Here is a 72,089-nt window from a genome sequence, read left to right as displayed (position 1 = left end):
CAATTGCAGTGTCCATGGGGGCCGCCACACCACTGTCCAGCAGCAGGCATTGTCCTCATGTGACCATGTGACCATATGACCACCTAGTATTGCTGGCTACTCTGATTTTTCAAGAGAAGTTGGAAAGCTGTGTTTTGGGGTGACATCTGATTTTTTAAATACTGACTCACCTTTTTAAAGGACAACACAGGACAGACAAACACATCTGTGTGCTGGATCTATGTGTGTACACGCTCTCTGTGAGGCCACACTTTCCCACTTTCCTCTGGTGGAATCTAAGCATTCTGGTGCCTGGAGTCGGGAGAGGCTGGAAAAAGAGCTCCGCCCATCTGAGAAGGGAAAAATGGATGGTCTTTCAATGGGGGAAGGAACAGCCAAAAATAAAGGAACACAGTCTTTGAAGCAGAGTTATATTTAAATCTCAGATCTTCTCCTTGGTCTTGATTTGGGGCACATAAAGCAACCTTCGTCATCAAGTTGGATTCCCCAGAAAATAGACTGTGAGACTCTGCAGTTTGTGTGCGGGAGGTGTAACAGGGTGTGCTCTTCGGAGCAGTGCTGGTGAGGGGCGGGGGAAGCAGGCTGGGCAGAGGAGAAGTGAAGCCTCGATACAGAAACACCAGAGGCCTGAGCTGGCCCAAAGGGAGCTCTGGACAAGGGATGGTCCTAGAGAAATGTCCCAAATTAAGTCAAGGGGTCCAGACTTTTATATTCTTGCACCAAGAAGTCATAGGATGGGGGCTGCCCCCCCGAGGAAGGAAAAGCAGCTCCCTTCCAATTGCTGGGAGAGGTAAAAGTGTAAGGTGAGCACTCAACACTCTCAGCAGCAAGGAGAATGAGTTACCTTGGTCTTGAAAAGGGAGGCAGCTCTTGATGAGGCATCTCAGCATCTGCTTAGATCTCCAAGCCTCAGTTTCCTGTTTGGTATAACAGGAATAAGTATCCTTACCTTCCTTGGACATTATACAAGTAAGCTACTATACCATATGCAAGGTGACCAGCACAGGACTGGGCACATAGCCAGCGCTCTGTAAAACACTGTCAGTAACTATGAGCATGAAGTCATTTGAAGTCAAGGGTCAGGAACAGTGTGGACAAAGGCATGGAGGAAGAGACAAGTATGACAAGTTTAGGATATTAAGAAAAGCAGAGAGTTAGAGGCAGTGGGTCTAACATAATTGACCAGTGGGGATACAGCATGGATTAGATAGTTTGAGGCAAGATGAAAGAGATTCTTCAAATTTAAGCAAAAGAATCAGGACTTGTGCAGTAGGCAGTGAGGGTTGGATATAACTATCACTTGCTGAAGGCAGTGTGTGCTCAGATTGAGAGTGTGTTCCTCATGTGGCAGAAGATGGCCAGTGAGCAACTGACTTTCCTGTCTCTATGCTTAATGAGGCAAGTGACTTGGGGTAGATAGACAGAAAGACTTACTTCAAATGGAAAACAGAAAGATGGTGGAGCTGCTTCTTAGGATGAGACATAGGTTACCCTAGACCTATGGATTGCCTTGGAATCTCTGCTCCTTTATTCAGTGAGATGGAAAAGTAACTTGGAACTTTGGAAATTTGGTTGGGATATACCTGGCTGCTTGGAGGAGGTCACTCTTCTCCACCATGTCTCCAAAAGGGCATGTATATCCAGGAGACAGAGTTGCTGTCAGCAGCAAAATACACGGAGTTCTGGGGAGAAGCTCAGAGAGCCCTGCTCTGTGGAAAGTTCTGGGAGCATCACACATCAGAAAGTGGTCAGCTTAGAGTGTGACTGGGCATCCAAATCCAAGTTGCAGCCAGCAAATAAAGGTCTCCATCCCAGGACAAAAATGCACTGTGGGCTGCTCAGAGCCAGCAAGATGGGCCATATCCTGTTTAACACTGGCCACAGAGATTTCCTGGCAGAGAGCTCAGGTCCGAGTTATACACGAGCAGGAGATTATACACAGAAATCATTTATATACAAGGTGACAAGACCTTGGAATCACTCAACTGCAACAATTTCTTCTTCTTTTTCTTTATGTACCTCTCTTAAAGTGTCACTTTTGATCTTGGATTGAAAAATGACTGGCTTGGAAGAGTTGGACTGCTTGATCCCCAAAGAGCATTTTTAAAATATCGAGGTTATATAACTGTTGAAAAATTTCCCTCTTTACAACCCGAGGAGCGCTCTTTCTGCCGATTTCCACTCCCTTGGAGCAGCCCCTTCTTCTCATAATGAAGAAATCATTTTTTACAATGTGCATTGTAAAATAGGGAATGGCTTGAATTATTTCTCTCTGCAGGGACTTCCATTTCTCTGGAATATTCCACCTAATTAGCTGCGTCTACTGGTCAAGACTCAAGAAGATCACCAGGGGCCATCTTGATACATTAAAAAAAAGTGCTTATAGCCCTTTTAACCAAATCCTTAGTGAATATTTGGATACTTCATATATTTACTTGAGCAAATAAAGGAAATATTGATGAATAGATTTACTTGAACAAATAAAGAAAATGTTGAAGAGGAAGTTTCCAAACATTATGTGGGGATTGCTAGGGATATTTCAAATTAGTATAGAGGCACCTGGAAAGTTAACTAAGGTATTTCAGTGTGGAATAATATTTCCTGTTACATGTCTGATGTGTGTGTGTGTGTGTGTGTGTGTGTGTGTGTGTGTGTGTGTGAAGTGAACATGCTGATGTTTGTGCTGTCTCATAGTCCCGTAAACACAATCCTGAGCATTATCTGGCTATCACAAGCGTGCAAATTCAAATGTTGATCAGGGATTGAGCCTCAGGGAACAGAGCCCGTTGCTTTGACAAGCATTAACCAGCTTGCCAAGGACACAGAAGCAAATGTTTCCACCCCCTTCCCCGGATAGCCTGGAAAGATAACCACGCATCAGGTAGTTACTTAAGTGGAACAGCCGGTGTAGGGTTACTGGAGTCTTTTCCTTTTAGTACCCAAGGGCAAAGAGCATTGTTAATGACGCCTACACCGGAAAACAGGTTAAGAGGGTTGACACCAAACTCTTGGCGGTATTACAGTTTAACACTTGGTGTCCTCTGACTCAATGCCTAGATGCCACTTCACGCTTTGTAGCTTCTCAGAAAACTGAAATTTAGATGTCTGTAGGCGGGAGGAGTGGAATTGATGAATCATCTGTAGAAAATAAAGGATGAAATACATCTTTTTTTCTTTGAACTCAATAATACCCAGTGCCTGAAATGCGAATGTGTTAATTACAGAGATTTCAAAGCAAAACCATAGCCTGCAGAGGGCAAGTGTGTTTTTACACAGCATAGTAACAATACCTTGAGAGTAGGTGCTACAATATCCTGAACACAAGGGATGTTTATGGAATTCAATGACAGCAATTCGTGAAAACCCGAATCTTAACAGGCCGTAAAACGTCTCACATGATGTGACTCCGATGATCAAATGTAACAGATCATTCTTTGCTTATCCGCCCTTTATGAAGAAGATGCCATTTTCCCATAGGAGCCAAAACACAGCCTCCAAAAAATACAAAACACAACATTTTACTGAAATGCATACTTAATTTTAGACAGAAATAAGTAGAACCTTGAGGTGTTCTTTTCTACAATTAAGCTCATATGTTGTTTTAAATACTGCTGAAACTTGCTAAATCCCTTATGGAAGTAGGGTGGTATGATGGGTAAGAGGATGGATTTTGGAATCGAAACTCTCTCCTTTTATTTATGTGATCCTGGCACAGGCATGGTGCTCCTTCAGACCTGTTTCCTTATTGGCAAAATGGGAATGATAATGCTTAGTTATCTTAAGGAATAAATGAAGTAACACACAAAAAGCTGTTCACAGTCTAGTGCCTGGCATATAGTAAGTTTTCAGAAAACATTGGCATTCCAAATATTATTTTTCAGGTCTACGGGGCATCTTCTAACAGAAAGAGGGCAAAATTTCTTTCTGTTTTCCTACATTCCTATGCAGGAGAATCTGAAAGCAGTCTGGAGCCTTTAAGGTCATGTGGTCCAATTCATCTTTTTACACTACAAAAAAACTAAGGCCCAGAGAGGGGAAGGGATTCACTCAAATCAGAATGAATTCATTGCAGAAAGAGGACTAGGGTCAAAGTCCTGATATCCAAGACAATATTCCTTCCCCACATTCCTGGCAGTGTTTGAGTATGGAATACACAAATAAATGTTGTCAGATAGTGGGGACATTGAGTCTAGGTCATTCTAGCTGGTAACTGGGATGACTGTTAATATTGCATATTTTACTAAACTCTAGATGGGTCATTGTTTTAAAAGTTGTTTGTTTACACACTGGAGTGCAGATTATGTATGAGTTTTTAGGTATATGAGTCTGTCTGTAACCCTACTGGTGTAATTCAAGCTGGACTTATATTTTGACAGAGCAGCAGTCCTTTGCCTGGATACCAGAGAGTTTTCTTATTTAAAAGACCTGGCCCCAAATTCTGCTATGAGATTGACTCTTACAGGTAAAGGTAAACTCTCGGTAAGAAGCTCATGACAAGATACCGATAGATATGTTTTAGATAAGAATACATTTTCCATGGGGTCATAGGTAACTCTGATAGCTATGGGTAGGTGTTTCTAAATATGGCACTTCTCCCAAAGAGTAGATCCAGAGAACAGAATTGGAACATTGGACACCAAGTAAGTTAATTGAAGATGATAAACACCAGGACAAGAGGACTAATGGAGGTCTCAAGCATCTTTGAGTCTGAAAGATTTAACTGAGGCAGGGTTGATCTGATTTAACTGCTGGCATGACCTTCTTCACTCCCCATGTTAGTCTGCAAGAACACAAAACGTGTTTATAGAACTCCCTTAGAGTTGTCACAAATTGCCACAAATCCCATATTTAGGAAGTTAGGAACAAGATTATGAGCAAACCAGGGTCATCTCTAAAGTCTCATTATATCTTATTAAGAAGCAATTAGCTGCAAGTAACAAACCCTAGCCATCGAACGCTTAATATCTCAAGAAATTTGTAGACAGACGCTCCAGAGCTGGGTCAGCAGCTTAACTATGTCAGAGCATTGGGTAGGCTTCTATGGAATTCTCTTAAACGTTCTCTTATGATCCTAAGATGGCTACCATGGCTCCAGGCATCATGGCAGCCTTCCAGGGGGAGAGTGAGGCAGAGACAAAAGACTGTGTCCTTATAAGCCTCTGTCCTTTTATCTTAGAAGAAAAGCTTCCCCTGAAAAGCTAGACTTCCCCTTATATGGATCCACTTTCAGCTTCACGCAAGGCTCTGGAAAAGAATATTTGCCAACAAGAAATGACATGGCCATAAGGAGTTAGAACAATCACGTTTCATTCCCTAGAGCTGGACCCCACACAAAATCAGGGTGTTATCAAGAAGAAAGTGAAGATGGGCTATTGGGTAGGACCTGCCATATTTGTCTTCTTAGTCTTCTCTTGCAACCTCGGGTCAGGGTGTTGGAGAGACTACAGACAGAGGCAGGAAAAGATATTCTTGCAAGTTAACTGCCCATGATGATGGGTGATTTCTACCTGACTAAAATGACAAATTTTCTCCTGTAAGACAAACAATATCCAGCTAGCTTTTCAGTTCTCCTTCACCTATAGTGTTTCAGAGGGTGTGTTGAGTTTCAAGACCTCTTTGCTGTAAATCACACTTGTGAGCAGTCCTGGTAATGATCGCCTTGGAAGTTAATCTATAACTTACAACCCAGTATGCTTTCCTCTGCACAGCACTGCACCAAAGCCTACATGATGGACTTGGTTTAGGGGAGAGAACTGGGCTACTAATGATTTTGTGAGTTTGACAAAAGCTGAATTTCTTTCAAAAGCCTGAGGACCATGGTTTCAGAGCAGGATACCTTTCTGTGACTGCACTTAATTTGCTATTTATATTACTGACATCAATTTTAATTATTGTATTAATAATTATTTAATATTTATTATTTAAAATTGGATAATGGTGAGAAGGAAAAGGAAAATAAACAAATCACTCAGAGATAAGTACTATTATTATTTTAACATTTTTATCCATTTTCATTGTAGGCACATATGTTTCTTTTAAATTAAGGTTATGGTTTATGTATAGCAAGGTGTACAACTCTTGTACAGATCAATTTTATATATATATATGTCAGATATAGAACATTGGCATAAACATTTTAGCATCTCAGTATTGATTACGTATTACAAATTGCTTTCCAGGAAGTTTGCTCTAATTCACACTTTTTCCAGCAGAATATGTCATCATCGTTCTCATTAAAGCCTTGCCAGCATTGACTCCTAAAGTAACAGCTTAAAATTATCTGTCAATTTGGTGAGCAAAAAGATTATTTTATGTTGCATGACATTGTCTTTCTTAGCTGTTTGTATTTCTAGTGTGAATTGTCTTTTCTTACCTTTTGCCATTAAAACTTGGCATGTTGGTGGCATCACAGTTTTGTAAGAGTTGTTTAAATTAAGATTGTAACCCTTTGTCTCGTGTTTATTTAAATATCCGTTTTCAGTTTGTCATTTGCCTTTTAATTTTGTTTGCATTGCCTACAGACAAAAAAATTAATATATTCTCAAATGTATTCAGTCTTTTCTTTCATGATTTCTTCTATTGCTTTTATGCTCAGGAAGTCCTTGCTCATCTTGAAATAATCTAAACAATCACCTACATTATTCTTTCAGAGAAGAAAAATGTAGGTGATTATTTAAATGATGTCAAGATTATTTTTTGAAATAAGTATTTTGCTTCCCATTCAACCCTTTAAATCCGTGTGTAATTTATTTTAGTAATGGTGTAAAGAGTGGTACAGATGCCCCATGAGGCTGCCTTTCATTATATATTAAGAGTTTATATAAACTAAAGTCTGTTTCAGGCTTTTCTTTTTTGTTCTTTTGAAACTTCCCATTGTAATTATTTTAGATTTGTAATATACTTCATTATTTGGTAGGGCAAGCCCTTCTCATTGGTGTTACTTTCCATATTTTCCTCCACTGGTCTTGCCTATTTATTATTCTATATGAAAACAATTACATTTTTTTCCCAAAACTCTGGTTTGCAATGAACCTATACAAATGTTGTCCCCCGCTCAGAAACGTCATTCATCTAGTTTCACATGCCAAAACACAGCATGGCCAAGACAGCACTCACAAAATGCTCTTGTGGTGTCCTTTGTGGCAGTCTCTTATGCAATCGGCTGAGGACTCGGTGCCTGCTTCTGGTCAATGGGCTGTAAGCAAAAGTGACCAGAGTTATTTCCAGGACAAGAAAGTTACAACCTGGAACCTCTCTCTCTTTCCCTTTTGCAGAACCTTGGAAGCCATGTGTTGACATGGCAGCGTCACGCCTTGGAGAAATCCCGGATCCTAGAGTCAGTCTTAACCCAGAGAGGGCTTTGCCTGAATAAGAAATAAATGTTTATTTCTCCAGCCACTGAGATTACAAAGTTTATTACTGTATTTCAGACACCCTTATACCCACCTCTCTTCTTATTACACTGAAGTACCATCTTGAATTCTCTCTGTCTAGACATACCCCATATCCATGCCATCAGCAAGTCCTGAGCCTCAACCTTTGATATCTACTCTAACTCCAGTCATTTTTAACACTTTCATTGCTAAAACCAAGACCAGTGGGCTTGAAACCATGGTTTTTCACTGAGAGGTTACATGAAAGTTTTCCCAGGTGTACAAGAAATGAAGAGTCTAAGGCAATCGATTTCCCTATTCTCTTTCTCCAAAAGGATCTGCCTGAGAAAGATGCTGAGGTCATTTACAGTCTCAGTGCCCCTCTTCGCACACCTTCCCTTACACAGAGAAAAGCTTACTCAGCATCCATTCCTGAGCTTACAATGGCGCCTACCTTTGGGGTGGAAAACGCTTTAGGTTCTTTGGTGAAAGGAATGAAAGGAATGCACCCAAGGACGGGGAAACATCCTTGGTGAAGTCAGATTGTCTCCAATTCCTGGTGCTCAACAAAACGAACAAAGAACTAACTGAGCTGATAGGTCATTCAAGCGTATTTTGAAGACAGGTGACCTTGTCATATTTTGGCATATAACTCAGAAGGAGTTCAAATCATTGACAGATTTTGCTACAATAAAACTTTCATTTCTATTTACGTATTTTTGTGCATAAGTTTTCTTAGCATTTATATCAATGAAAATAAAAATTGGGATAGAATTGATGTCGAGCTCTGTCTCATTCTAGCAGGAAATAAAAACCATTCGAGGGAAAAAAAAAACCCCATTAACCCCCTGAAGAGATGCATTTTTAATAAACTTTAGTTTTTTATGTCTAATCATTATTCAATAGCATTTGTAATGTGTTTATGTTATTGTAATCTATTGTGCGTTAGTAATTAATAGTTGATGCTATTATAATCAACTGTGTGTTAGTAATATGCTTATTTTTTTGTAGTCAATTGTGTATTATTGTAATTAACTGTGTGTTAGAACTTCTGATAATTCAATCAGAAAAAATCACTAGTTAGAAGTTTGATGACCGTAGGAATTAAAAAAAAATTCCAATTCTTACACATATTTTTGATGTAGACACTATGTGAGGATAATCAATAAAAGAACTTCAAACATTAAAATATACTACATTAGGATAAAAATCTGTAGGGAAATGTAATGAAAAGCAGAATAAAAATATGAATTAAAAGATAAAAAATAGAATACAACAATTGACTGTCATGGAAAAGCTTGTTAATATACTTTTAAAATGAATGCATGCAGTAAATGGTATTTAATAAATTATGGAATTTAGCTTCAACTGAATATCTTAGAAAGTGTGGTATATGTTTTATTTTAAATTGTCAACGTTTATAATGAGCAGAAATTACCTTTTTTGGTAACTACTTAATACTTGGGTTGAAAAACTTTAGATGTCAACTTAAAAGTGTGAGAATAGGGCTTCCCTGGTGGCACAGTGGTTCAGAGTCCGCCTGCCGATGCAGGGGACACGGGTTCGTGCCCCGGTCTGGGAAGATCCCACATGCCGCAGAGCGGCTGGGCCCGTGAGCCATGGCCGCTGAGCCTGTGCGTCCAGAGCCTGTGCTCCGCAACGGGAGAGGCCACAGCAGTGAGAGGCCCGCGTACCGCATAAAAAAAAAAAAAAAAAAAAAAGTGTGAAAATAAACTAATAATTTTTCAAAATCCTTTTAGGGTGAGCAAGAGAAATATGTTTGAAGACTACTGCCCTATAAGAAACAACCCTTGTCTGTTACATGTGCTTCTACAATCGCCCCTCATAGTTCCCTCTGCTTCTGTGCTCACTCTTCCAACTGCCAATTCTTCCCTTCCCAATTGTCAGTTCTCCACTCAGCAGCCAGAGTGTTTTGGGGGTTTTTTAAGCTAAATCAGATGATGTCACTCCTCCCCTTGCAAACTCTCCAATGTCTTGCCATCAAACACAAACTTCTCATGGTCTACAGTGCCCTTGGCATCTCTTATCTTCTAACTCCCTTCTCCTTATTCACTTGGCTCCAGTCATTTTAGACTGTCTGGTCCTGGGATAGGACAAGCTCTTTTTGGCCTCCGTGCCTATGAACTCTCTCTCCTATCAGCCTGTAAGGTTTGTTCCTTCCCATCATTCAGCTGTCACTTAGAGAGATTGTGTCTAATAATTTTATTACTTCTAATACAGCCATAGCTGTAGCAACCGTGTCTGCCCCAGCGCCCTGGGCCCAGGCCACATGTGTATCTCTCACTTTCTGCTTCAGGTCTGACAGCAGGAACCCACTTGAGTGCAAGAGACTTATTCCTTGGGGCAGTCTTTGACCTGTGGGGGGCGGGGACATGGATCCCCTGCTCAGTCCCTCACCAGATAAGGCTGAGGAAGATTCTAGAAGCTCTTCAGAGGCTCCTAAGGGAATCAAGCCCACATCCTCATATTGGCTTTCCTTCTTTTTGTGTGTTGCTCTTTTCAATTGTTACCGACCAGGGTTCTTGGCCTCCTTAATCAATAGAAATTGATAAGAAGCCAGACAAGAAATTCAGGCAAGGCTTTATTGGAGCCCCTGCAACAGCAGTGGGGAGCGAGAACAAGTAACAGGTTCTCTTGCTCACTCGCTCAGGGAGGCGAGCTGGTACCTTATATGGGGTGAGGGTAGGGATGTATCCAGGGGTTGGGCCAGAGGGGTGGCTTAGGTGTTCTGCCCACCCCTTTGGTGGTGTTGAGTGCAGGGGGCATGGGCAGTGCCCTGTTTTGCTCCCAGCTCTGCAGAAGTGGCTGCTGGACTTCTTGGTCTCTTTGTATCTTGTTGCCCAGAATTTGCCCCAACTGCATGCACGCAGTTATTTTTAGTCCCTTAGAGTTTCTTTGTATTTTGTTGCTCGGGAAGACGTTTGTCCAGGTGCAAGCACTGCAGCATTGCAGCACTGCAGCAAAGGGTCCCAGGTCCCTGAGTTCCCTGAACTCAGGTCCCATAATAAATTAGCTACACACAAGTCCTGTCTCAGGCGCCTCTTTCCTGGGTAATCCAGTTGAAGACAAAAGGCACTCAATAAATGTTGAATAATTGAAAGATCCATATATAGAAATGAGGGCTTACAATTTGCTGCAGTAGAGTCATTCGTAGGAGCCCCTAGTTCTAGTGGGGAGGGTGTGATTAAACACTTCAGGAAAATCTGTGGATTATAATTCCAAATTACATACAAGAAAACAGGCCTCTGGGATTGTTGCACCAGGATGGATTCTCAGCCTTTTCAGCAGAATGCCCTTCTCCTGCCTTTTAGCTCCATCAATCCAGGCATCAGTTTCTTACTTTCCTAACCACATAAATCCTCCCCTTCCTCCAACATGTCCCTTATTGGTGGAAACCCACTAGGCCAGCAAGAAAAACTAAGTATCACCTCCAGTGCCAGTTCCAATAGGTTACTCATGGCAGCCTGGAGACCCGGATGGAGGATCCTGGGGCTGTGGGTGATCTCAGGGAGGCGTGGTTTGATTGTTAGCCACGTCTAGTGGACAAGGACCTGGGAGAGGGGGTGGTGACAGGCCTGCCACATGATTGCCCTCCATACCCAAGGCTGTCTGCTGAGTTTCTTAACTGCTGTCCATGCTTGTTATAAACACTCTCCTTGAAAGCAGAGATTAAGATTATTTTTATCAAATCATATATTTTGAGTTCACTAAGTTTAGACCTGCTCTCTCCTAGCATTTTGCCCTTTACCACTATCATTTCAACATCTTCCCCCCAGCTCTCTATCGCCATCTGAACCAGGTTTTTTGGTAATCCCCCAAAACAGCCTGCTGAGCTTAAAGAATTACAGTATTTGGTCCAAATAACCCAGGAAGACGCCACATGCATTTATGTGTTATAAAAACAGAGGCTCCTAGAATAGCATGCTTAGAAATTAGAGATGGCAGACATCTAACAGATCATTGGAGGCCCTGTACAATTTGGTTAAACGCCTGGTATTTTTATAGAATGTCTTTTAACATTTCCTATTTTACTATTTGAGTCATACCTATTAGGAAACTCTATTCACATTTTCTATTCAGATGTATTTAGAAGGTCACTGCCTCATTTGAGCTTATGCCACCCTTTGCCTTGACTTTAGTTCTCAGAACATTTTCTAAAGCATCGCCAAGTTATTCCATTTGAACAACAACAGCAGTAACATTTTAATGTAAATATTTACCCGGAAGGTGGTTCACCGAAGCAGTTTACAACATACAGAAAAGCTGGAAGCCATTTGAGTGTCTAAAAACAAAGGACTGATTAAATAAGCTTTTGTACCATCCATGACATACGATACTAAGCTGCCATTAAAAATGATGTAGATGCAAATTTATCAATTACAAGTAATGGCCGCAATAAAGACTCAAAAGTGACAAAAGTAGATTACAAAATAGTATGTACTCTCAGCCCTGATGTTTGTTAGAAATGGTTTGTATGTTTGTTTTTCAAGTTTGAGATGTTATAGACCACAGTTAATGCTGAATGCTGAGATTATGGATGCTTTTGATTTTTCTTTTTCTATTACCTATACTTCCTAATTTGTCTATACTGAACATGTAGTGCCTCTTTATAAACAGAAAATGGTTATTTTAACAAGAAAAAAAAAAACCTTAGTCCTTTTTTTGCTTTAATTTTAACAGCTGGTTAAGAGGGGTCAATCCCCGAGTTCATTCAAAGACAGCCACTGAGATAGGAACTTTACAAATCAATATTTGCCTTCCTGCTCACCATAGCATGTGCTAATTGATAACCCCTCTAAAGAATTTTCTGGAGTTGAATTGCAAAACCCCCAGTAGGGGTCTTGCCTGCTTCAGCAAAGGTGTCTTCTAGTTTTGTTAATTCTGCCAGGTACATATTCTGACTCTTTCAAGCCCTGGCAGGTTTGTGCCCCATTTAAGCAACTGATACCCAGGTGCAGACCAGGTAAATACCTGTCCCCAGAGCTCCCCAAAGGCAGGGTTGCAGTCCTCAGGCTGCCTGCAAACCCAATCCCTCACTCCACGGACAAAGGAGACAGCTTCTCCTCTAAAGTTACCCCGTGGGATTGCAGGATCTCTCCTGTGTTCCCCTAAGCTTTGTTTATATCCCTTCAAACAAAGGCACAGAAAGCCACCCTGGCAGGAAGGTGTGTCCAGCCATGAGCATTTCTCCAGGACTGCTGTGCTGAGTGTAATGTAACTCTTTCCCCTGGCCCTCACCCCCTCTTTCTTAAAACCCAACTGATTACAAGTGTTGTTAAAGGTTACTGAACTAGAAAAACAAACCGGGCAGTGGTTGGTGCATCGCTAATTATAGACGGAACTGCATTGGGAACAATTGTTCTCGTACCTCCACGTTTCTCTGAGGCTCCATCAGGAAGTGGGCTGTTTCTCTTTGGCCACTCATAAGAAAGGATTACTGATCATCTAGAAACTGCTATCAGCTTTCCTTTCTATCCTGAACTAATACAAAACCATTTCTCAAGTATCAGCTTTTCCAGCAAAAGTCTTTAGCGGCTAACGTTGCATCAAGAAAACCAGCGCAACAGATTGGACCCTGAGGTACATGCCCTCTCGTGATCATATTCCAGCGAAGGATATGGTCTAGGGCTGGTTTCGAGGGGAGGATGGAAGATGGAGGCCAGGGCCGCTAGAATGCTCCCACTCGGAGCAGGAACCTATAAGTTAACACCATGGATTCTTCTCCTTGTCCTTTTCCCTTGTGTGTTTCATGGTTAAGCCGCTCAGTGGGCTCTGCCCTGCTAGGTCTACTGACATCTTCTGAAGTTTAAAATGAATCAGTTGAAGAAAACAAGCTGGATTGACATAATTCATGGTATGGTCCTCCATGAGATGAATAAGAAGGTATTTTTCTTTTGTAGCCACTCTATGGAACTTGCATCGCCAAGAGCTGCACAACTGCCCCTCCTGTGCTCCGTCCGTGTAGACCAGCCTTATTTAACTTGTACATCGACCTCCAGGCCTTTAAAACACCAGGCCACGCTTTCCGCAGCCTCAATCTCAGGCGATTGCTAAAAGAAGGCAGAAAAAGGGAGAAAAAGGGAAAGCTCCACAGCCCTCCCACTAACGCTGGAGGAGACGTGGAAAACGGGAAAACACCTGGCCTCATGCTTGCTGTGTTTGCTGTGGAAACAATCTGTTCATATTTAATGAGAAATGACATAATAAAGCATTTGTGGCCATCACTTCAGCTGCCTGATCTCAAGAGTTAGACTTTCTCAGATCTGAGTATAACTTCAGGTTTTAAGAAGGAAATTTACTATACAAAAGAAAATTGAGCTTATGGAGGTGAAAATTGCCCACAGAATAGGGCTTGTGACAATCACACCAGGACCACCTTGTCACTGTGCTAAGCCTCCATCTTTTCAGAACACTCCATCCCTGCCAAAGGGCCAACGTGCTATAAAATGCTTTAAAAATATTGTATTTTACCAATGCCGAGCAGCAAAACGGTTTGCTTCTAATGGCCATGTGTATAAAGTCTCTTTTTATCTAGGAAAATCTATTTTAAATTAAATATCATAAGCCCACGAGCCATAGCAAACAATATTTGGGACCATATACTCTGAATTAGTATGCCAAACATTGCAACCTCTATTTTCTTCATAGAAAGTGGCCCCGCCCTGATGTGGGGATGGGGAGCCTGGAGGGAGGGAGGGTAGGAATTTCCAATAAGGCCACCGAGGATAGGATGATGACAAGGAACCAGGATCAGCCTTCCCAGAATTATCCTTCTTCTGACTTATCTCAACACAGATCCACTTCCCTTTTAAGAGAGACATTCCCTTTGGTCCATTTTTCTCCCTTGTCTGGAAACTTCATACCAGGGAATCGTGGCAATGCTAGCCACACTTTAGATGACTTGGGAAAGTCGCTGTAGTTCCTTTCATCTGTTGCTTGCCTCATTCATGGGTGATATGGTTTGAAAATGAGTTATTTTCATCAGGTACTGGGCAGAAATGGAAACTTGGGGCTGAGGACCTAGTGTGGGCTACTCTGCCCACTGCCCCCAGGGGACATCCTTCTGTGCCCTCCTCCAGTTCCTTCTGCAGCTCCCCCATGAATGAAGGTCAGAGAGCAGCAAGGCTACCTTGAGAGGCTGAGCCCCATAGCGACCAAGAATTCAGTGAGCTGTTGGCCCTTGGCCGAGGTAGAGGAATTAAAAGGATTCAGGTAGAAGGGGGCTGGCTGCCTTTTGTCCTTGCAAAGAGCATCAGATTGTTTGAGGACTGGTTTCCTGGGAGTTACAGGTGCCCTAACCCCTAAGCACGAATATCTGATCGTTGACAAGATTGCAGGGCTGGGCTGCACGTGGCTGGCACCTCTCCTACAGGGGTGGTCGCACCAGGAGCTGCTTCAGGCTCTGGAATAGCTTTCTGCAAGGAGACTTAAAAAGCCTCCAGCGTGCGATTGGATATTCTTTGTTCCTGCTATCCACGCTCCCTCCCTCCAGTAATTCCTTCTTTCTTGTGTCCCTTTCTCCCTTTCTACTGATTCCTCTCTTCTTTTCTGCTTTGCTTTCCCCCCACTTTTTTAAGTCTCTGTCTAGGCAACCTTGGGTGTTACTATAATTATTCTCAATATCTAGGATTATTGGCGCCATTTTGACACCCACCAAGCGCCATCCAATTTACAAGTGTCATTGTCAAAACTTACAGCAGAGACTTGGGGATCCTCACCCCTATTTTAGAGATGAGAAAATGGATTCCAAGGGAGGTCAAGTGAAATGCCTGTGATTACACATCCCATAGTAGGAAGTTCTGAATTCAACCCACATCTGTGGGGCTCCAAAGTCCATATTCTTTCTCCTACCCTTTAATAACGGTCCCTTTGTTTGTAAAATGAGTTGTACGGCTCCATGGTGTTATTGGGTCTTTCCATCTGGGCTGTTTCTTCATCCATGCATATCCCCCTTATTACTCTCCCTGTACTCTGTTCTCTACGTTATAAATCTTCTACTGGGCCACACAGCAGATATATTAGGAGGACAAGCTTTGGAGGAAGATAAAGCTGGGTCGAGTTTCCGGGTCAGCAGTAAATAGTGGTTGCTGAGTTGCAATTTCATTTTCCCTTAAATGGGGTTTTCTGTATGTGGAGGTGGGGAGTTGCTCAAAAATAGGACTTCCCCCTTATTCTTGATATGCACATGGATGAGACATTATGTATTACATACTAGTCCTAGGCTTGGTACATAATTAGTACTGTTTTACTCCCTCTCAACTCACTTTGAGTCACATGCCCCCCACTCACCGCACTCCAGCCTCACTTACTCTTCTCATTCCTTTCAAGGTCCCAGGCTCTTCCCTGAACGAGAGCCTTTAGGTCCATTGTTGCCTTTCGGTTGATGTTTGTCCTTCTATCCTTTTCCAGGGTTATATGTCAAGGTTCTTTGGTTACAAGCAAAAGGAACACATTTTGGTTAATTTAGGTAAGAATAAATTAATAAAAAGGATACCAAAAAGCTTATAAAATTGAAAAGAGCTAAAGAGCCAGGTCACGAGCAAAGGAAAATCAGGACAGCTGTTCCAGTATTCATTGCCAGGTAATAAACTGTCCCAAAACTTGATGGCACAAAACAACAACAATCATTTATTTTGGTTATGAATCTTCAACTTGGGCAGGGATACCCCTCTGTTCTGTGGGGTATCAGCTGGCATGGCTCAAATCGGGGCTGGAGGACCTACTTTCAATATGGCCCACTCACATGGCTGGCAGCTGGGAGCTCACCTGGAGTGGGGACTGGGGGCCTTGATTCTTCTCCATGGGCTCTTGAACTTCTTTACAGTATGGGGAAGGTTTTGGTACTGGTCTCATTGCGATGAGCCTGGAACATAGAGGGTTATGGAAGACAAGTAGCTAGGTTCCAAGGGGCCTGGGTTCCAAGTATCCCAAGACAGCCAGCTGGATGTTGTCTTGCCTTTTGGGATGTAGTCTCAGAAGTCACAGGACATCATTTCTACCAGTCACAATGCCACTCAGATGCCAAAGGGAGGGAACACAGGCCCTAACAACTCAAAGGGTGCAGAATCAAAGTCACATCATAAGAAGAGCAGGTGGGATGGGAGATACTATTGCAGCAATCTTTAGAAAATAGAATGTGTCACAGATTCTCTGGGGAAGTTTCATAAACAGTTTTAAGACGTTGCCATCAGAGAGCACAGCATCTATTGCTATTGTTCTTATGTGTTTGATTTCAATTCAACTTCCAGAGGAGAAGAGTCTGATGGGCCTGGATTGTGTCATGTGACTTCCCATGGTCAACAGATTGGGACATGTGATGGGCATGTCCTCTGGGATCATAGGAAGGGAGAGAAGTCAATTCTACAAGGGAAGGAGTACTGAGTAGATCATGTTCACTACCCCTACTTAATACTCAGCTTAAATGTCACTTCTAAAAGAGGCCACCCCTGAATCCCCACTTTAAACTTTGAGCCCATGACTATTCTCATCACTCACTCTACTTTTCTTTCATAGTGCTTATTTAAGTTTAAATTTTAAATTGTATTTAATATCGCTCTCATCCACTAGACCAACATCTCCACGGGCAGAGAGCATGTTTATCTTGTTCTTCTCTCTGATTGGATATTAATTGTCACCACTCAAAATCCTCTCAGCCCTCCCTCTTGTTCCAGCTGGGGTGACTAGGTCCACGCAGGCCTTGACCAGCTTCCACCAATTGCAACTGGACATTGTCCAGCCTCAGGCCTTGTACTTCAGAACTAGGGGAAAGGGACAGCTGATTTTGCGGGATAAATTTCCCAGGCTTTTGCATCAGCTGTTTTCCAGCTATTTTGGCCAGTAGGAGGCACTGGTGGGAGGCTGAAGGGCAGGAGGAAGGGAGAGGCAGAGATATTTCTCCCTTTCTTTTTCTGCCTCTGGTGCAATGGCAGTGGCTAGGCAGAAGCTGTGGTTGCAAATCTCATGCTACAGCCCTCCCCTTTTTGGTCCACAGTTCTACTAGATAGTATCAGCCAACATTCTAGACCACCCTGGATGGCCTTGACTTATCATTGAGAACATATCTGTCATGGGTTGAATTGTGTGCCCCCCAAAGATGTGTCTAAGTCCTAACCTCCAGTATCTTTGATTGTGATCTTATTTGGAAGTAAGGTCTTTGTAGACGTGAATAGTTAAAATGAGGTCATACTGGAGTAGGGTGGGCCCTAATCCAATGTGACTTGTGTCCTTGTAAGAAGAGGAGTGGATGGAGACATAGAGGGAGAATACCATGTGAAGATGGAGGCAGAGATTGGAGTGATGCCTCTGCAAGACAAGGAATGCCACAGATTGCTGACCGTCACCAGAAGCTAGGAGAGAGGCATGCAACAGATTCTCCCTCAAAGCCCTTAGTAGGAACCAACCCTGCTGACACCTTGATTTTGGATTGCCAGCTTTCAGAACTGTAGAAGAATGAACTGTTGTTTTAAGCCACCTACTTTGTGGTAATTTGTTAAGGTAGCCCTAGGAAACTAATACAGCCTCTTTTTCATGTTGTCCCTCACACATTAGGTGTAATAACAACAGCTTCTTGTTGTTGCTAATCGCTGGGCTTCTTCATCCATCCCCTGAGCATTTTCCCAGACCTTACATTACCTGTAAAACCAGTCCCTTGTATTAGGTTCTCACTGTTTGAAATACCTGGAGTGGTTTCAGCTTGTCTGATGGAGCCCTGAGTAATACTGTAATATAATAATATTCATAATATACTTATTAAATGCCAGGCATTGATTAACTATTTTACCTTCATTATTTCATTTAATCCTCATGCCCATCCTATGACAGAAGTGGTGCTACATACACTGAATAGATGGAGAGATTGAGGCAAGGTATAGCCTGTCAAGGCCATTTAACTAGTTAGCCTGTCAAGGCCATTTAACTGGTTAGGGACAAATGGGATTCAAACCCAGAGCTGACTGATTCCAGAACCCATTCTCTTAAGCACTACCTTGTTCTGCCTTCCCTCACCTGGCTCTAAGGTCAACTGTTAAGGTGTATGACATCCATGATGTGTCCTATGGCTCCGTCCTTTCCCTCTGTTTCCTACACCCTCACTTCAGTCAGGCTCAGTATGGGCCCTGCCCCAGTGACCTCTGATCAACTTTGGTGTAGTCTCACATCCCCTTGAACACTTCTTTATAGCACCACCTAGGAAATTTTACTCCCAGGCTTCTGCCTGTTCTCTTTTCTGTTCAAGAACTCAAAAGGATTCCTTATTGAAAAGTACATCTCTGCTCACAATTATCTCATATTATAAAATCTCTATTAGTTTGCTAGAGCTGCTGTAACAAAGTACCATAAACTGGTGGCTTCAACCACAGAAATGTATTGTCCCACAGTTCTGGGACTAGAATTCTGAGATCAAGGTGTCATTCAGGTTTGTTCCTACTGAGGAAGGATCTGTTGCATGTCTCTCCTCTAGCTTCTGGTGGTTTCCTGGCAAACTTTGAAGTTTTAGGCTTGTAGATGCATTACCCTGATCTCTGCCTTCAAGTTCATGTGACATTATCCCTGCACTCATGTCTGTGTTCAAATTTCTTTTCTTTTTCTTTTTTTTTATTTTAATGAGGACACCAACCATATTGGATATGGGGCACATCCTACTTCAGTATGATCTCATCCTACCTAATTACAACTTTAATGACTTTATTTCTGTAAGGTCACCTTCTGAGGTAATTGGGGGTTAGGACTTCAACATGTGGATTTTGGAGGGACATAATTCAACCCATAACAAATATTATATACATAGAAACAGAGCCAATAACATTGCAAACACACATATTGTAAATGTATTTACCCATACGTATCCTGGTCAAGTTTAAGCCTTTTTCCATATTTGCTTCATATTTCTTTTGTAAGGAAACAAAATGTTACAGATAGAGTTGAAGTTCCTGTGTATCCCTCCCCAATCCCATTCCCTTCCCTCCTTCCCCAGAGGTCATGATTATGATGAATTTGTATGCATCATTTCCATTTTGACATCTGAAAATGATCCAATATGCAATATGAGAGGATCAAATATGCAATATTTTTGCATTTTTTAAAACTTTATTATAAATGGTTTCATACTCTATGTGTCCTATTAGGATTTATCATTGTTAATACGTATAGCCTTAATTCATTTTAAACTTCTGTATAATATTCTATTATATGAATGTACAACAATATATTCATCCATTGTTTTGTTAATGGCCATTTAGGTTGTTTTCACAAATGATGCTGAAACAAACTCTTTTGGACTTGTCTCCATGTACATACAAGTGGGAGTTTCTCTAGGGTGTATGCACATCTTCAACTTTTCTAAATTTTGCCAAATCACCCTCCAAAATGGTTATCCCAGTTTATACCACTATTAGCGATATACTAGAGCCGCCATACTCTACCTCTCCACTGGCACTTGGTGTTGTCAAGGATTAGAATATTGTCAAACTTATAATGGTTTTAATTTGATTTGTATTTCCCTGATTATTCTGGAGGTTGAGCATCTTTTTATGTATTTACTGATCATTTAGATTTTCTCCTGTGTTTATCCTTTAATATTATCCAGTTAATATCCTTTGCTCTTTATACTTTCTGGATAGGACTCCTTGTTGATTAGGTGCATCACAAATATCTTCTCATTCTTTTTATGTTCACTCTCTCCTCCAGTGTCTAGAATTCTTCCTTCCTTCTCAGATCTCACCTCAAAGTCTTACCTAGTATTTCCCAACATGTATTTCTCAGGATTTAAATCCATAAAATAGCTCACAACAAAAGGGATCTACGGTCAATTAAGTTTGGGGGAAAACTACATGCTATACACTGCATATTTGGCATTGTAAAGGCTGTGGAAGGTGCTGCTGAGAGAAACCTGTTTAACTTTCTCACACCCAGTGCTTCTCATTTAACTACAGAATCTTCTTTTGGGTAAAACTTATGATCATCTTGTAAAACTAATGTTTTCTTAAATAAATACCTGTTGGATTGTTACAAGCTTTTGATTAATTTCCAGAGTTCTGAAAAAGTTGATTTTGATCATTTTGTCTCTTGCTTTTTTGCCTCATTGCTTTTATAGAAGACCAGATTGCTGGATTTCTAGCATTCTGGAAGTCTTGCCTTCTAGAAGAAATATTTTCAGACACACTTGGACTAGTGCTGACCTCTCCTTTTCTGTGAAACCATCCATCAAAGCTACATTTCTCACTCTTTTCTTCTCCAAATCTCTTTCCATTCAGGATCTCTCTTCAATCATGTTGGGACTCCAAGCAGCTTCCTGGTGTCCACACAAAAGACAGTAATTATGCAAAGGACTAGTACAAGTTTTTCTCTTTTCTAGTTATATTCTAAAGTTCAACACTTTTTTACACACTGGTCATATGTTCCCAGTGTTTGTTAATAAGTAAGTTATTGGACTTCAGGGCACATTTTCCTGTAGAAACAACTTTTTACAACAGAGTTGATCAAAATTTAATGTGCATGCAAATCACCTGGGGGCTGGTTAAATAGCAGATTCTGATTCAGTAGGCCTGGGATGGGGCCTGTGGTTCTGCATTTCTAAGTGGAATACCCATGGATCACAATTTGGGTAACCAAGTTCTGTAGGACTATCCACCATGTAAAATGTTGCCCGTATGGGAAAATGCACTAGGTTCTAATTTGGGGGAAATGTGTTCTTGGAATACCAGATGTAGGGAAAATATATGGGAAAAAGGCTTCAGATTTTCATCAAAATCAAAGGTCATCCATGACAAAGGTTAAGAAATCTTCTGTGGGCTGCTGTGTGAACCAAGAACCAGGTGGTCTTAATGCAAGAACTGCCGTGGTTGTAGCTGATGTTCACATTCATGTAAGTGTGCCTCCTGGGAATCATTCCATCTAGAAAGACCTGTTTCCATGGTGAAATAGGCAGCATCCTGTGCACACCATACTCACTGACTGCTTAGGCTCTCAGAGCCTCTGGTATGGTGTTAAGAGGGGCTGAATGTGGGCTGATGGTTTAATTTCTAGATTGGGATATCTGATGCTGGTTGGCTTAATAGGGTAGTAGGCTCTCCACTGACCTTAGAATAAAATCGAAAGCCCTGCTCATGGCCTGCCACACCCTATCTGACCCCTGCCTGTCCCTTTGACCTTCTCCTCCACCACCCCCTCCTTTGCTCATGGCACTCACACCACCTGGGCTTTCTTTCTGCTCCTCAAATATCTTAAACTGTCATCCTTAATAGAAAACCATCCACTTCATTTGTCCTTGCTGTTTCATGCCCCTAGAAAGATAGTGTCCCAGACCTTCATCGTGCTAGCTTCTGCTTGGCATTCAGGCCTCAGCTCAGGTGTCCTCTCTCCAGAGAAGCATTTCATGACCTGTCCATCACCTGTCCATTGACTGACTCTCCTCTTTTTATTCATTGCACTACTACTAACTTAAAAGATCGTACTTATGCACGGAGTAGAAGCTATGTGCCCCGAAGAGATCCCTATGCCTGGCTGGGATGCCTACTCCTTAGCCACTGTGAGTTTTGACTGCTAATGGCCCACGCTGCACCCTTCTCCCAAGGATCACTCTTGGTCAACAGGAGCTGCCTAGCCCAGGGAGGCCTAGGATGCTATAACAATGGACATGAGGCAGCTTGCAACCAATGACTGACTCATTACTGAGGCCAAAAGCACAGGCCTGGTGCAGGGCCTCAAAGGTGGGGCACTCTTGGGGCCATTCAAGCTCTAAGCTACCCTGGGATCAGGTTGAGGCTGGACTCAGTTTTGCTTACCTTCATCCCCTTCCCTCTTCTGCCCTCCCCCCCTCCTTATGAAGTCCCTGTAAGACTCCTTTCTGGAGTCTTCAATAAGTCACCTTCATAAGAATCCTCATCTCAGACCGTGTTTCTAGAGAGCTCAGCTTAGACCATCTGTTTGCTTGTTTAAGATCTCTCTTCCCCACTAGAGTCTAAACTCTAACCCTACTCCCTCCATGGGAGCAGAGACTCGGCTTATTTTATTCACCACTGTTCTCAGCGCAATGCCCATTACATAGTAGATGCTCAATAAAGATGCATTGAATAAACGTTGAATGAATAAATCTGGGTTTACATAATGAGCTTCAGAGTAAGGGCACCTCGGTATTAACATCAGGGTTACCATCCACCCATCGACCCTACCCACAAAAGGATACACTGGGCAGTATTAGAAACACGTGTATATGCCTCTCCACAAAGTGCACTGCAAGTTTGCTTTTCTTATTTTTATCCTAAAGCAATGCAAACCCATAAAAAGCTGGGGGTGGGGTGGAGATGTCAAATCCCACCCCACAATACGCCTCCTTCAAGTATCTGATTACATAAAGTCCTCAAAGAATATGATTAATGTAACTAAGCCATATTCACACTCTGACATTCTTCCCAGCCAAACACATATTTTAACCTCACCCAGTCCCTTTCAACAAATAAGCTGTTTTGAAAATGATTTCCAGGGCGATGTCTGTTGCCATAGGAATGACATTAAATGAAAAGGACAGAAAATATAGAGGGTGATAAACTGCATGCTTGGATGACACACTTGACTTGGAAGCCTGTGTTCAAATGAGGCATACATGCCAAGATTTTTATGAAAGACAAAATTAAAATGTATCGCTATCAAGCTGTAACTGACAAGGTATTGTGTGGCAGGCTGTTAACATACTGCTCCATATATTTATTGTTTGTCATTTTACTGGCCCTGACAAAGGTCTCTCAGCGCTGTAAATCACACCATTAAATCTGCCACGAGCAACAGAGGCTGTTGGAAAGAAGAGAAAGGAAGCGTGGTGTTGAATCTCGGTTTCTGATACATGCTGAGCGAGCTATCGTGTCCTCCAAGGAGACTTCCCCCTTCGGGCTGACACTTTTATAAGTGTCAGATTGTTGGCTTTTGACCCTTTGAAAAGGAAAACAAAAAACAAAAAACAAAAACACATGAGCTTGGACCCTCCCCCCCACCCTGTTTGCAATTGCTTCTAATTTTGCTGTTTAAGAAAGATGCCCAGAAATTACGCCCCATCCCAGCCCTATGTATGTTCTTTTTGGGTGTAAGACCTCAGAGGCTCTGGGGTGCCCTGTGGATGGTGCCCTGCTTGAGCTGGCTTTTGTTGTTTTCTTGGAGGTGTGCTTGGGTTGCCACAGACTTTTCTCTACACCCGTTAAGATTTGTTTGTTCTTGAAACTGGTAAATTTATAATGTCTCTTCACACCTGCAGCTGCAGACCAAATGGGACGTGTGACATTGTCGACTGCAGGACAGGATATCAAGCAGCTCGGTACTGTCTCTCCACTTCGCTGTGTCTCAGAAGACTTGACTTCTTGACCTGCCGCATCCCTTCTTTCCGGATGTTGATGATACAGAGACACTGCCTAGAAGCTGGCCGGTTTGAGTGTTATGGTGGGGGAAAGGTGAAAGGCAAGTCAAGATCTGAGTTGGAATCATGGCTTCACTGCAATGAGATGTGTGATTTGCGCAAGTTATTAAACCTCTGTGGACCATAGTTTTCCTCACCTGTTTAGAAAAAGGGGGTATTGGATTTCAATTACTTCTAAGTTGACTTCCAGGTCCAGTTTAACATAAAATTAAGGGACCAAGAGAGGCTGTCTGCGGCATTTTACCGCCTCTGGAAAGGCTGGCCTATATTATCCAGAATACATCTCAATCAGAGGAGAGTCTAAATGAAGAACAATCAGGCAATGTGGTGTTCTCTTAGGGGGGAAAAAAAAAAGGAAAAGAAAAAACACCACCCCCAGCGTCTAAACTCAGGAGTGGGAAGATGAGAATTCAATCACTGATTTGGAGTGGGGACAGTGTTTTCAAGATTCATTAAATATGGGAGAGTTCCCTGCCAATGCTTCTCTGTAATGTCTGCATTTATTTTTATAACACAAATGGATGTTTCAGGCAACAGAGTTTAAATAATCAGACAGCTTTCATCTACACACTTTGGTACAGAGTATCTTTTTCCTGAAACCTTCTAGGCTAAGAACCACCTTTATACTGTTTGAAGATCTCCTTGTACAAAAATTAAGTAGATTCTTAAACATTTTTGAGACATACAGTTTTTGTTTTGTTCAGTTATGTCAGAATTCTGTACGTGCAGGCTTCAGAATCAGCAACCTATATATTGAGTTTGCAATAATCCTATAATTACAGAGTTGAGGGAAAGTTAAAATTGCTTATAATTGGGAAAAGTCTGACCAGTGAACCGTGCCATTCTTTCATCGACTCCCTGTTACAAGCAAGCTCCACCCTAGCCTTAGAACTGCTTGGAGAAGCTCTTTTAAGATGCTCTTGTGATAAGAATAGACAAATAGCAAAGCTCTAAGTTTATGCTTGGAGTCGATCCCCAGGCCTTGGTTCTGGTTCTGTAGCTAATACTGATTTGCCAGTCTTCCAGTGGAGTTAATCAGTGCTACTTACGAGACCAGGTTCTAGAATCTGCCGAGGCTGAAGTCACGGCTCTATCATCTACTTGCTGTGTGACTTTGGGGGAGTCATTTCACCTCTCTGAGCTTTCTTTTTCTCACCTCTAAAGTATGGTTGTTATGATTTAATGAGATAAAGCATGCCAACCTGATTTATTGCATAACAGGGGCATGATGAATCTTAAATACCATTAGTTATTATTGTTATTCACTGTGATTCTAGAAAAGTCATGCAATATTTCAAAACTTTGATCTGTTCCACCTATAAGAAAGTAATGATATATATGCTGTTATTATTATAAGACTGATATTAAATCAACTGTATAAAACAGGACTCAAAGCAATTTGAGATTTATAAAGTATAGATAAAAATAAAGAAGCAATGATTATTTTGATTTTATCCTGTCTTGTGTTCCAGACCAAGAAATCTTCAAGTGAGATAGAATGACAGCTTTAGTTATCACCAGATTCCTTAAAATTTTTTTGAACCTCATTTAAAAGTACTGAGAGCAAAAAAATAAGTTACATCTAATATCCACAGCATTGATCAAATAACGAAAGCTTGAGCCTATGGTTTTTTTCCTTGTCATCTGTGAACAATTTTACATCGAAAGTTAAATGAGATCTCATATGTTAAGCATGAAAGGTGTTGTTTGAGCCTAGCTCTCTGCAGTGGGAGAAGACCCAGATGCATGACATTTCTAATCCTTATGCAAATTAAAACAATTAATATTTTCTTAAGCTCGAAAAAGCTCTATCAAGGAAGATTAAACCTATTTCAAGGTATTGAAATATTCAAATATATTTAGAAAAAATATATATAGAGAGAGTATTCAAATTTATTTTCTATTTAGAAAAGTCAACTTCATATTCTATTTAGCACTTTAAAAAAAACAGTAAGAGGGCTTCCCTGGTGGCGCAGTGGTTGAGGGTCCGCCTGCCGATGCAGGGGACACGGGTTCGTGCCCCGGTCCGGGAAGATCCCACATGCCGCGGAGCGGCTGGCCCGTGAGCTATGGCCGCTGAGCCTGCGCATCCGGAGCCTGTGCTCCGCAACGGGAGAGGCCACAACAGTGAGAGGCCAGCGTACCAAAAAAAAAAAAAAAAAAAAAAAAAAAAAACAGTAAGAGATGAATATGTCAAAAGAAAAAAAGTGTGCAAAAGAAATATATATTATAAGGCAATACTCGCAGATAGTCAAAGAAATACAAATGAACATGAGCATGGATATTTTTCTCTTACCACTTTGGAAGAGTATAGTGAGTGATGAGGCCGTTCAGTGTCAGTGAGGGTTGATGGGAATAAATACCTCATATTGTCTGTTACTAGTGGAGTTGCCTCTGGGTGGTGAGATTAGAGATAACCTTGACTTTCATTTTTTTAACTTTGTGTATTCTCTAAATATTTTGAAAAGATGTATTCCTTTTATGATGAGAGAAAAATCATAAAATTATTTTCATTTTCAAAAAGCATCCTAAAATGCATTTGATAATATTGTCTAAGTAGGACACTGATTTATACTTTTGTTTTCTAGTTTTTTTGGGTCTACCCCCATGTGGAGTTTTAGTTGGGACAGAGATATTTGGATGAATGTAGATTCCGCATATTGTCTCATTTCTCACTGTGGGTGGTCCTTTAATGTCCTAAAATTTATGGACTCCCATACAGTTGCTTTGATGTTAATTTACTTAGAATTTCCTTGAAGATGAAGTTACCTCCATAAACAGAATTAATGAAATGCCAAGAACAATTTGCCTTGTTTACATTTTAAGGGAAAGTAGAGTTAAAATGTAAAATATTCTTATTGGGTAAAGGCTGGATCATATACTTAATTTCAGGGACAAAAAAGACTAGAGAAAAAGTTGGGGTGCACCTTAGAGGCCTATCCAGTTATGAGAATCTCTCCATTTTGGTGGTTTAACAAAATGTACATTAATTTTCCACTCACGTAAAATCAGTTGACATAGATGTGGGAGTAGTAATAGAAGGAGGTTGCTCCACATAGCCACTCAGGGGCCCAGGCTGATGGAGGCTACACCATCTTTACCACAGGCATCCAAGGGCGTCCATAACCAGGCGTGAAGAGACGGCAGTGGACCACTCAGTTTCATGGGCCAAGCCTGGAAATGGGGCTCATCACTTCTGGCCATACTCCACCAGCTAGTGGAGTACTGATCTCCTGGCCAGACCCCTCTACAAGAGAAGCTGGTTACAGTGATCTGGTCATGTGCCGAGACAAAAGAGAATTAAGTGTGGTGAACAGCAAGCCACTCTGCCCCATCTCTAACATACAGTATGTTTCATTAATCTATTCTATTCAAGGCATTTGTGACAGAGGATTCAAATTAATTTTCCTTCCCATCCGGGTTCCAGAGGATTTCTCCCAAAGTTTTCAATAATTCCCTCCTCTCCATCTCCCTGATTGGCTCTGGTCTGGTGTCACCGTTCACAGACATGCATTTCATGAACGCATTCCCTAAACCTTTTTTCCCAGCTTGCCCCATCATTTTGAATACCCTCTACCTGAGTAGCAGACCTCACAATAGTAGCTCCTCTTTGTGGAATACCTTCAGGTGATACCTTTAGATACATGATATGCTATTCCATGAGGACAACAGTACAAACCTATAAAATAAGTTGTAATAACACTTTTATGACCAAGGAACTAGGCACAGAGGTGATACAGCAAATGACCAAGCCCATAAAATTCATAATGGGCAGAAACGGTAAATGAACCTCAAACATTCTAAGTCCAAAGAATTTCTACTCTGCTACGCTGCCTCCCAACCCCTACTCTCATTCTAGTTTCTGCAGATTTCCTCTTCTCTCCACAGTTCCCCTCACTCTGCTCAGCTCTCTTTACACCTGTCTTGAGTCAAATATCTACCTGTAACTTTTCAGCTGAAAAATCTCTGAAGGCCAAACGTCGTAGTGCTTCACAAGATGCCCTGTCAATCATTTTTGCAACCTCTGGCTTCTCTCCTGTCAGCCTGTGTGACACAATTCTACAAAGACTTGTAGCATTCCTGCTGTAATAGTTAATAGCGTTTATTGAGTTCATACCACATGCCAAGACTCTGCTTCATGTTTTTCATGTATTGTCTGAAACGATCCTTCAAACCACCCTGTGGGGGTAGTCACTATTCTCATCTCCATTTTACAGGTGGAAAAACCGAGGCTCATGGGAGTTTCTTGCCCAAGGAGACCCAGCTTGTCCTTCACTAGCTAATTTTGGAATCCAGCCCTTTCATCTTCAAAGCCGCTATTTCTCGTGTTTTCCATATTCTGTGGGGTGTGGCCAACTTTTGGGTAGAAGAATTATCCACCTGGATCAGAAAGTGCACACTGGTGTTGGCAGTTCATATAACACATTTATACTTGTACAAACGTACTTGTTTTCCCCCAAAGGACATCAAACACATTCTGATTAGGATTCAGATATAGCATCACATGGCCTCTAGTTTTCTATGCAATTAGATGCTCAAATCTGTTCAGAATTCTTTTTATGGACAACTGTTTTCTATATAGTATAATTTTCCATAGTTCTCAATGCAGTGGTGAAATTGGATCAGCACATCACCTGCATTTATTTTCTTTTCCCAGGCAATTTTGAAAGAGGCGTAAAAGATCTTTTTATTTAATGTTAATCTTCAAAATTCTTCTGGGGCATATAATCCTGAAGTCAGCTTAACTGCAACCAATACTGAGTTTTCATTTTTTCACAAGCAAACAAAAACAACCAGCAAAAAGATAATCGACCTGTGTAAATCCCTTTCTCCTGATCTCTTTTATATATAAACATATCTTTTGGATCTTTTGCTTTTAGTTGTATGAAGTTTTGAGAGCTAAATTTTGAAGGGTGGTAGGTTTTCTATAACAGCATAAGAAAATTACATAGAATGGGGCTTGGGAGTACCATTCCCTTTTTACTCATCTGTAATGTCTTTGCATTACAAAGTTTGTTGCATTTTTAGGCATGTGCTAAAAGAAGGCACAGCACAAGGCCATTCTAGAAAGTATATCTAAATATAAGAGCAAACCTAATTACTTAATTTCTTTAAAAAAAGGAAGCTGTCATATGAGCACATTAATAAGGCAACTTCCAAATTATCACATTTTAAAGGTGTCTTGAAAGCTTGGGTAACTTCTAGCATAAATATTACATAGATATTTCTTATCAATTTAAATCAGCCAATTTGATATGATGCAAGATTCTGTGAGCTTTCATTTTTGTCTTCCTCCTGACTGAAATAGTGCAATCTAATTAGAAACTCTGAAATCATGCACCTCTCTTACCTGTATTCTTTATAAAATTTCATTTAAAAGCAAACAGAAGCTTTGAAAACATCTACTTAAAATCATCAGTGGCCATTTGTTTCAAGACTTCAGCAGAATCCTGACCAAAATGTCACGATTTTTATTCCTTTATTTTTTAGTGTTCTTATTTAAGAGAGATAAGTGGACGGTTGTTAGGAAACACGCCAAAGGAAATAAAAGCTAAGCAGGCATTTTTGCCAGAAAATTTCTCCTATCAGAAAAGCCCCTCCTGCCAGAGACACTGCACGTGAAATTCTTCCCTTTACTGGCTGTTTCTAACAGTAGAAACTTTCTTTCCCAAAGGCAATTTCTCTCCCAGCTCCAAATGAGGGTCCTTTCTGTGCCTGCCAAGGGCATTCCCTACCATCCGGGAATGTTGCTGCCCAGGTCTACAAGAAAATCAGAGAGTCTTGATCTAATCAACTAATGCTTCATGTTTCTTACCAGGTAAATATTCCTTAGGACTTAAATAGTTCATAGGTAAGGTTTTAAGGAACAGACCGAAACATAGCAGTGAATCCAAAAAGGCCAGAATGGTCAAGATGTTATTGAAAATAAAAATGTAAGAAAGTAGATCTTATGAGTGTGTAGCTGTTAATCCTACATATTTGCCAGTGATCATTTGTGATAAGGTCACCTGAACTACCCATGTTTCTCTCCCACCCTAGACATCCCCAAAGAGTTTATTTTAACGGTGGGGACTTGCCAAGGGAAATCTCGATGGGATGACACTTGCTCTGTAGAAGTAACCAGAGAGAAATTAGAATCAGGGAAAAAAGGCAAGTGGCTGATGGTCTGGCAACCCGTTTCTTGATGACAATGTATCCTGAAACTAGTAATTTTAGAATGTGAAAGGAACTCAGCCAAGCTCCAACCTGGAAGACAGCTGTGAATGTTCTCAGCAGGAATCTCAGCAGGGCTACAGCTCCTTGTGTTTTAGGCCCAGGAATGGCTGATCCCACTGAAAGGGCTTCTGAAATCTTGCTTCCTTTGACGTCTAATTGGCTACATCGGGAAACTGCTGGTGGAGAGCTTTAAAGGTTATAGAATAGGAATAGGCTGCAGCTTTACGGGAAGGCAGGTGTGAGGCGACTAAACATGCACAGTATCCCAGTGCTTTTAATCCCACTGACCAATTATTGAACTTTAACTTGGAGCAAGTAACAGAAAACTGGGTTCCTACTGCATCCGTGTGTACGTTTTAAATACATATGTGTAACATACACTATAATAGATCGTGAAGAGTCATTTATGTCGTTTCTTTCTTTCTCTCTCTCTCTCTTTTTTCCCTTTGACTTGCTTAAAAATTTTGAGGTGACTCAACTTAACATATTGGAAAATGCTTCTTTCAATAACTTCTTTGGAAAGGTTAGTAAGAATTCAAGATCAGATGGAAATTGGTACCAGATGAGACATTTTCAATCCTAACGATTCGATGTCTTTAAGTCAAGGATTCATGTGATCATTTTACTTGAATTAATTGCTCTAGAAGTATCTGCTTTTTCTTCCTACCTCCCTTTACCTTTAATGCTTCTATGAAAATATGTAGAATTTATAAAAACATTCATGGCAGAAATCCAATAATCGGTATTCATTGGGTATCTACTACACATTTAACATTGTTTAGAGGGTAAGGGTTACCCTATGAATAACAGAAGGAATTTAAGACTTGCTCTCAGTTTGGGGGACATCTATATACTGAAAATTAATTTGAAATAAGTGTAATGCCGTATGTTATTGATTACCAAAATAATAAAATATGCGTCCAATGCTCTGAGATGTGCAGACTGGATAATTCTGGTAAGGGATTCAAAGGAAACCTAGAAGGATGGTTTCTGAACAGAAAACATGAGATGAGCAGGAATGAGGGTTCCTGCAAGGGTAAATAACTTGAAAAATGGAATCCCCTGAAATTTCCTTTTTGTCAGCCAAAGGAGCAGGTCTCTTTTCAAAGCCAAGCTTGAGAACAAATGAGGCACTGTGGCTTTTTCATCACGGAAAGAAAAAAAATAAAGGTAGCTGGTTCATTTCTCTCATCAGCATGGCTGCCTTGTGTTGTAAATCTTGGTAAAATTTTAGGGCAGGGAAATGTATGATTTGGAGACCTGTGGGTTTGCTGTAAAATGCCTCTTGAAAGGACAGAAAAGGAAGTCCATAGAAACCTGAAGTTGGCTGGAATTCCCTAGAGGATGTCTTGTTTGCCCTTTGGGTCCAAACTGGAGGCCAAAACAAGACTGGATAGTGTGCCCAGTAGAAATCAGTGGGGCCCAGCAAAAGTCATACTGGTAGATAAAGATGTGTATTCTATAGAAAGGACTGGGGTCTCTGTAATTAATGCGCCTTTTCTTCCCCAGCAATTCAGTTGAAAGAAAGGTGAACAAGAGAGAAAATGCAAGTAGAATATTATAAGATTTCCTGACCTTTAAAAGGAGACCACAAAATTAGCTGGATTGTAACAGCAAGGCTGGAAGTTGCGGGAAAGCGTACAACAAATTTTATGAGGACATTTTCTCTAAAAAAATAAATGTCCATCTACAAATACAGGGTTTGGGGATGAGAGCTTCTGTTCTGCCATGGAGTAACATCCAAGGTTTGGGCTTCCATGCAGCCCCTCCTTTTTAGAGTTCCTGTGTGGCTGGATCATTAAAGGGCAGCAATGGGAATGTATCATCAATCACTGGGTCAGAAGGCATGGATTTTGGATTTTTTAAACATGGCTCTGAATTGAAGGGATTTATTGAATTTTTTGGTTCAGCTTGTTTGCTTGGTGTGCATATTGAATCTGATATCAAAAGGACAAAAGTAGGAGGGATCAAATCTTTCTGAAGAAAATGACAAACAGGAATTGGAGTTACCCAGACATTGCTCACTAAACTTTGGACCAAAATTACCCATAACAAATTCAATTAAGATTTGAAGTCTCCTTCCCAGGAGAAGGAAGAACGGTCTGTTTAGGAGTCAGTTGTTAAACAACAGTGTGATAACTCCAACAGATTTTTTTCAGCCAAAAATAAAGACCACAATTTAAACATCACTCTAACTTCATGTACCCTACAAAATCTTGTTAAGTTATGAAAAGCTCCCCAGAGATGATCTAAAATTTAAGATGAGTTTAGAAGCTAGCATTTTAACCAGAGATTTGGAGCCTGGGTTTTATTTCTAACTCAAAGTACAAGAATAAAAAGATTTTAAAAAATATATAATCCCAATACAACTATGAAAGATATATTTTGTACTTAGTTCAATAATTATCATTTTCATCTCTTGAGTGTTTACTATGTACCAGATACCATTATAAGAACTGGATGCAACATTATATCATTTTCTCTTACCTTGGGGGAGGATCTATTACCCTCACTTTTACAGAGGGATGCTGAGGAAGAGAAGGTGAACCAGGTGGCCAGATCTCAGCAAGTAACCCCAGAGAAGGAGGACAATCCAGGTCTCCTTGATTCCTGACTGGGTGTTGTTAATCGTGACCATATCCTGCCCAGCTTCTTGATTCTGATTTAGAATTGAAGAAAATAATCATTCTGAGGTCAAGGAATAAGGAAGGTGAATAAAAATTCCAGAGAATATGTAGACAGATAAGATATACAGTTTGCGGTAAAATAAAAGAAAACAGAAACAAACACACAAAGAAACTTTCAAGAAATGTTTGGTTTTTCCAAATGATAGTGAAATGCTGATAACACCTGCACATATCCAAATGGACCTTTGGAAGGGTATATTTGTCATCAACTTTATTGCAGGATTTGTTTGAATGGAAATGTGTTTATAATCAAAGATAATGATTCCCCATGGTTTGGGAATGAGCTGGTCTAGAAAAATGCATTTTCTACATGGTTGACATTGATCCATCTAAATACAAATCCTAATCACTTATTTCTAAAATGCACTCTATATTATCCATGACTCCTGAATCATATTATACTAAGTATTATTTAAGTTTTCGGATGATTTGTGGTCTTAATTATGAACATCAGCTCTTGTCTTGGCTGCAACTTAACTGGGATGCACTCTGAGGCAATTGAGGTGCATCAGATCACTGCCCCTGCACTACCAGGCTCTTTATCACTATGGTTTCTGTTTCTCATGTTTGTTTCTTGGTAATTTTCTTCTGTTTTCCTTTCTACCTTTCCCTTTTGTTCACCTTCCTATTCTACTCTTGCCCTTTCTACTTTCTTTCCTTTCTTTCTTTCTTTCTTCCCCCTCCCTTCCCCCTCCCTCTTTCTTTCTTTCTTTCTTTCTTTTCTTTCTTTCTTTTCTTTCCTTCTTTCTTTTTATCTCTCTCCCATTCTTTTTTTTTTTTTTTTTTTTTTTTTTTTTTTTACTCAGAAAACATGTATTGGTAATATAAATTGGTAGAGCCACTATGGAACACAAAATGGAGATTCCTCAAAAAATTAAAACTAGAACTACCATCTGACCCAGTAATCCCACTTCTGGGTTTGTATCCAAAGGAAATGAAAACAGGATATCAAAGAGATATCCACACTCTCATGTTCATTGCAGCATTAGTCACAATAGCCAAGATATGGAAACAACCCAAGTATCTATCAACAGAAGAATGGATAAAGAAGATGTGGTATATACCTGTACAATTCAATATTATTCAGCCATGAGAAAGAAGGAAATCCTGCCACTTATGACAACATGGATGGATCTTGAGGGCATTATGATAAGTGAAGTAAGTCAGACAGAGAAAGACAAACATTCTACACATATGTAGAATCTAAAAAAAATCTTAAAAAAATCTAAAAAAAAAAAAAAATCAAACTCATAGAAACAGAGAATAGAAAATTGATTGCCAGGGCCTAGCGGGTAGGGGAAATAGGGAGAGTTTGGTAAATGGGTACAGGCTTTCAGCCATAAGATGAATAAAATCTGAGGAACTAATATAAAACATTGTGACTATAGTTAACACTAAAAATTAAAAAAAATTTTTTAATTAAAGAAAAACAAACATGTATTGAGAGCCTACCATGAGCCAGCAATGAAGTAAGCAGTAGGGCTGTAACAGAGGATGACATGCAGTTCTTGTCAATAAGTGGCTCTCAGTCTTAAGCTGTCAATTGTCACTTGCTCTAGTTGCCCCTGGGCCTCCAGAGTTAGTGCCTTCATGTTCTGTTTTACTGTTTTCACCATGCTTCATGTAATTCTGACTAGAAAGAGAATAAGAAGCCTCTAGTGAAAGCCTGAGAAACCTAGGGATCTATGAGTTTTACGAGATTTTATGAGAATCAGTAATTGAAGATAACTTTTAGCATTGGTCACAATTTAATACTGGAACCAGCACTGTAGGGTGAAAAGGATGTAGAATTTTTCTCTATTGTTTACCACTCTTAGGACCTTGGCTAAGTCACTTCACCTTTCCAGGCTTTGATATTTTCATCTGCAAACTGGGCATGCGGTGAGGATTCAGTGATAAACATCAATTCCCTAGTCTGATGCCTGGCATATAAGTATTAACTATTTTTACTACTTTGAAGGGGAAGAACTTTTTGTTTTCTTTTTGTAAAATTTGATTTTCAGAACTTGTTTTGTTCTATTTTAATTTTTGGAGTTATGAGAAGCAAGACATGGCTCATTGTGGAAAATTTGAAAACTACAGGCTGGTATAAAGAAAAAAAACATAGTGAAAAATTTCCTTGTGATACTTTTCTACACATGTATATATTTTTTCACATATATGAAATATACTGTTCATTCAACTTCATTATCTAGATTTTTCAAAAGCCAATTTTAAATATATTTGAGGTCCAATGTATAAATATTTCCCATTGTCAATGGAGCTGGTAAACCAGGTTTCAAAAAAATTAAAAATAAACAAATAAATAGATAAATAAATAAAAGCCCTGGTTTGTAGCATTTGCCAATTAATATGGTATAACTACTCCTATTATGGATATTCAGATACCACCAGTTTCATGACCAGCTATTAAAATTCTGAATATTTATGAAATTCAGTATGAGCATAATACCACTGATTGTACTTTTTCTCTATATATTCAATATAAAGTGAGGTCTCAGAGTTTTTTCCTAGTAGTTATTTATTATTTTAGTACCATGCATGGAAAATCTTTTAATTATGTTTTTATATGCCTTTGATGTGGGTTGCCACTTTTAGGGTATATTGCATGCTTATATTTGTTAGAATCTGTTTCTAGACTTTCTATTCTAGTTTTTGCATTCATCTGTTTCTCTTGCAATCCCCGACTGTCTAAATTATTTTGGCCTTATAATCTACTAAGCTCTTTGAGGATAGTGATTATGTGTTTCTATCAGTGAAACCCTTGGCTCAAGACAGATTCTTTATATGTGTTAGGTTCTCAGAAGATATGTGTTCTTGTAGGTATATTTTACTTCCTGGCAAGATAAGTCCTTCAAGGAAGCCCTGATGTTCTAAGGCATGTGCCAAGTGCTTACTGGACCCAGATACTTAGTAACACTTCTCTAGAGTTTTGTCCTTAAAAGAAGTCTTTGGACACATGTATCAGCTATGTATTGCTGTGTAATAAGCTACTCTAAAACATAGAGGCTTGAAATGTGGATTAATCCCCATGATTCTGTGGGCTACTTGGATTGTTCCTCTGCTTGTTTGCCTAGACTCATTCATGAGGTTGTATGAAGCTGGAGGATCAGTGTGGGGTTGGGCTCAACTAGGAAAGCTATGATAGTTGGACCACTCTCTGTATGGTCTTTTATCTTCAGTAAAGCTGGACCTGGCTGTCTCACATCGTGGGAGGGCAAGCCCCAATACCTGTGATTGCTTATCAAGTCTCTGATTGCAGCATATTTGCTGATGTCCCCTTGGGCAGAGCAAGTCACATGGCCAAACTCAACGTTCACATGAGAGGAAGCTACGTAAGTATGTGGATATTGGGAGATGTGATTCATTGATTCATTCATTCATGGGGGCATTAGCCTATCAACCTATGACAATGTTTCTCTTTTTCTGATCTAGTCAGGTCACAAGGTTGGCCTCCATGTAAATGGAATAAGTATCCAATGAGCTAATTATAAGTGTTATTTTTTTAGGTAAATAAATACTTATTATATTCTTGCCATACATTGTTTTATGTCCATGTGCTATTTATACTCCAGTTCCCAAAGGACTAGAGGATGCTTGCAATAAAAAGCAGATACAAGATTAAGCTTTAGAAATATTCAAAAGCCTTGAAGGCTAACTTTGTTGTGTTAATTGAATATTCAACTTAACATCGAGCTTCCTAGGAATCAAGGCAAAAGTGGAGAAACACTGTAGGTCATTTGCTCTTTATTATGTACTAAGAGAAAGCACATTGTTTTTAGGAGTGACCATCTTTTTCTTATCCCTAAATACATAGGGTGTCATAGGGAACAGGGTATTCCACAGAGCATTACTGAGATTAGAGAAGCATTATTTTGGTGATAAAAACCAAAGGCTTTTTAAAAAATTTTTATTTTATATTGGAGTATAGTTGATTAACCATGTTGTGTTAGATTCGGGTGTACAACAGAGTGATTCACCTATACTAAAAAGATAAAAATTTTCCAATTATAAAACACAAACAAAAAGACCCCCACAAAGGCCTATTGTTAAAGTGAGCTTCAGTGAAGATGTTTCTGACATGGGATACACTATAGGATGAAAGAATGCAGGTTTCTGATATGTTAACGTAGTACAGATATAGAACTTTGAATATTCCAAATTGTCAATTCAACCTTTGACCACAGGGACACCATCAGAGATACCTGGGCTGTATGCTTCCACTGTGGTGCCCCAATCCTTCCTGTCCCCTCATTCTAGAATGTTCTGCCAAAATATTTCATAGCTTTTCTCTCCCTCCCTCATTCAAGTCTCTACTTAAATGCCCCTTCATCAGAATTCTTCCCTGACCACACAATTGAGATCAGTGTCCCCACCTCCAGCCCCCTCCCTGCAGATACCACTCTCCATTCACCCACCCTACTTTGTTTTTCCTCACCGTTGGATGTCGTCACCACTCAGCAGCCACCATTGCAACTGAATACTGCACTACTGCACGTCGTCCCATGATGACTTTTCTCTGGATGGAGGCTTAATGTCAACTGTGTTGGACTATGGTTGATGACTTTTAAGAAGGCACTAAATACATGAAATTCAGAACAAGGTGAAAGTGAGTCCACACCTCTTTTGCACAGAGTAGCTACTGCCTGTGTAGACTGGGTCTGCTTGCGGCTAGGCACAAGTAGTGAGGCAGGTAAGAGAAGGTCTCTGCTTCAAGGAGCCAGTGATCCATTCCAAACTCTGTCACTCACGAACTGTGTGATTTTTGGTAACTTCAGCCCGAAGTTTTCTCAGAGGTGAAACAGGGATGATGACCTTGCCCGTTCACAACATGGTTGCGATGATTCAGTAACATAACTTCAAAAGTGTTTAGCACAAGGACTGGCCCACACTGACTTTTCTCCTTCTTACCACATACATAAGAAAGAGGCAGGAGTTGACAAAGGAGCGGATCTAGCTGTTTTTTTCTAAAGGCAATTCACTGGACTATCACAGGGATGTTTATGTTCTTAACTAGAGGTCACGAGACTCTCGGAGACCACTAATGAAGGAGATGAGGCTGGGGGAGCCAAGGGGTTTCCCCTCTTCTTCCAAGTTTCTTCTTAGACTGAAAGAGAAAAAGTTTGCCTGTAAATTTTATGACTGCAGTGTCAAAAGTCTTCCATCCAAATCGCAGTAAATATTCTAATGAAGTCTGGAAAGAAAGCCATTTGTAATGGCTTGGGGCAGAGTATTAAGATAGCCTGTTTCTCGTTAGTCAGTCATTAGAGAGATCTAACAGGCATGGGAAATGGTTTCCTGTTGTAAGTGCTTTAAAACCGAGTTTTAGGAAACCCCGTTTCCTGCCGGCTCCTCTGGAGACAGCAGTGTGCCAACTGGTCAGACTTTTCAGATGGCCAAATGGTTGCTTCCTCGGCTACAACGGAGTTCAGTTGCAGCGGCCTCTCAGAGTGGGCTTCGCACCTCGGGGGTCCTGGCGAGAAGTAGGCAGGTCCACGGTGGAGGGACATCTGGACCAGGCGCCACTGGGGGCATTTTGCCTCCAGTTTTAAGTGCTTTAGGACGGAGTGATTCATGGCCTGAATCAAAAGCAGGAAGAGACTCTTCCAGCCCGGAGCCTGGATGCATGGGTCTAGATCCAACGGTTGGAGCTGATGGGAAAATGGTGAATAAACTCCCTGGTTGGGAGGGGTAGGAGGGCCGATGAGAGAAGGAATTCTTTTGACTACCTGATGTGTTGTGCATTAAAATGGGATTTTCTGAAACAAGGAAGTCCCAGAGACTTCAATTAGGATGTAGATGAAAGTATTTGCTAATCAAATCCATTTGCTTCTTTTTGTGTGTGAGATGAGAGTCAATACTGTACGTGGAAGCAGGAAATGGATGGCTCGAGGAAGACCACACATTTCCTCACCTCCAGGAGACACCCTCTGTAGAAACTAACCAAATCAAAAGGAGAAATCCTTAGGTCCTAATCCATCATTGCTGCTTTACCCAGGAGAGGCCCCCAAGCATACTCACCTCGAGGTATACCCTGCCATTCTCTGAGAGGGCACAGCCACCAGCACAATAAACACACTTTCTTATCTAGCTGTCAGACAATGCAGTGAGAAAGTACTTTTACTCTCCTGTACGATAAATTTGGTGGAGGGGATTCTTCACTCCTCACTTCCTCCATACTCTTGCCATAGTCTCCTTTGGGGCAGAATTTATCCCTTGACTTTGGGCTTGGCCACATCCTTGTTTTGGCCAAGGATAGACAGTTGGAAGTGCCTCAGTCTTTAGAGGCCACACGTGTTTCCTCCTGCCCTCTTGAATTTCTGCCATCACCTTACGAAGAACCAGCTAGTCTGCTGGTCCCAGAAGGACAGTGAGAGGCACATACAAAGAGCAGAGCCACTCATACTAATCCACAGACTTCAGTGAGAAGCAAAGCCATCACAGCTGACCCTCAGACACATGAGAACAAATAACTGCTCTTTTAAACCCCTGCATTTTGGGGCCTTTTGTTACAGCACAATAGCTAACGAATACATCTCCATTTTATAAAGAAAGTACGACTCAGAGGACTTAGTAGTGATTTTTCCAAGGCACCGAACTTATAACTAGTTGAATAAAGAATCAAGCCCAGAGATATTCAATTCTTGTCCATTATACTAAACTGCCCTTCCCAGAGACCCTAGCTAGCCACTTCCAGGAAGTGTCTCATGGTTTGATTTTTCTTTTCTTTTAAGTCTGACTCTATTATCTTCTTTTTGACTGGAACAACTAACGGGTACAACTGATTTGCCAGCCAGGTTCTTAAAGGCAGGGAGAGGCAGAGAGACCTAGAGAATCCATCTCATCCACTGTCTTGAGACCTAATTGAAGACTTTGTCTCTGTTCCCCTTATGAGTCTATGTCTGCCAGGCCTTGGCCTTCTTTATTCCTTTCCATCTAAGCTCATTTCAAGTGATGAATACTTTCATTTTAACAAGGGGAACATGATTTTTAAAAGTCTTCATAATCCAAAGTAACCAAACTTTAATGGTAGAATTTCAGGTCAGTTGTTTAGGCAGTTGGGATGAAAGTTTTGGTCTGCCTAGAACACCTTACACCAAAATCCCTAAGTAGCCACTTGGGAGGCAGGCTCTGGTAGGAAGATGACTTGAAGAGAGCAACGCAGGTTGGGAGAGCCTTGGCCAAGGGTCAGGAGATGTTAGCTGAGCTCTGTTTATGCTGCTAACTCACTCCGTGAACTTGAAAGCCTCACTCTCTCTCTGAACTTGAACTTCCCCAAGTGTCAGAGGAGAGGTTGTCAGGAAGGCACCATCTTTTCGGCCCCTTTCAGCTTTCTCACGCTCCAATTCTCCGTCACCAACCACGACACCCCAGAAGATCCAGGCAGTGCCATACACACGGAGCTTGAGTCAAGTTCCCCCATTTCCAGAACATCAGATCTGAAACTGTTATTTTCCTGATGGGCTCTGAACAACCCAAGATTTCATGTCACTGGTTAGAGCATAAGATAAAATTTGGAAAAGAGGAGATTTATAGGAAGTACAATAATAGTCCCCTTTATTTATTTTTAAAAATCTTATTTAAATAAAAGTGATACTTTTAAAGTTGCATTTGATTGAACAACTGTCCTTTTTTAAAAAATTTTCCCTGACAAAAGCTATGAATTATTAATTTCCGTCTTTGTATTCACCGAACAAATGTAATTGCAAGTAGATGTCTGAAGTTAATGAAAAAATTAAGAAAAAAAGATTTCTTTGTAAGAATTAATGAAACATTTCCACAAACCTCTTTGAAATCATGATTATGAAGCCTTGTGACATCTCTTTGGAGCTGCAAAGGGGGTTGAACTCTACTCTTTCTTTGGCAGGAGGGATGAAAACATTTTATTAGGCTCGTACCAGCTGTGGAAATTAACACACACAAGGATTCTAACCTTAACCCCCTCAAATATTTCTGTGCTCATTTAACTGTTTTTCCTTCATTCTGAGCCATTGCTGGGAGGTCATCTGCTTGTCCTGGCTGATGTCCTCACCATTCATATTCTTATATTAATATGACACAATGAAAAGTTATGCTTTAATTTCTTAAAGAGAAGAAAAAAGACTGGGGCAAACAGGGATTGGATTTCTGAATTAGGCTGGCATTTAGCCTCAAAGCAGAGAACTGAAATCATTTTACGCTCTACCTCTCAAATATCCCATAACCAAGTAAGTCTTTACCAGCACTTAGATGGAACAAGGAATGGTCCCCCAATTCCACCTAGTTTCCAGCTTTCTTGAGATAACCCCCGCCTCCCACCCCCAAGTACCATTTACCCCCTACAATTTCAATACAGTAGTAAAAACTGCAAATTCAACACTGGGATACCTGGGTCCTGATTAAGATTCTGTCTCTTAGACCTGGGGCACAGGCAAGCCCCCCCCCCACTCAGAGCCCCATTTAAAAGCAGGGATAACAATGCCTCATAGGACTAGTGGGAGAGCCAAGTGAAATTAAGCCCACTGTTCACAGTGACATTTTTTTACAAATGTAAAAAAAGAAAGCTACATTTGTTTTTGTTATTTATTGCAAGTCCTTCTGTCTCTGAGGAAATTCCAGCAGCCATTCAACAGTGCTGTACTGTGGCTTGCGCATCAGAATAGAGGTTGGAGGGACTTCTCTGGTGGTCCAGCGGTTAAGACTCCGAGCTTCCAATGCAGGGGGCACAGGTTTGATCTCTGGTAGGGGGAATAAGATCCTACATGCCTTGCAGCACGGCCAAACAAATAAACAAACTGACACAAACAAAACAACAAAACAGAATAGAGGTTGGAAACAAGTCGTCTGCCTTTCTCAGCATCCTTTGCAGTTAAGGGAGCATGTGACCCAGTCTGCCCAGTGATCCTTTAAACCTCCTATGTAGTTCTCCTGACTTTTCTCTCTTGCTTTCTTTCTCATTTCCCAGGGGAATGCAGAGTATCTAGTAGACTCCAAGTTTTTGCAGATGGCAAAGTCACAAACTGGAAAGACATTTACTACTTGAGTCACCATATATAAAGTCCACTCTCTAAACACTCAATAGGACTACAGTATAAGCAAAAAATAAACCTGGACTGTGTTAAGCCACTGAGACGTGGGGGACTTTGCTGTATCAGTTCGTGTGACTTATTCTTACTCATTCGCCAGAGTGAGGAGAGCTAAAGGGAAGCTTGGATAAAATCTCCAGATAAATGTCAAAACTGAAGTGAGTCATTTTTACTGGGGCTACTTTAAAATCATTTTTCTGGGCTAATTGACCACCAACTTATATGATATGAGGAGAGGTTTATGTTTGGAAAGCTCAGTCCCTGTGGGGTAACTGCTGGAATTGTGCAGATCCAATAGGCACTTGGTAGGAAACCGTGAGGGTGCTACATTTTTGGTTACCCACTGCAACCTACACAACCATTCTGCCACCAAGAGATGCATGGGAGTGGAGAGGGCCTGTGAGTGGTTTATGATCCTGAGGTCTGCAATGCAAGATCTTTTCTTTTCTCTCTAGTATTGCCAGAGCAACATCAATGACCAAATAGGGGCAAAGGAGAACCATATTTTTAGTTTCTCTCCCTCTCTCTCTCTTCTCTCATGCACTCATCTCCCATATCCAAAGACTTTTTAAACATAAAAAAGAGATTAAGTGAAAAGGCATATTCCTATAATTTGCCCAAAAGTGCACATTTCGATCTATGGATAACAGAAGTTGCAAATTACCCCCAGACCAACACACTATCCTTATTTAAGAAATCCTCTTAACCCTTACCTTGAAGTCTCCATAAATCTGCCTGATATATAGATGTCAGGCATTTTCTGGCTGTTGAAACATGAAACATGACATCAGCTGGGGATTAAGTTACAACTCATAAAGACCATGTTTATTTGCTGGTTCTGTTTAAAAATTTTTTCCAACTATCATTTTACTCAAGTGACCTCCTATTTTATGGGAAATAAAGTTAGAACTAATGAAGGAAACCCTTTCTGAGCTCAGATAGATGTACAGGCTGTGGCCATCTTCATTGTAACCGAATATTTAAATTATTTAGAGCTCACTGTGAACTATTATTGTTCATTGTTTTGACAAGATGGTACCATGAGCTGATATAGAGACTTCTAATGAAGACATGGGAGGAGAAATCTAAGAATCAAAGAGAGAGAGAGATGTTAAGAATTAGAGGAAGAATCCAAAATGCAGGAAAGCAGCCCAGGGTGACAGCTTGCCCTGCTCTTCCTCTTAGCAGCCCTCACCTTTCACAGGATGTTCTGAGCCATTGGAGGGTAACCTATAGACTTGTACACAGAGAAGGCTGCCTGCACTCCTCTGTCTATTGCCCAGCTTGTGATGTCCCAGCAGCTGACCGGAGACCCCATTTCTAAACAGCTGTAGCTGGCATGAGAAGAAATTCCTCTTGTTTAAGTAAAGTTCCAGGGGACAGCAACCAGCATGGTAAGAACTAAATTCTTACCATTAGGGACTCTGGTATTTATACACTGCAATCCCTTTCCCACCCCCACCTCCAAACAAACAAACAAAAACAAAAAACCAACAAGAAAGCAAACTAACACCTCAGAATATGAGTTTCTCAAGAAGTGGTATCCCCAAAGCTTAGCTCAAAGTAGGTGCTTAGTAAAATTTGTTGAATACATTCTGCTCATCCAAAAAATCTGGGCAGATATGCAATGAGGCTGTTGCCTGAATCATATTATTTTGGTAGCGCTGGGAAGCTCCCTTGGCCCTTTCCCCTAAAATTCCCTTTCAGAAAGTCTGCCATTGCTGATTAAAAATATATATATATATTTATATATAATGTTGTTCATTGTTTTGACAAAATGGCACCATGAGCTGATATAGAGACTTCTAATGCAGACATGGGAGGAGAAATCTACAAATCAAAGGTATGTATTTATATATGTATATACGTACATGTATATATGCACATATATATACATATATATACGTGTGTGTAGATGTGTGTGTGTGTGTGTGTATATATATATATCACTTTAGTTCAGCAGCACCGAGAAGTCCCCTTGTCCCCTTCTCTTTTAAAAATGTCTTTCATAAATTCCACAATTACTTGAAGGTCTCTATTTCAGTGGAAGTAATCCTGCAAGAGTGCAAGAGATGTTTAGAAGCATTCTTTACATCCTGTAGTGAATCAAATGGATTTTCTCCCTGCCTGGATCAACAGGGCACTGGGCTGGCCTTTGGGACATGATTGGGCAGTGGGACAAAATTTCAAGAAGAAGAAATGAGAGCCAGCTCCAGGTTTGGCTCAGTCATAGAATGCCTCGTTCTGGCTGAGTCACGAACTGACAAATTTTCCAAGGGTGGCATTTCCTATCCACCTTAGAACACCATCCCTAACGTTCGGAGAGATTCTGAATATTATTGGTACGGGACTGTCTCATCGTTGATGTGAGGTTCTAGCTCCGCAAACTTCAGCTTAGGGGCAAAACCTGGCCTTCTGTCTAGTACGACCCCAAACCTAAGAATGGTTTTTACATTTTTAAATGTTTGAGAAAAAAAGTCAAAAGAAGAACCATATTTTATGGTATGTGAGAATCATATGACACTTAAGATCAGTACCATCCATAAAGGTTTGCTGGAAATCAGCCATGCTCATCAGTTTACATGTTGTCTGTAGCTACTTTCACAGTTCAAGGGCAGAGCTGAATAGTTGCAACAGAGATCGTTAAGTCTGTAAAGACTAAAATATTTACTATTTGGCCCTTTACAGAGAAAGTTTGCCAACCCCTGTTCTGACTGAGCATTTCATGGCATAGCACAGGGAGATCAGCTCGGTGCTTTGTGACCACCTAGAGGGGTGGGAGCGAGGGAGACGCAAGAGGGAGGAGATATGGGAACATATGTATATATATAACTGATTCACTTTGTTATAAAGCAGAAACTAACACACCATTGTAAAGCAATTATACTCCAATAAAGATGTTAAAAAAATTAGCAGTATAGGCTCAATATATGTGAACTGAATAAATGAGTGAATGCAAAAAAAAAAAAGAGAGAGAGAGAGAGATGGTGTCTGTGGGGTTTTTGCACTTCTAACTTTTATTTATTGGTGTCATCTTTTTAAGTGAACCACATTTTCTAGGCTGTGTGTGTGTGTGTGTGTTAAAATAGACATAACAGAAAATTTACAATTTTAACCATTTTTAAGTGTACAATTCAGTGGCAATAAGCATATTTACAAAGTTGCATAACCGTTACCACTATCCATTTCCAGAACATTTTTATCATCCCAAACAGAAACTCTGTACCCATTAAACAATAACTCCCCATTCCCCCCTCCTTTTCTCTCCTGGTAAACACGATTCTACTTTTGGTCTCTATGAATTTACCTATTCTAGATCCTTCATATATATGGAATCATACCATGTGTGACCTTTTCTGCCTGGCCTCTTTCACTTAGCATAATATTCTCAAGGTTCACTTGTGTCGAATCAGAATTGCATTCCTTTTTAAGACTGAATGGTATTCCATTGTGTAGCTATACCACTGGGCATTGTTGTTTAGCCATTGCTGCACTGTGTGGTGTGTTGTTCTCCAGATTCTCAGATGTATGGCATCAGTGATACTCACAGGCAAAGGCTACCATGCTCAGAGGGAGTTTAAGGGCAGGGAAGAAAGCCTCTATTTCTGGACATAAGCATCTCCATCTACTTTGGGATAAGACCAGGTGGTTCCAGGAATTCTTTAGTCCAAGCACTCACTTCTCTATGTGTATCTCTAATGCCTTATGGAATGAGCTGTTGATGGGGCTTTAAGGATTTTCCTAGTTGTGGAGAAAATCTAAGACACCCAGAGATATGTCTTTTCTTCACAGAGGAGTATCTGTGAAAGGTCTCAACTAGAGATGACTTCCTCGGCATGTGCCAGAAAATATATCAAGTGTTGGCAGTGTACGTGTATGTAATCAAATTGTCGTACTTTGAATTAAAATGATCTAAACAAGAAAAGTGCTAACAAAAAAGCACCATTCTTTAAACAGTGTCTATTGAGTACATGAGTTACTATAAAGATGGACAACACATGTCCCATAATATCAAGAAACTTAAGGCTAGTGTCCTGGTTCCCAAACTGTGTGCCAGGGTACCCAGGGTGCCCCAGTGAGTTCACAGGGGCCCTGACGGATATTTTAAATTTTCGAGGAAAACACAGTAACATTTCTCAGACACCTTGCAAACTACTAGCTTGAGGTCGTTCACAGTTTCAACATTCGATCATGCTGTATTACTTTCAGTGACACCCTATCTCTGTGAAGCTGGATTTTCCATTGGTTGCTGTGATAAAAAGCAAGACCCAAATAAACATCAATGTGAAACAGGAAATCAGGGTGGCAGGGTCCAACCTGATTCCAAAACTTGAGAAGCTGTGCAGAGCCCAACAGGTACAGACATCCCATTAGAAGTATTTGTGGGTATTTGAAAACAAAATAAACATAATATGTTTTTCTTTCAATTTATGTTTTTTAAATATGCCTAGTAAGTTGTTAGGACATAAATACTTATTAAGTTGTTTGGACCTGACTAATACATGGAACTATTCATTATTTCTTTTGAACTAGGAGCACCCTGAAAAAATTACTGAGATGTGAAGGGCCTATGATTTAAGAAAGTTGGTGAACTCCTGATCTTGTGAATCAGGTATGTTACCTGTTATGAAACTGGACAGTTTTTAAATTACACAAAGGCTCTGTGGTATATAAACAACTTCAGCAACAAGCGACATCACTGCTATTATAATTTAAGGGTAATCAATGTGACGCCATCGGCATCCATAACACAGAGTCGATGTGCACCAACTTCTAATGTAAGCTTAATTATGAGTGTCTCTTTGCATGAAACTAAAAATATTGAAAATGCTGACACTGGGGAGGTGCCCTTGGATCAAAACTCCTGAAGAAGTCAATAATCTATCATGATTTTCATTTTGCAGAAGTAATGCTATTATTTCAAAAGGTCTCAGAAATCAATTTGGCCTTCATTATATCTGTGTAATAATGACATCCTAATTAAAAATCCCAATCTGAGTAGTACAAAGGATGATGCTTAATCTCTAATCAATGAACGCCAAGTCCAGAAGTTATAGATGCAATAACCCATTTTAATGAACTTTACTACTTTTCTTACATTGGGTCTGCTTTTCTCTCTGCAGTTTTGGGAGACTTTTCTGTCGGGAAACATAGCTGAGGAAGCTGAGACAATTTGGTGCACCAAGCACATAAATTAAAGCAAGAAACTTCAAAGAAAAAATATCGTCAGAATGGTGCAGGTTTCTTTTTAATTGGAATTTATAATTGCTCCTAATTATAGGACATAGTTTAAATGTCACTTTGAGAGGCTGAAGGAGGTGGTGGAGCCCTGTCCACTCCTGCCACATGAGCTATAACCTTGACATTTTAATTAGATATTATTTTGAAATATGTAAAAGTCATTTACATACTCAGCGAAACATATCATTGATTGTGTACTTTGCCCAAGAAGACAAAATGATACACCATTTAAAAAGCAATCAACTTCTCCAAGGAACTGTAGAAATTCCTAAGAGGGGTGGAAGCAACAACACATGTCACCATTGTGGTTTTCTAATATTTTCTCTAGGCAGAGTCCAGTCATCCAGAGTCAATTGGCAGCATCAGACTAGACAGAAAGAGGTGGGTTTCGTTGATTTATGGGCGCCACACACCCATCCTGCAGATAAAAAGAGAGGTCAGAGGAGGGTCAAGAATCTTCTCTTTGGAAGGAATTTCTGGTGCCATATTACCTGGCTGCAGGAGGATGATTAAAACAATCCCTTAAGTTGCCTTCTCATGAGATGCCTTGTGCTTTGATGCTTCAATAAATTAACAATTTAAGACAGAAATTATAGGACAGATGGGACCAGCCATATTCTAAGCTTTGCCATCATAGATTAGCTGGGGGCTGGATGAGATGTAATTTACTGCTGATATCCAGGAGTTGGGAAAGTTTAGTCATGGAGCTCTTCTGGGATGGAAGGGATGGGGTGGAGAACTCCATCTTTCTCTCCAGGTTTAAACGTTATTGTATCTTGCAGAATCATCGGTCCTACTTGAGCCTGATAATCGAGAGGAGCAATGAGCTTTGTAAAATAAAATCTCTGTGAGGTTTGAAAAAGAAGGCTGGGTGATGAAAGGGGAACTTTGCCATCTGTGAGACCCTGGATGCCAGACTCTGTCTCAGCCATGGTGGGCATGGTGCCCTGGGGACCCTGTGAAAGTGTGGATGCTCTGACCAAATTTGGAGGGAACTCCCTGGTTGTCAGGCTCCACAGTCCATTGAAGGACTTACTGCTGAGATGTGGATCTGAACTAGAGTATGTGGTTTGTGCCCCTGGAGTTAAGAGGCTCTGCCTAGGCCCCCTTGTTTGAATCCCACAGGCACAATATGCACACGGCTGCACCAGGGTGAGGAAGATTTCTTCCTCCCATGTTAGGTTTAGGGTCCCAGCTTTGCCCTGGGTGGCTGTCTGCTAGGCAATCCACTTCTGGGGGCACTTGTGTCAGTGGCATCCTCCAGCCCCAAGGGGGTGCCCCTGAATTATGTCACTGCACAGGAGTAGTGAAGTACCCCTGTACTACACGGACAGGGAATTCTTGGTGTGTTCGTGGGCAGGGTGATGGCAAGGAAGAGAAGAGTAAGAGGGAAATGTGATACAGATGCTTCAGCGGACTCTGAAAGGAGATGTGACCACATTCTCTCGACTCCACATTGGTAAAGCAGATACATCACGTGGGTCTAAAATCCCAAACTTGAAACTCTGAGTAGCTGGGGCATTGGCTGAGTGGAGGAAGGGGGAAGACTCCTTCTGCATGCCATCTTATTGTCTACACTTCGCCTGCCACTCACAGCCCTTGGAAAGGCAGGTGTTCCCTAAGTTAAAGGAAGGAGAGACATGGTGGGGACCTACTCTCTAGGACTGCTGAAGGCTGACACTTTCACTGACAGCAACCAGAACTTCCTGCTTTCAACTGTTCACCACATGCCACCCCATCCCACCCCAGGACATTCTCTAATAGCCACCAGGAGCTAGTTGCCTCCTAGGACGACTCTGTGCCCTCCAGCACTGGGTACCAGTTCTTCAGCGCACACTGCATCCTGAGCTTGTCCTACAAAGCATGGTGTTGTGCCCTGTGGGAGGAGAAAAAGCACAAAGCTACTGTTGTCCCTTCTTGTTGTCTTTGGCCCCCTCCCCATCTCACACACGGGAAGTTCTCTCCATTGAGGACAGAGGTATTGGAAAAACACTCCCTGTGAGTCTTCAGGGTAGGGGCACATCCGTCTTATGGAGGGCTCATAAAAGCTCACCCTGTGTCTACGATGAGACTGTATCTCCTCAGAGCACCTAAACCTAATTTCCTGTGGATTTCAGATCATCTTTTATTTCCAATTATGCTGCTGTTCACATTATCGATTTGGAGAATACAAATGTTGAATGACAAGAGAGGGAGAAGAAGGAGGGGGAGGGAGAAGAATTCCATTTTGCCTGAAGGATAAGATACTCGAAATGCCACCCTGCACAGCATCTCCGAAGCGTTCATCAACGTGGCAGAGGCTGGCTCAATTATCTTTGTGTCAGATGATTATCTGAGAGCTTAATTTAATCTCCATTATCCTCCCCCGTCATATTTCAATTAAATCTGCTATCAGAGTGTTAACACATCTTTGAACCTGCTATTTCTTCAGTTAATTTTCCACTAAGAGGTGCTGGAGAGTAACAGATGTCATAATTATGCAATTATTAAGTGTATTTGACACTCGTTCTCTCAGGATTTTGTGGTTGGGGGTAGGAGCGTTGGAAAATTAATCTGATGACAGTATGCTTCCGTTGTGATCCGTAACACCACTGCAGGCTGGAGTACTGTCCTCCCGCTGTTTCAGAGGCCGCCGCCAAGAAAGACGCAGGATTAACGGGCTGTGTATCAGATTTGTTTCACTTTCGTACATCTGGTAAATCGGATGAGTTCATTAGGCGAGCAGAAGTTCAGAGACAGGTTTTTTTTTGTTTTTGTTTTTTTCCCTCTTCAAGACCTCAGAAAGTACAGCAAGTACATGTTAGGGTATAGTGTGAAGTTAACAACTGCAGTGTAAGAGCTGTTAATTTTGACTTTAAAATCTTGGGGTTTAGTTGGGGGTTGGATGTCAACTAACTGAATAACTTTGGTTATGTCATACCCTCTCTTTGAGCGTCAGTTTCATGAGGAATGAACAGGCTTGACTTTACAGTTTACCACCTCTCCCAGCGCTACCATCCTACGAAAATGGATGAAAACTGTCTATTCTCTTGAGAGATAGATAGACAGGCGATAGATAGATAGATAGATAGATGATATAGATACATAGATATAGATAATCCCTCTCTCTCTCAAGCTCTTTCTCTATAGATGCTATGGAGATAGATAGGTATAGATACGTAGAGATACAGATATACACAGAGATTAAATACAATGTTGCATCTGTCACAGACTATTTCTATCCATATATCTGGTTCATGTCTAGGAAAAGAGCAGAAAATACATAAGAAAAGTTGAAATTAGGCATGGATATGCAGACAATGAGTGTGGGTATTTTGGGAAAAATTTTTTTGACATTACACAAGGTTCTCCATAGTACTAAAGAACATTGGTGTGTCCATGAGAACATAAGAGATCATCCAGGTGGAGCCCTTGACCTTTAAGGACAAGGAAACCACAGCCCAGCACATTGCCTGCTGGTGACACCATGGGGCTGAGAACCCAGATCTCCCTGCTCCGAGTCAGGGTCTTTCCTCTCTGTACTTGGCCTCTTCATCCACATGGGTCAGTTTTACATGAGCTCTGAGCCATGAGCCGGCCACAATCATTCTCAGATCTCCTGCTCCTCATCAAACCTGGACTCTTCTGACCTATGATTCCCCCAGTGCTACCCATGTGCATAAAAGCTAAACAATGGGTATCTTCAACCCAACTGACATACTTAGTGGGTGCTGCCTGGAACGCTTCATTCAATGGAAATCCTATCTGGAAGCCAAAAGGATAAAAACAGGTCAAAATAAAACACACTGGTTAAATCAGAATCGTGATATCCGTAGCTCAGTGTATTCACTAACACCCTTCTATCTGTGAGGGGTTCTGAGAAAACCCTTGGGGTCCTGCGGAGGACATTTCAAAAACTATCTTCTCGTGTCATAATTTTTGCCTAAATAGAATTTCATTGAATGGATGTAGAAAATTCATTTGCCTAATCCCCTTACGTTGGGCATCTAGGCTGTTTCTGATTTTTCATAAAAAGGATCTGCAAGGAACTATATGTTTGGTTTTATAAGAAGCGTTTGTTTGTTTGTTTGTTTCATATGGACTGGTTCCTGTCAAATGTCCTGTCTGGAAGGTGTTGCTTTCTTTCCCTCAGGAAAGATATCAAGATTAGCCAGAAGGACTCATGAAAGTAAGTAAACTATATTACAATTCTCTGGCATTTAGGTCTTTGGAGATCAAGTCAAAAGGGAGAGAGGCTTCACGTATTGCTGGATCAAGAGCTGAAATCAAGCCATCAGGTTTATCATCTGCTATCTCACTCTCAGTGTCCTATCCCCACTGCATGCTGGCCTTATGCTCATATACTGTGGCCAGGGAAGGGAGCCAGGTTTGGAAACTCTTACAAACAGAGAATTTTTTGTTTTTTCTTTTAACCTAATAGATTTCTATCAATCTATTCCTTTTTTTTTTTTTTTTTTCCTGGCAGCACCATGCAGCATGTGGGATCTTAGTTCCCCAACCCGGGATCGAACCCGTGCCCTCTGCATTGGGAGTGTGGAGTCCTAACCACAGTACCGCCAGGGAAGTTCCTCCATCAGTCTACTCCAATAGCTCCTGTCTGTTGGACACTGATTGTTTGCTCCTCCAGATTCCTTCTCTATTTTTTCCAGCCTCGTATTAACTGGTTCTCTTGTTCTCTGCCTTCCATTTGGGGACTGTATCCTTTTCTTAGGGCTGCAGTGACACAGCCCCACAAACCGAGTGGCTGAAAACAAGACACATTTATTATCACACAGTTCTAGAGTCTGGAAGAGCAAAATCAAGGTGGCAGCAGGGGCTTGTTACCTCCAAAACCTGCAGGGAAGAATCCTTCCTTGCCTCTTCCAGTGCCTGGTGCTTGCCAGCAACCTTTGGCTTGAAGATCATTATTTCAGTCTCTGCCTCCATCCTCACATGGCCATCTTCTCCGTGTCTGACTGTCTCTGTGCATCTTCTGTTTTTATAAGGATACCAGTTATATTGTATTTAGGGTCCACCCTACTCCAGTATGCCTGTGTCTTAACTAATTACATCTGCAATGATCTTATTTCCAAATAAGGTCACATTCTGAGGTATTGGGGGTTAGGACTTCAACATATCTTTTGGGGGACACAATTCAACATTTAATAGAGACATTGCCAGCAGAGAGAGGGGGAAAGAAGAGAGAGGTTGGTGTATTTATTTCCCCAGGATTGGAAGGGTGTATGTTTCCCTGTTCCTCTACTGAAGGCCACACCCTTCATAAGACACCCCAGCCTCTGTCGGGGGCTCGCTCCTACAGCTTCTGGGATGCTGAGACTTCCTCTCTTTGCCCCTTCAGGTCTCGGGATGATAGTAGCTTTCTGTTATTCTAGCCCTTTGTTTTACCTTCTTGGTTTCCTGTCCTTCAACTCCCTTAGGTTGTCCTGCTTATACCATCTCCCACATGTCAGAGGGTAGAACTGAATGCGCATGTCACTGTCATCGCTTCCAAGAGAAGCATGTGGATGGAAACCACTTGAGGATGCTGTTAAAATGTGGGATCTGAGGTAGGTTGGGGGCATGGCACGGCCTGAGATTCTGCATTTTTAACAAGCTCACAGGCGATGAAGTGCACACTTCCAGACTGTCGAGGAAATGGCATCAGCCTAACGCCTGGAATTAACAGCAGGGAAGAGAGAGAAGTCACGTATAGAACAGGCTGGACGTGAGCAGGAAGGAGGGTGGTGAAGTTAGGAAAATTGCATCTTTCATAATGTCTAGAGGCAGAGGCCCTGCCAGACCCTGACTTCAGAACAGTAAATATTTTGTGAGGTGGGGCCGGCACCGCTTTGGGGAGGGGAAGTTAGGGACTTAAAAAATCACCTTTCTTTGTTTCCTCTGACATCTTTTCACTATTGTCTTAACCACATATTAATACCATTTAAAAAGGCACACACATTACCTTAAAAATTCGTGCTTAGGCTTCTGCAGCTACCCTGGCCGTATCTGAAGACTAGTTTCCCCCAAGACCTCGGAGACTGTGGTGAGGGCTGGTGGTAGTCAGCACTCTTTTCAAGCTAGGTGGGCCCTCTGTAAACTTGTGAGGCTGGGAAGGTTCATCTTCTGGGTCCCCAGCTGCTCATTTTATATCTCTGCTCTGACAAAGATGTGACAGCCTACACCCAACATCAATGGACACATCTCTCAGAAGGGGCCATTTTAACTGCATCTCATCTCCCTGTGGTTTAGAAGAGAGCTACTCAAGGGATGGGCTGTGGACTGGTCCTCACTCACTCTTGATGACTGGTCCACAAGGAGACAGGACTAGAAAGTAACAGGAATCCAAGTGCTGTGATGGAACAAAAAAAAAAAAAAAAAAAAAAGCCTTTCTTCAGTGGGCTAGAAACAAAAGAAAAAACCTTGGACTTTCACAGAGCCTTTGAGAAGAATCTTCTAGAAGCCCTTATTCCAAGGAGGGGAATCCCGGACAGTTCCTGGATCAGATGAACTTGTAAGGGACCAGGACCTCCCTTTCCTTGGCCTTTCCAGTTGGGTTGTGTGGGTGACAGTCACTCTGGCCTTCCTGTGAGGACAGGCTGTTTCAAGGGGGGCAGAGCTATGCAGGTGGGACCCTCATGTCAGCCCTCCAATTCCACAGCAAACGGTAGAGGCGCATGATTTAGACACGTCTCACTGTCACCATGATTTCGTTGACAGTGAAGATACAGACGAAAGAAGAGGTGCTTCCATGGAAAGTCCACCAAAGAAAAGTCCATTCGTGGTCCTCAGACACATGGAACCCAGATGGTCTACCTCTAGCTCCATGACATAACCCCTTTCCCTTTCCCCTTTTAATCCTTTCCTGCCCTCTCCTTTCTTCCCCTTTCCATTCCTTCAGGTTTTTTGGAAAGCAATCTCATGAAAGACCGCCTCTTGGAAGGTTTCATATACGAGAAATTACTATTTATATGCACTCCCCCTCAGGGTACACTTCAGCACAATCCATACCTTTGTGGCCATTTTTTTTTCCATATAATAAGTTTGTAGCCAGCATACAGAACGAGCTTTGAGAAAATTAAACAGAACAAGAGAAGCTATGTGCTCCACAATTCAAGGAAACACTCCAAGTAGCAATGGGAACCCAACAGGACAGTGCACCATGCCAAGAGCAAAATGTGCAGCTGGAAAATGGGCCAAGTGTCCCTGATTTGTAAAGACTTTTTTCCATATTTAGGTAAATTCATAGAATTATTTAATGCCTCCTTCAATGGTAATAGGATTGTGCTTGGGCCTTTTCAACATATGGTGCTGGCACCAAAATCCTCGCCCAAAGAGGTGGGGAGGGGGGGATCAAGGCTCGGATCTCATTCGCCAGTTTTAATGTTGGAGGTCTGCCTGGCTCTCGGCCAGCTTTGGAGGGGGTGGGACGTGGTGAGAAAACTGGGGCAATTGATACAGGGTCTTTCACAAGTGGGTCAGGACAGGGGGCATATATGTCCCCTCTCCAATTACCAGTGTTCCCTCCCCAACAAGCCTGCATGTTCATCTGGGAAGCCTGGCCTTTGGATCTGGGTCTCACCTGCATGCCGTCTCTTCTCTAAGATTTCCAAAAGTTACTGAGAGAGGAGGAAGCTGAGTTCCTTGACTTTCTCTTGGGTCACCTCATTTTCAAAGATGTCACCATTGCTAATCCCCTGATGTATATGCAGGACCTCCTTGGGAGGTTGTCCCCATGCCCCAAAGTCTTCCCCGCATGGCAGTCTCATCTACTTAAAACTGTTCATAGCAGATGGCAAATCCACTTTGACCCCAAATTTGGATTAGCTCTTTAGAATACAGCATCTATTATGTGAGACCAAAGGCCTCACCCAATGCTTGAAAAACAATAACAGCAAGAACAACATTTAATTTTTTTTAAATGGAGTGTTAAGTTTATACACGAAAGGGTGCGCGATAGATTGCCTGTACCGCACAAGGCGTATAATCTCAGAGGAAATGTGGGATCGACACAGGTAAAGAGAAACAGAGGGAGCCATGATGAATGCTGTGGTGTGGGCCCCTCTCTCCAGACCATAGAAAGTTGGGGGGAAAGAAGTCATTCCATTGTCAAACTTGAATCTGACTTAGAAGAGTGAGCAGGATTGCTTAAACAGGTAGAAAGCAAAGATGCATTTCAGATTGTTGATGAGATGTTGGGGAAGCAGGAATAAAACTGGTGTATTTGAGAGTTGGGGAAGAGTGGAGTGGAGAATACCTTATGGGAAGGAGGGGAAAGTGAAGTAAAAGAGCAGTCTCGGAGGACTGTAAAAGTGAGTTTTCCAAGGACTTAAAAAAAAATACTCTTATGTGCTCTGAGATCACTAATACTTTTTTCCCTATGACAATTAATTTTCTCCTATGAAATCACTATCCTCCTTCCAGGAGAATTCCTACTTCCCTCTAAGGATAAGTTAAGGAATTGACAGCCATGCAGGTCTAGCAGGGGTCGAAGGAACTGGTCATCACTAGTCATCCTTGGCCCCCACTGAAGTTCTTGGGAAGAGCCTTCTTGCTTTGATGGGAGCACCCTGGGCTGGAAGCTGGCATCTGCATCTGAGTGTCCCAGTGTCTGTGGAAGTGACCAGGCAGGCTGGTTCCATGTCTATCTCAGATGCTCTGATGGCTGATGGCCAGCCAAGCTGAATTGTGGTCTTTATGGATCCAGGCTCTGAGCTGAAAGCTACATTTCTCAAATTGTAACTCTGAAGCCCAGGCTAAGGCACTGAGAGAATGCTTTCAGGCCATTGGGAACTGAAATCAAAGACGTCAGACCATCTCTCTGTTACTTCCAGTCAAATTCTAGACTCTGCATGTTTCCAAGAGCAGGGTCCAACGCTGTCTTGCCATGTGACACTCCTCTCACTACTTTGACCTTAACAGTCTGATAGTGTGGAAGGGAAAGGACTATACTCTATAAAATACCAAGTGTGAGGAAGAAATATGAGTCTGTGTTGTGGAAGAATGATAAGAAGATGTGGTAAGCAAGACCCAGGGGCTCATGGTGCATGACAAATAAGTACTTGGTGAATATTAGCTGAATGAAGCAGTGAATGAATGGATGGATGAAATTTTGAGTCCTGGGTTCTGGATCTGAGCTTATCTTTAATATTTTATGATGTTGTCAAGTTATATTCCCTCTAGGATTCTCTCTTCTTCCGTGAAATGGGTAAATTCCCCTCTTCTTTCTTTACTTAAACAATAGTCAAATGAAATTATGGATGCAGGAGTCCTGCTACTGGAGTTGGTGATGCAATGAAAGGGATGGCCATCCTCACTGCTGTTCACATAGATTCTTGGCAGACTCTGCAGGTAAACATCTGACTGGCTGTGATATTCAAGATACCATGTAAACAATAGTGTGAATTTTCCCCCTCACCTCGCCTGACACTGGAGCTCCAAGCAGATCTGAACAACTTGATTGCTTTTTCTATGCAGGCAAGGTAAAATACAGAGGTGAGAGATTATCTGTGAATACAGACCTTCCATCCTGGGATGGCTGCTCCAAGGCTACCAGGACTCTTAATACCCGAGTTGAATTACCCTAATAATTGTCTCTATGGCTCTCCCTTTTTTGGTCGCTCTTTGGCCTAAAGAAAATTGTAAATATATAAGAATACTGTAGATCTTCTTTGCAGAATATCTACCCTTGCTTCATCCATTTAGCAAACATTTTTGAGCTGCTGCTATGTGCTGGCCATGTGATAAGTGATGGATATTAAACTCTTATCTTAAGAAGCTTATAGTCATGCTGTAATAGCAAATAAATGCTATTCTGAGTGCAACTTCAAAAATTTGGTAATAACTACAATGTTAAGAAGGTTTTTGAGACCACATAAAGACTGATTTAAAAAGCTATAATCAATTAGCAATACTTCCAATGGGCATAGTAGGGATAGCAACAACATATTTGCTACATATTAAGGAATGTAAAGAAGAGGTACTAGTCCCAATCCCAGGGTTGGGATAATACTATTGGGGCAATACTAGCTGCTCTAAAAAAAATTCCCCAGTATAACAACTTAAACAAAATAAAAGTTGATTTCTCACTCACATAATGTCCAAAATGGATCTTCCTAATTGGCAGTTAGCTCGCCTCCGAGTGGTGACTCCAGGACCCAGGCTCCTTCCACATTGTGGCTCTGTCATCCCTAATGTGATTTTTAGGTGACTGTGCTCTTCTGCAGGAAGCTAGTGGAAAGGAAAAGGAGGGAGGAGGTGGGACAGGCACACTTGCTTCTCAAGGTCAGTGGACTTCTGGTCCTATTCCATTGGTGGTGTTTCATGATCCCATCTAGATGCAAGGGAAGCAGGCAAATGCAGCCACGGCTGAAAAGTAGCTTCCTCACAACAAGTCCACACCAGGACTTGGTTGGAACAGGGAATCCTCACTTCAAATAATGTCCCAGTTTCTTCCAATCAAGCCTGCTTGGTTGAGCTCTTTTTCTTCTTCCCTGCAACGAGCCTGCCTCCTCTTATTCAGGAACTGGAGAAAGTTCAATCTGTGTCTCTCTATGTGGGAACTGTTCTCACCTAGTTTTTTTTTGTGTGTGTGTGGTACGCGGGCTTCTCACTGCTGTGGCCTCTCCCGTTGCGGAGCACAGGCTCCGGATGCGCAGGCTCAGCGGCCATGGCTCACGGGCCCAGCCGCTCCGCGGCATGTGGGATCTTCCCAGACCGGGGCACGAGCCTGCGTCCCCTGCATCGGCAGGCGGACTCGCAACCACTGCGCCACCAGGGAAGCCTCCTCACCTAGTTTTTAAGTAAAGACAGACATTCCCAATTCCCTTCCACCTTGCTGCTGAGCAAAAACCCAAAGACAAATCATACCATTTCTCAATCAGGGCTCTGCCTCGTATTGTCAGGAGGGAGTATTTAAGGAAAAACACCCAACAGGGTGTCCAGCCATAAAGCTTGCTGAGACTTAGCCCCAGGGGGAATGCCGGGACTTGAGTTTTTCCTCACTAAGCCACTCCTGAGACTCGGCCTTTACAACTCAATGTTTGAAGCCCTGGGACTGCTTACATAAACATGGTCTCATAACAGCACCTGGCAGCCCAACATAAAATTAATTTTACTGTATCTTTCAAGACTTTATTGTAAAGGGCAGCATTAGATCTTTTCATAAAGACAAGCAGATAATTTTATCTAACTTCATTGACTGTGGTTACATAGTGTTTTTCTTTTTTCCTTTTTAATTTAACCCCTTTTGTTGCTGCTTACGAGGCTCCTCCTGATCTCTCTGCACTTTTTTTTTTAACACCCTGTACTTTACCTTCAGAGCCCTCACCACAGTCTGAAATGATACATTTGTGGGAATATTTCAATGATCTCTTTTCTCTTCTAGACACTAAGCTCTATGATGCATAAAATGACATTCATCTGTCTTGCACTCCACTCTGCTTCTAACTCCAAATATAGTTCCTAGCATGAGAAATATTTGTTGAGTGTCTATGGCTTCTTCCCTCCAGGCCTCATGTTCTCCTTTGACCTACGGTGAGGCAGTACAGAGGAACACTGGGCCTCCCGGTAGGTCTGCAATGATATGATTAGATAACAGTTCATTTGTAGTTATGGTGAATTTACCTTGATACGCTCCTCTCTTGGAAGTATTTGCCCTTTAAGTCTGATCCTGGGGTATTTGGGGGCCAGATCAAAAACAACATAGAGGTAACATGGGTACATCTCCTTTCTCTGTATTAGATGGAAGGACATGATTGTGATGAGCGTGTCTGACCCAGGATATTATATGCTCTTTAGTGATGGTGTGTGTGTGTGTGTGTGTAGGAACCAAACTCACAAATTCATATAAATTCAATTCAAAATAGGAATCTTCATGTTGGGGAATTGGACAATACCCAAGGTACTGGAGTCTCTAAGAGAAGAAAGATAATGGTGATAACACTTTTCATTTGGATTCCAAAGACATTCACAGGGTGGTTGGGTTGCTTGGTCCCTCCTTGCAGCACCACTGTGTTGTAGGTGAGTCAGCAATTATTATCCTTGTGCTATAGCTAAATGGGGTCAAGGAAGAAGAAGGGACTTGCCAAAGTCTCACAACCCAGAGTGTTGGAACTGGACTAGGGGTAGGCAAGGCTCATCCCCGGACCTGCGCTCTTCCTGTTGCATTGTCATATGGCGCTGAGACCTAAGAGTTCCGTGCAGAAATGGTAACCCTGGAGCCATGAAGTGGCTCGAGGCTCTGTGCCTTCCAACAGTTTGCCAAAGCTTCCAGCAACTTCTTCCAACACTGGCTGCTACTCCATTTCAGAACACCCATCCTACGAGACTTCCTAGTAGGGCCAGGTCATCTCATTGGCAGCTAGAAGCTTAACAGCCAGCACATACCTGAAACATAGCAGGTGACTTAAAATTTTATTTTTGCTTAAAAATTGTGTTTTATTACAGAGTTTTGTTTGCTATATAGACAGTGCCCATATTTCAGAACATTGGGACTGGTTTCCAGTACTTGGGTGTAAAATAGGCTACAAGGATGTATTGTACAGCATGAGGAACATAGCCAATATTTTGTAATAACTGTAAATGGAGTGTAACCTTTAAAAATTTTATTAAAAATTTAAAAAACTTTTAAAAAGACTTAAAATATTTTTGAATATATATGAATACTACTATTCTGTTTCTGTATACTCCTTTTACCTCCTTACTTAGAAGACCTTGTGTATGTAGACTGTCTCCACACAGGTGATTAAATACTTAGAGGTACAATAATAACAACAGTAATAATAATAATAATAAGAAATCATATTTATTAGCACTGGCTATACCCCAAACCTCTGCTAGACATTTTATGTTTTTTAATTGGCTTCTGTACTCCTCTCAGTTTCCTAGTAAGGTAAATAAGTGACAGTGATTTCTCAAGGTCATAGTTTTGTTTTGTTTTTTTAGTCTATTTATTTATTTATTTTTAGCTGAGTTGGGTCTTCGTTAATGCAAGCAGGGGGCTACTCTTCATTGCGGTGCTCGGGCTTCTCATTGCGGTGGCTTCTCTTGTTGCGGAGCACGGGCTCTAGGCTCACGGGCTTCAGTAGTTGTGGCTCGCGGGCTCTAGAGCGCAGGCTCAGTAGTTGCAGCACACGAGCTTAGTTGCTCTGCGGCACGTGGGATCTTCCTGGACCAGGGCTCGAACCCATGTCCCCTGCATTGGCAAGCGGATTCTTAACCACTGTGCCACCAGGGAAGCCCAAGGTCATAGTTAATGAGTGGCAAAGCTGGGATTTGAGCCCGCTCAGTTTGACCCCCACGCCTGTTCTACTACTTTTTTTTTTTGCAGTACGCGGGCCTCTCACCGCTGTGGCCTCTCCCGTTGCGGAGCACAGACTCCGGACGCGCAGGCTCAGCGGCTATGGCTCACGGGCCCAGCCGCTCCGCGGCATGTGAGATCTTCCCGGACCGGGGCACGAACCCGTGTCCCCTGCATCGGCAGGCGGACTCCCAACCACTGCGCCACCAGGGAAGCCCCTGTTCTACTACTTTTTGCTCCATGCTGCTACCTCCACGTGAGCCCCTGAATTATCCAACAGCACCACAAGCCATCACGCATGCCAGGGAGTCAAGTGGAATGGTCAAGAAGGGTTGTGGCCAGCCCTCCTGCGTCTGGTGGCTGCCCTGCTTTCCCACAGGGCTGTGCTAACTTTCCTTCTCTGGATAGATCAGGATGCATGATAGGCCTCCATCCTCCCTCCCCTCCGAGTCAGCCTGTTCCTCCTGGGGCCACTCAGCTGACAGCTGCGGAAAGGACAGTGCGCCTGCTGAAAAAGGGTCCATAATTTCCCTCTGGCAAGAGACTGCAGTCCAACTTTGGAGAGGACAATTAGCGTGCTCTCAGCTGGAACAATGGGAGCAGCAACAGATGCTTCCCATCCCGGGGATGCTCCGAGCTGCAGCACTTGCTAATGGGAGGCGTTCTTTCTCCCTGCGGAGGAAAACTGGCAGCCATGCCAGCAGCCCGGGTGGGCTTGGCGGCTGAAGCTGTTATGAGAGAAGTATTATCAGAGCAAACCAGGGGATCAAGGGCCCACAGAAGTCCAGTCACCAGCCTCCTCAGATGGCTGGGTGTCACCCCCTCTTCCTCCTGGACCAGAAGTGGCCAGGACCAGTTCTGCTCCGAACCAAAGGTTTAAAGAACTAGAAAAATGTTACCAAATGGCTAAGAGCAAGAAATCCAGAGTGGACAGATGTGGGTTTGAGTCCCAGTATTGACACTTACTATTGTCCTTGGGAAAATTGTTAACTTCTCTAAGCCTCAGTTTCCCTGTCTGTAAAACAAGGAAATAATAGTATGTGCATTACAGGTTTGGGGGGAGGGGACAAAATAAAATAATATATGAAAACACCTTACAGTGAAAGATCTGAAAAATGTTCTGGGTCATAATCACCTCTGTCGCTGGGGACTAGCACATGGTACACTATGTGCTCAACAAATACGTATTCAGACTTAGAGAGCCTTTTAGAGACAGAGGGACCTGTAGAAATCCTCCAGCCTAATGCTGTTCAGATTGTTTACTTGGAGGTGTTTCAAAGGATCTGAAACCATTCTTTTGGATATCTGTTAACCATACTGTGGAAAATTTTTAAATTCAGCTGCTTATGAGTTAATAAAACGTATCTTAGCCTGTTGGTAACCCCAAAGATGTTAAATTGTGTTGCCAGGCTAACTCACTTTTCTGAAGACCTTGGAATAAGGCTTAACTTGCCATTTCGATAAAACAAGATTCTGAGATTGAAAAATGAGCATTTACCATTTGCAAGTGCTTGTCTGTGAGAATCTCCTTGTTTTGCCATGAAAACAAAAATTAAAAATAAATCGGATGATTAGAGTAGATATAAAGCTGCCTCTTTCTTTCATTACTCCCAATTTTAATAGTTGGTTTATACCAAGGCATATTATTGTTCATATCTGTATAAGTAAATGTCATACATTTGAATATATAATATGCCTATACCAGTTAAGTTCTACTGCTCTGTTTTTATATTTTGGGATTCCTTGTAAGATTCCACTGCTTAAAAATAAAGTTTGAGTGCCACTGATTTTCTCCATCCCCTTAATTTTGAAGATGTGATGCCACGCATGGAGACAAAGAGGTTTGCCCAAGAATCATTGGTGCAGAACTGGGACCAGTAACCAGGACACCCCGCTCCCATCTCTTTCTCTGTGCACCCCTCCTCTTGCCCCATCACAATCAGTGTCACCGGGTTATCTCTGACCCCTGTGATGAAAACCCAAAAGACTACAACATCCAGATTCACTGTAAATTCATCAATCTAGCTTAATGCTTAGTTAGTTTTTGATGATTCTGGTCATGTTGTCGCCCCACAGCAACATTTTGACTCAGTAATAGAGGAAAACATTCCTGGATGTGGGGACTGAAAGCCAGCCTGACACCTAGCCTCTCTGCCCTCCACAGAGCTCTGATTTCAGGTGCCCCTAAGCCTCTAAGGCTGGTTCAGTGAATAGTAGTGGATTCCTTCCTTCCTCCCTCCCCCGTTTCCCTTCCCTCCCTTCACTCCTTCCCTCCTTTTACCCTTCTTCAAATGTCGACTGAGTGCCTACCATGGCCAAGCACTGTTCCAGCTGTGACTGAACGTTTAAGGAAACAGTGCAATTGCTTCTTCTCAAGGTGTTTACAATCTATTGGGGAAGATGTATAACATCTAAATCAGTAATAATAATAATAATAATAGTATAAATGTATTACAGATGTTGAAGATGCTCATACCTGCCTCAGCAGGGCACAGTCCTCTCTTGATTCCCCTCCCGTTGGGGAGAGGTCCTCAAAATGGCTCAGTGGTACCACTGCCACTGCCACTGTGAAGGGAAGAGAGCTTCTCCCATCAGGGACCTGTCATCACTCAATGGTTTGTCAGATGCCCTGGTTTGAAGCAGCTGCTCTTGGCTCCATCTAAGGAGCGCCCTAGTGGCTTTCACTCCCCACATGAACCTGGGTCTATAGCCTGACCTCTTTAAAGGCTGCTTTCAGGACTTCACCCTGGCAGGCTTTCTGAGGAATTCTCATTTTTGTCTTGGGAGTGCTTCTTGAGCGAGGTTGAGAAGTCCAAAGCTGGGAGTGCAGAGGTACATCTTCACTCACTGTGGGTAGAGCAGGACCCACACGGCAGCTGGCCAGGACTACCATGAGATGTTTGGCAACCTGGCACCAAATTTCAGTTTCTTTTGCGTTAAGGATCAGTGGGCAGCTGCTCAGGAACCCTCCAGCAGATGCCACCTTGTGGCCACCCTGAGATGTCACCTGGGTTTATCTGGACCATCTGGAGGAAAATGGCTGCCTGTCACTCAATCAATCACTTATGCAACAAGGTACTTAGGGATACAAGATAGACAAGACTTCTCTTCTCATGGAACTTACTTTCCCAAGGGGGAATAACAATAAATAAGCCCCCAGATGTGATGGTGGAGCCCCCAGTTTCATGTGTCAACTTGGCAAGTTTATGGCACACGGTTATTCAATTAAACACTAATCTGGCGTCGCTGTGAAGTATTTGGTAGATGTGGTTAATACCTATAATCAGTTAATACCTATAGTCAGTTGACATTAATTAAAGGAAATTATTCTTGACAATCTGGGTGGGCCTCACCCAATCAGTTGAGAGACCATAATAGCAAAACTGAGGTTTCCCCGAGGAAGAAGAAAATGTGGGCTGCAGTATTAGTTCCAGCCTAACAGTTTCCAACCTGCTGGCCCACTCCACAGATTTTGGACTTGCCAGCCCTCACAATCACATAAGCTAATTCTTTGAAATAAACCCCTTTGTATGTATATATATATATGCCAGTACATATATCCTATGGTTCTGTTTCTCTGGTAGAACCCTAATAACACACCAAACAGTAACAGCAAAAACAGCAAGAACAAGATGTGTTCAGATGATGGTGAGAGCTGTAAAGGAAATAAAAAATGTGGTATGATGTGATACAGGGTGATGGGAGGAAACTACTTTGGATAGCGCTATAGGGAAGCTTCTTTGAGAAAACAATATTTGAGTTGAGATCCGGAAAATGAGGGAGAACCAGCCAGGTAAAAATCAGGAGAGCGAAACATCAAGGCAATAAATCTGCTGGTGCTGGTGGATGCAGAGCAGAAGGGCTGCTTCTCCAGGGGTAAGAGGTATGGCGAGATAGGGGAGGAATAGACAGGGACCAGATGAGAAAAAGCCAAGGAGGCCATGGACAAGTGTGTAGATGCCATTAAAATATAGATGGTTGTTATGGGAGGGTTTTAATTGGGGACCTTAGGAAACCAACTGGACCTCGGTTTCTTTATTTGTAAAAGGGAGATTCTCATTCCCTACCAGGCTCTTTTACAACCAGCTATAAGGATCACCTGCAATATGGTGTATGAGAATGTTTTCTAAAACTAGAGTCTATTCTACCCAAGGGTAAGAGGGACTTTCATTGAGCAGGAGAGATGAACCAAGGTTGTGGAGGTAGGAGCTCAGTTCCTCCTTGGATTAAATATAAACTGACTATGACAAGTCACATACTTTGGCTCCCTGGTATCTGTCTGGGTTGAATCTCCATGGACCTTAGTTTTGCCAGATTCACTGAGAATGGCACCCCCAGCTTTGTTCAAAAAGCTCCCCTCTGAATAGCCCTTCTGACTCTGACAACTTCCCCTTCCCTAAAGAAGTCTTGTATGCTTCCAATCCCTGGAGATCAAAAACTTGGTCCAGGCCCACCATCAACTCAAAACAAAGCATGGGAGAGTGGCCCTCACCCTCCACTCTTGCTTATCATCGGCCCTCAGAGATCTATGAGCTGGTCTCAATAGGATGGAGGTATTAGACAGGACATATCTGGGGGCAAAGGATTAAATTTAACAGGGAAATTATTGGCTCACATAATTTAACAAGTTCATGGGTGTTTCTACATCAAGGCATGGTTGGATTCCCAAGAGCAAATCAGTGCTACTGAGAATGTTTTCTTCTTTACCATGTCTCATTTTTCGGTTGTTTTTGGCTCCCTTTTCAAACATCTCTTCCCTTGCAGTAATAACATGGCCACCAACAGTTTCAGCAACTCCAGGGAAAGAGAGCTTCCCTCTTCCCCATAACTCCTGACGGTCTCATATTTTCCTTGGGTCTCTTGCCAGTGCATCTGTGATCCACGGGCATGATTTCCCATGGGAGAGGCTGGAAAGTTCCGAGTCCAACCCATAGACCTCTGGTCTGTCCAACATTCCTGAACACCTTTTGCCAGCTTGGCCTGTGTGTCATGCCTGCTCCATCGCAATACAGGGATGGATGCTTCAAGAATCCATGGTTGATTCAGGCGATTTGAAGCGAGTGGTGAAGGCTTATGTGATACAACATAGAGGTGGTTCAAAGCTAAGAGGTTCTGAAGAAGCAGAGATCAATGCGGCCACCCTAATTTCTGCAGAATCGTTTGATTGTGCCCCTCTGCAGGCATGAAAAGAGGGGTGGGAAGAAGCTTTCATTGTATCACTCTTGCCTCTTTCTAAGAATCTTCAATGCTCAGAATCATGACATCAACTCAAGAAAGAGAAATCTCAAAGAATTTTGAACAAATCCTACCTATATATTGGATGAGTTTAGACTTGAAGCACACAGAGTTGCATTGTTTTCCATTGGTTTATTTTAATTTTATAAGCCATATGCATAATATATATTAAAATGAAGGATATGTGTAATCACAACCTTACAAATAAAGGTACAGCGTCCCTTTAAAACACTTTCTCTTAAATTCTGGTCTCCTCTTACCTCCACAAAGGTAGTCACTGTTAACCAGTCTGGGATGTCAACTTCCAAATCTTCTTCCATAATTTGCATATAGAGAAATAATGCACTCCTGGAAAAGAACTTGTATTGTTTTATGATGGATTGATTTAACATACAGAGTGTTCAGCTGTGTATGTTACTCTGAAATCAGTTTTTATTTTTCCACTCAGCCTTGAGTCTTAAAGAAGACCCCAAGTTGACATATGCTGATTCACTTCATTATATTTACCTGCTTATTTAACCATTCTTGTGTTGGTGGACACTTAATTCATTACCCACTTTTTTACACTGAACTTCTTGCACATGGTTTTGTGTAAATGTACTTTTTGAGGATGGATACTGAGAAGTGAATTCCTGTAATACAGGGAGAGCCCGCTTTTAATTTTAGAAGATGTGCTCAAATTAACCACACTTTGAAGTGATGATACCAACTGCCACTCCAGCCAGATTATCAATTCTGTAAAGAATCATTTTCTCTAGATCTTGGCCTGGGTGGGCTTTCAGACTTGATTTTCCTTTTTTGCTCTCTGTTCAGTTGCTTCCAGTCTTGGCATCCGTGCCAACAGGGCTGAAGGCACACTCTGGGTTTGCTGAACAGACAAAGGTAATTGATTAGTGAAGTAGCTGACAGCTCAGCTTCCATGGCACAGATCTTCAGAAGGATGCTTTGCCTATTGTCTGTTTTCTGATGTAGTGAAAACTGCTGAAAATCAGGTGGCTGCTGGCTCCAGCTTGCAAATCTCTTTGATATAAAGATATTTGACTTAAAATACATTTCTGCTTATATATGAGGTGGACGTTCATCCCTGTGTAGCTGTCTATATATTTAATTTTTTATTCTATTCTAGTTTTAAAATAATAACAATTTTCTAAACAAAAAAGTATCACACTATTCTGTAAATAGGGTAGAAAAAAACCAAAAATGTAGACATTTATTTTCACAAACAACCATAGAATGGATCAGCTCTGCAGGTAATTCTTCTCCATACAGACAGTGGGGGGTTGGTCCATATGCAGCTGTAAAGAAACCACTAATAATCCAGCTGGATAAGCAGGCCCACTGAACTGATCGAAGAGAATCTTACATTTGATTTCTGGTGCACATTTTCCAGTTAACCTTTAACATATGTAGCCTGCAGGCATGGTTCACACAAACCTCCAGCCTTGTGAGGAACCAATGATCAGTCAGAAAAATGTGTAAAGATTTGAGACCACGCTCCATTTTCACTTTATATGTTGTGAGTGACTGTTCCAAAGTTACTTTTCTCACCACTTGGCTGTAAAAAAAATCCGTAATGCGGTGGTGCCCTGACAAAGTTACACATTTAATGAACACACCACCCTAAGGAATATTTCTTCAAATTGGATAACTGCTTCACTTGCATTCCAAGACATGCTAACTAGAGACTTTGAGTTTAGCTGGAAATAATTCTGCAATTGATCTAATTACATAGAGAAATTTTTCAACAATCTGTTTTACCTTAGTTCAACATTTACACCTTTCATGTATGGGTCGGGGTGGGGTTTAACCTTGATCAATAGAGAATTTGGTAACCAAGCAATCAATGTAAACAAACATTCATTGACAATGTTTTCAGGACTGTGCTTGTTCTTTTTTCTGACCCCTTACATAAGTTGTTGTACGTCTTCCTCATGTGTTCAGGTCACTCTATTGTATATCGTTATTATAAGTCTTGTCTCCCTAGCTGGACTCCTTAAAGGGAAAGGCCCCATCATTACCTTCTTTAATAACCCCGTGGCTCCTGTTGTGGAGTCTGGTATTTAACAGATGCTGAATAAATAAAATGTTGGCTAGAATGGAAGATCCTTCAGAAATTCTTATTACCAATTAAAATCAATAGGCTAATTAGAACATATTCTTACCAATTCATTAAGCAGTTCCCCTAAAGTATTTGTGAATATTTTAAAAGCTAATTTGGAGTTATTTTGTATACTTGGAAGTATTACCATGAATAACCCTAAAAGTTACACGAGTCATCATAGTGATTTAAAATTAAGGTGATGTCAGGAATTCTCTGGTGGTCCAGTGGTTAAGACTCCACGCTTTCACTGCAGAGGGCTGGGGTTCAATCTCTGGTTGGGGAACTAAGATTCTGCAAGCCATGCAGCATGGCCAGATTTAAAACAAACAAACAAACAAACAAAAAACAAACACTGTCACTTCCATAAAAAAATAAAATAAAATTAAGATGGTATATGGGTTACACTGCCACCCTGTCGCAAACACACAGTAATAATAGATAGGTGTATGGGTCAGGATGTCTTCAGCTGCAACTAATGGAAAAACCCCAACTCAAATCAGCTCAAAGAATAAGCAGATTCTTTATACCGGATCACAGAAATAATGAAGGAGGCTGACTTATGGGTTGGCCAATTCAGTGGCTGAACCACAGCATCATGGACGTTTTCTTTCCTTTTTTCAGCTCTGCTCTCTCCAATGTGTTGGCTTGATTTTCAGGTTGACTCTCTCACGGACACAAGATACCACCCATCCACTCACATCAACATTCTTATTTAGAAAATAAGACTGTTTCTGCTTTTGATTCTCTTTAAGGGAGACAAAACTTTTCCCAAAGGCCATCTCCAGATTTCTCCTCCCATCTCATTGGCTAGAATATGTCACATGACCAACATAAATTAATCACTGTCCCTGCCCATATCTGGGACTGGAGCTAGACTTCCCTGAAGAACTAGGCCCTGAATAGGAGAGTGGATACGTCGCTGGAGTTCTGTTATAAAGCAGGAAGGAAAACAACATTAGAAATCAACTGTTTATTATCTGCTACAGTATGCACAATTAAAATAAGAAGATTGGAATGATATAACTGTTACTCCAAACAGCATGCTTAGGTCTGCAGACTAGAACCAGAACAGAAGCACAGAGGCATGAGCAGCGATAAATACACTGGTCTGTAGGTATGAATTTTGACTTCTATGAAGTTTCTCAAGTGAGGATGAGAACCAAATCAGTTTTACTTTTTGAAATTAGCAACTCAGAAAGGATGTCCCTTCTTGTAAAGGAGGCTGAAAAAGAAATACCATGTCTGCTCCTGAGGTTGTGGTTTCCAAAAGCTGATTACCAAAAAAAAGCAGACGGAAGCACATGGAGTCTCGCAGACCAAGACAGCAGCTGGGTCCATGACTGGATCTATAAAATCCTCAGGGTCCTTTGGCCAAGAGCCATAACTCAAGGTGTGGTGTGGTTCCCCAGCTGATACCATTTTGTGGACTGTGTCACTGGTACATGTCTAGATAAGGATGATGATGGTATTTCTAGTAATTAATTTAATAAATTTTACAAAAGCTTCAGTCCTTGAAGGACTGTGGAAAAAAACGTTCCATCACTACAGGTCATTTGAGGAACACTGCCCTAAGCCACCTGAGTAAGACCTGGATTGGGTGCCTAAGAGCTCTGGGGTCCTGAAAGGAGAGAAATACAAAGTATCTGAACAGAGAGAAAGAGTGAGACTCATAGACTGAGGTAAATACAAAAAATTAACATAAGAGATTGCCATTCAAAATGAGTCTGCAGATTAAAACCTCAAATGCTTATGGAAAATCAGTAGCCAACAAAATCAATATTTGGAAAAGGAGTTTATTCAAGGTGAAATAAAAAATAGAAATACCTGAAAATGACTTTAAAATAAGTATACTTGGAATCATTAACAAGGTAAGTTATTCATATAAGAAATAAAATATAATGATGAAATAAAACAGGCAGAAAGAAAATAGAAAAAGAAGGATATGTGAAGGAAACCATTAGAAATTATGAAAATAACTCAAATCTGAAAACACAGGAAAATCTTTGACTGGAAATAATCATAAAAAATTGAGAGCACAGAATTGAGGAATTCAAGCACACGGACAAAACAGCAGTTAAACGTGACACACTGAGGGGTTCCAGAGTTCCAAGAGGAAACTATGAAGTACAGAGTGAGGAAGCAATTTTAGAAATGAGGATGACTGAGGATTTTCTAAATTTGAAGAAAGCTCTTAGTTCTCAGAGATTAGTCTATCTAAAGCGCTGAGAGGATTGATAAAAACCAAACTACCGCACTCCTGGGCATTTGTCCCAGAGAAATGAAAAATTCTTCACACAAAAACATGTACAGGAATGTTCTTGCCAGTTGCTATTATAGCCTCAAACTGGAAACAACCCAGATGTCTTTCAACAGGTGAATAGTTAAACCAACCGGGATTGCCATACCAGGGAGTACTACTCAGCAATGAAAAGGAACTATTGATACACAAAATAACATGCATGAATCTCTAGAGAATTATGCTGAGTGAAAGAAGTCAATCTCAAAAGACTGCCTACTATATGACTTTATTTCTGTAACACTCTTAAGTGATAAAAGTATAGCAATGGAAAACAGATTAGCGGTTACAAGGAATTATGAAGGGGGTGGAGCAGGAAAGATGTGGATGTGGATATAAAGGGCAACCTGAGGGATTCTGAAGGTGATGGAAATGTTCTGCATCTTGATATATAGTTTAGTAACCTGGGTGTGAAACTACTACAGTTTGCAAGAAGTTACCACTGGGGGAGCCTGGATAAAGGTACATGGGATCTCTCTCTATCATTATAATAATTGCATGTCAATCTCACAATGATCTCAAAGTAAAATGTTTAATAAAACAAAACAAAACAAAACAGCCTACTCATAGAGAAATTATGGAATGATATCTTCAAAGTGCTGAAGAAAATCACGGTCAACCCAGATTCTTTAAAGGGGAGCCACTAAAAAAAAATTAAAAGTAGGCTTCCCTGGTGGCGCAGTGGTTGAGACTCCACCTGCCGATGCAGGGGACACGGGTTCGTGCCCCGGTCCAGGGAGATCCCACATGCCGCGGAGTGGCTGGGTCCGTGAGCCATGGCCGCTGAGCCTGCGCGTCTGGAGGCTGTGCTCCGCAACGGGAGAGGCCACAACAGTGAGAGGCCCGCGTACCGCAAAATAAATAAATAAATAAATAAATAAATAAATAATAAAAGTAATTGATAAATTCCAAAGTATCTGAGGAAACTAAAAATAAAAAAAGAACAAAGATATCATTAATGCAACAGAAGATTAAAAGTAAATTAGAAGGGAGGAACAAAGAAAATGCATATATACTTCTTTATCATTGAACATCTTTCCATATCAAATCACCTACATTATAATCATGATTATAATCACTACTGAATTGATATATCATAATTCATTTAACCAATCTCCTATCATATTAGACACTTAGACTTCAAAGTTTTCTCTATTATAAACAACGCAATGAATATCCATGTGCAGACAAATACTCTCGCTTCTCCTACTATAAATACCAAAATAGGCACACATATTATAATGCTTTTGAGACGTATTACTATATCATTAATATAAAATTTTCCTAATGGTGTACAGGTGCTAATTTTATTATCCACTCATTAACACCGGGTGTTATCTTTCTTCTTTAATGAACATTAAAATAATTTTTCCAGACTCTATTAACAAAATAATCTATTAACTCTAAAAAGAATTTACATAATTTCAGGGGATCAAAAAAGAAAGTAAAGAACACCCGTTAACTATCACCAGATATAAGAATGGTTAAAATTCTGTGTATGGCTTTCTAGAATATTTTCTTTTTTACAAAACTGAGATTATGCTAGTTTTTCCATTTTAAAATTAAAGTATAATTTACCTGCAGAAAAATTCACCACTTTTAATGTCAAGTTTTCTAATTTCTGACAGATGTATATAGTTGGGAAATCACCACCATCATCAGGATATAGAACATTCTCCCATATTCCTGTGTAACCACCTCCCCTTCCCAACTCTATCCCATTTTGTGTCCCTTTGGTTTTGCTTTTTCCAGATTGTCACATAAATGAAATCATGCCATATGTAACCTTTTGAGCTTCTCATACTTAGTATCATACATTTGAGATTCATCTTCATTACTGCATGTATAAGCAGTTTTTTCCTTTTTATTGTTGTGCAATATACATTTCTCTTAAATCTTAGCTAATTTTATTGATAAAAATGATATATTATTTAAAAATTTTACATTTATTTTATTACTAATGAAATAAAATACATTTTATATGCACTGGTTATTAGAATTCTCTCTAGAGTAAAGCACACTATCTTCCTTTAAAATATACCTTGAGAGAGACAAATACTGCATGATTTCACTTGTGTGTGGAATCTAAAAAAGTTGAATTCATAGAACCAGAGGATAGATCAGTGGTTGCCTGGGGTGGAGGGGTGAGGGAAACGAGGAGATGCTAGCCGAGGTACAA

The sequence above is a fragment of the Mesoplodon mirus genome (assembly GCF_964341445.2).
Source record: "Mesoplodon mirus genome assembly, chromosome: 19".
In the NCBI taxonomy this organism is placed as follows: Eukaryota; Metazoa; Chordata; class Mammalia; order Artiodactyla; family Ziphiidae; genus Mesoplodon; species Mesoplodon mirus.
The sequence above is the reverse complement of the archived record's forward strand: the minus strand, read 5'-3'. Positions refer to the sequence as shown.